Source organism: Stegostoma tigrinum, chromosome 33, assembly GCF_030684315.1.
Source record: "Stegostoma tigrinum isolate sSteTig4 chromosome 33, sSteTig4.hap1, whole genome shotgun sequence".
Lineage (NCBI taxonomy): Eukaryota > Metazoa > Chordata > Chondrichthyes > Orectolobiformes > Stegostomatidae > Stegostoma > Stegostoma tigrinum.
In genome coordinates, this window is record NC_081386.1 from 14,196,945 (window position 1) to 14,262,324 (window position 65,380).

Consider the following 65,380-nt stretch of genomic DNA (forward strand, 5'->3'; position numbering starts at 1 on the left):
ACATTGTGGACAACATTGTGGCCTTCACAGCTTTACGGATCTGTACAGTTATTTGCTGGCACTCTTCAAGAATGTTATTTAACAACACAACAGATTTTGAATAGGTCCAAATACAAGGTTACGGCATTGGACACAGTGCCATAGAGACTAAGGAAGTATCAATAATGTGAGTGAGAGATGGCAGAAAGAAACACGAAACATAATAACGAGTGTAGTAGCATCTAAAATATTTTAAAGTAGTCTTGAATAGGAAATAATGTTGAATGATACAAAATTGAAGATCTACTTTTATAAACTAGTCTGAGTCTTACAGCACAAAAAGAGGTCCTTTGGGTCATCATGATGGTCTTAGATGGAAATCTTTATTTAAAGTCGAATTGTTGAAGGAATGTGGAAGTCTATTGACTACAAATTAGGTGCTATGTTTCGTGCATTACAGCAATGAGTATATTTGAAAAAAAGTTCTCATTCACTCAGTGGAGGTGGTTGGGCTAGCATTAATCATCTATCCCTAGTTCCTCGTGAAAGGTGGTGGTCAGATTTTTTGAACCATTGCAGTCCTTGTTCTATAGTTAGACCCCCAATGATGTGTGCCTGTGGAATTCTCTACTACAAAAAGCAAACTGAGGCCAAATTGTAGATTGTTTTTAAGATGGGAGTCAGTTACAGGTCTTGGAGATAAAGCGATCAAAGCATGTGGGGAAGAAGTTTGAACAGAAGAAGTGGAGCAGGAGACAATTCAGCCCCTTGAAGCTGCTCTGCCATTCAATATGGCCATAGATAATCTCATAGCAGCCTCCACCTCAATTTTGCCTCTGCTTAGTACCAACAGGGCACTGAATGGAATGCTCAGCCTGCAGGCTGAAAGGGTCAAATGCTCCTATTTGTTTATGTTACAAAACGGAGTTCCAGAATTTGGAATCGCAATGCATTTTATTCAAATAAAAAAGTTCCAGAGCACTGTGTCCACATCATTCATGAACATTTGCTGTAGTTGCAGCATTGCACAAGATGCAATGACAGAGCACCAGCACGTCCCCAACACCGTCCCCCGTACTCCACTAACACCGCACTGCGCATACTCCCCGGGAGCCGATGCTGATTGGTCCAGGTCAGCGCTGCGGCTACTGTCATTGGCGGGTCGCCGTCCTCGTGATGCGGCCGCCAGCCAATGGAGAGGCGCCACACTCCGGCGAAGGGGGCGGGGTTGTTTTCCGCCGGGGCTCCGGCTCCTTCAGTTTGTCCGTGTCTGCCGATCAGAGGCCGGAGAGGAGGCCGTCACTCACTCTCGTACACAGAGACTCTCACCTCCCATCCTCGCTCGCTATGATTCGCCTCCTGCTCCTCGCGTGCACTGTTGGCGCGGGCCTGGCCAGCGACGTCCTCGAGCTGACCGACGACGATTTCGAGGATCGGATCGGGGACCACGAGCTGATCCTGGTGGAGTTCTTCGCCCCCTGGTGAGGGTTCGGGTTGCTGCTGTCCTCGGGGAAACCGAGGTTCCGTCTGACTCCCATCCCCGCTCTTATTTTTATTCTGTTTTGTTCCGACGGCGCGGGTCGTGAATTGGTGGAACGAGAGAGTCCCGTCGTCGAAAGGTTCAGCCGTTGCGGACTTGTAGGCCTTACCCCTTCGCCCTGTTCACTTCAATCGCTCCACGGACTGCAGCGAGGGGTCGCGACCCGCCCTCTAGCGAGTTCGAGTGGGAAGTGGGGGGCTGGGATTCGCTTTGCCGGTGAATCCTGCTACATTTACGGGGGCGGGTAGAATTTCCCCACCCCCACTATTTTCGAAGGATAGTTCCGGCGCGTGCACGTCATCCTGGGATTTGTAGTTCCGCCGCGTCTGTGTCGGGCGGCTGGCGACGGTTCCCGGGACTACAATTCCCGTCGTGCCCCAGTGGCCACCCGCCGCAGCGGTTCAGACCGGAAACTATGGGCACGCGCCCCCGTGGCTCTAGCTGATTGGATCCCGGGGGCAGGGTGGGCATCGTTGATTGGTTGATTGTTGGCCTGCCCCCAACCTGGGTGGGTGGAGACTGAGCCCCTGACAACGGGCGAAGGGCCACCGGACATTGAACACCACCTAATATACAAGGTGCTGAATGACATGAAATCTTAGGTCCTCTTTCCTAGCCGTGTCACTGGGCGACTGCCTGTTGTGGTTATTGTGCTGTGGTAATTGGCAAGTGGTTAGCATAACTCTTGTTCCTAGCAATTAAATTTAGATTTTTTTCACTTGTCTCCTGAAGAGTTTTGACTCCAGTCCACTTGGTCCGCTATGTCTGGCTTGCATCCATTTGAATAATAGAAGTGTAGTCGTTGCTTGTCGCATAGCTAGCCAAGTGGATCTGTTGCAGAATTCCTTGTCCTGTGTTTTGTTAGCTATGTGTGAAGAAAATCTAAAGTTTTGACCCAGCAAAAATGATTGTTCCAAATGAATTGTGTGAACATGTTCTTGTGTTGCATATTCTTTTATTCATTGTAATAGGAAAAGTGTGAGCCCAACCCAAATCTAGTGATTTAAAAACCCAAAGAACTGCAGATGCTGTAAATCAGGAATAAAAACAGAACTTGATGGAAAAGCTCAGCAGGTCTGGTAGCACCTGTGAAGAAAAAAAATCACTTAACGTTTTGGTTCCAGACCTGAAATGTTAGCTGACCTTTTTTTGTTTAAAGGTGCTGCCAAACAGCTGAGCCAAATCAAGTGACTTTCTGACCAATCTCCAAACTCCATTTTAAGTGATCAAAGCTTGGTTATACAAAAATAACTTAGTTGTCCAGTTAATGGAAATGGATATTTTACAGAAATTGTGAAAACCTTACTATAACCCAGCTTGCTTGCTTTGTCATGTTGACCATCGTATAAATTAAAAAGCACCAAGATTGTGATTTAATATCTGGATTATAAACATGAAGTAGCAAAACTCAATGTAGGTAAACTTCAGAAACCTAAGTACAAAGTTACCTGGACTACCAAGTATGCAACAACAATAGTCATGGCTGTCATTTTTCAGACAATTTTTGAATATAGTATGAATGATTTATCTTTTTTCTTTTGAATTAATCAATACTCTGTTTTTGCACTTTCTCCCCCTCTCTGAGCAAGTTTTCAGATGTATTTTAATTTCCTTGACACACATCCTGCCCTAGTGCTGGTTGTGTCTTATCTACTCGAGTACTACAACTCTCATGGAATGTTCTGATCAGTGTTAAAACAGCAAGCACACCTCCTGCCAAACTCTTTTTTTGCAATCTGACAAGGATTTGAGCAGTTGTCCTTTACATATTGTAGGTTCTTATTCCTGTCTCATTTGTGAAATCATGCGAGGAAAAGAATATGACTATGCAGATTGACTAAAGGGTCAGCCTATTATGTGGGAGTTTTGGAGCACAGTTTAACAGAACCTTCTGCTTGGCCTAGTGATTGCTGATAGTATAACGTTAGATGACCAAAACATTTTATTTAAATTGTAGAATACTAACTTGAGACTGGAAGTTTCACTACCTTTCTTGCATATTCTGACTTTTGATTAAAGTTACTGCACACAACTCAAATTTTGTATTGAGTTGTCACTATTTGGTTATTTATTACGTGTACACCAGTCATTGATTTTAAAATCTTGTCATGATTTAAGTTATTCAACAAACTGTTCTCCTCCAGTAACATGGGATGTGAACCTTAATTGTGAAATGCTATTAATACTGATGCCAAAGGATGTCATTTTAGGGTATGGATGAATTCCTAAAATGGTTTCTTTCTGTCTTGCACTTTGTGTTAATACTGGATGCCAGAAGTGGGCACGTGTGAATACTGAACTTGTCAGTGGTTATTAACACATGTTTTAGAAGTCTGCCAGTGATGAGTTTCTTTTACAATACTCTTTCTGCTAATCCAAAGTATATTGGTGGATTTCTCACTGCATGTGATTTATGATTGAGCTTCTGTTACTCTGGCAGTGCAGTTTTGGAATAAATTGTGTTCCTAGTCATAACTTTAATTTACAAAAAACTGTGGCTGATTAGTAATATGAATTGAAAGATTGAAGATATCCTGGCACATCAGTGCCCTCACCCTTCCTTAGTCTCCTGTGTAATTCCAATGCATGACAGTTATGGATTCAGTGGACCATCTACATTTTGAACTGAATGTGAGCTGGTAAATTCCTATCTCATGCACTCAGAGTTGGGTGATTCACAGGATTTGTAGTAATCAGGGAGCTAGCTGCCTGTGATTAACACTGCCTCTGTGCAGGATGCTGGGTGCTTGAATTCAGCAAGACGTAGTAGAATATTGATAATTAGAAATCTCCTCTTCCTAATTTCCCCTAGTTGAGAGTTAATAGCAGAAATAAATGGTAGTACTTGAGGAAGGTAGACACCATCAAATCAGCTACTCCTGTAATCCAGTTCTCCATCCTTTAATGACTTCTGTGCCTGAGCCTTGAACTGAACACTTTTTTTCTAGTTTCTCTCCTCTGTTTATCTCCATGTGACCTAGCTTCTGATCCCTCGAACCTGTTCCAATTAATCTGTTGACCACCTAACTTTGCTTTCCCTGTTCCCACGTCGGCCGATGATGTTAACAGTTCGCTGTCTTTAGGTATCTGTCCTTCCTCTAATTCTGCTGTTAGTATCCACCTTGTCAAAAAAGTCCCCTGACCCAACTGTCCTTGCAAACTGTCATCCCATCTTCATGCTCCTTTCCCTTAAATTCCCGAGTGTGTTATTGGCTGTAGATACCTATCCATCTTTCCCAGAGCACCATGTTTGAAACAGTCTATGATCCATTTCCTTGAGCAGTGGAAAGCTCTTGGAGCGTCACTTGCAATTTTTATATGAAAAATGTACTTCCCTGGCTTTCCTGGACCTGTCTTGCAAATGATTGGCATGTTTGACCAGGCCATTGCCTGCCGGTGTTTCTGTACTTCTGTCATCCTGCTTGGAGTGGCTACACTCGCTTGGTTCTGTTTTCAGCTGTCTGTTTGTAGCTAGAGAATCATTCCCAGTGGCTGCCAGTACCATTTGCCTTTGGTATACCCCCAGGAATCTATCCATGACCTGATTTTTTTTAAAAAATAAACTTCTCAGAATGGATTGCTAAGTCTAAGATATTTGATTCTCAGTAATCATAGCATTGCCAGTGATTGAAAACAGTGGAGAGTTGTACAGAGTTACTTTCCTGCTAGGTATGAGTTCAGGTTTGTTACGTCATTGCCTGAGGTCAAGTTTGACTGCTTCCTAACAGGACAGTTTCTGGAAGCCAAAAGAAATAGAACAAATGTTGTAAAAGCTAAGGGCATTGAAGCAACTTTGTGTATCATTTTATTAATGGTGTTATGAGTATAGCTGAAAGACTAGTTCTCACTCCAGTTGGCATTAATTGTGAGCCACATTGAAATTTAATGTTGCAACTTTGGATGGGTTTGATTTCCTTGGGGGTTAATGTTATATTTGAAATGATTTGGCCATGATAGCATAACCTTGCAAGTAAGAAGAGCTAAATTTTCTTCTGGCCTACCTTTTAGAATATACATGTTTTTGTTAACCTATAGCAGTTATGAGAGACAGCTATATTAAACATTAACCTTATTTTTAAAAACTCATAAATGTGCAGCCATGGGATTCTATGCATCACTGAAATTGGTTGTGGCATGTCCTGTAACTAATTGAGCCAATGTGAGTAGGGGTGGGGAGTAGAGGAGGTAGAGGTAGAACTCCTATTTAAGTAATTTCAAGTCTAGTTGCTCATAATTTTTTTAACAGGCTGCAGGACAGACTGATTCGCAATTTGCTTAGAACACTAGAAACTAGAATCTGTAGTACAAGGCTCCCTGAAATGGGGATAGTGATTTCAGTTGGGGCCATGGGCGAACAATTTGGGATTGAAAGCTCTGAGGCAATAATGCCTGCCAAGGGACCTGTATGGTATAATAATTGTAACCATACTCCAACAGGAGTCCCGCTTTCCCAAACTCTCCTCTTCACTTGGATTGTGTCACTTTTCAAACCTTGAAATGGGGTCACTGGCTAGAAAAGACTTGGAGGACTGCTGGAGAATGGTGTAACGTGGACAGTAAGTCAGTCCATCAAGCCTGTGCTGATAAAGATCTGAAAAAAAAAACAGTAATATCAGACTTGAAATTCCAATGTTAGCCATCTTTCTGTCTCTACAGTTGCTGCCAGACCAGTTGTTTCACCAGCATATTTTGTTTTTATTTCAGTTGTCCCGCATCCACAATACTTTTACTATATAAGCCTGTGCTGATTCCTTACTGTCTGTACTGTCTCACTTTTAAGCAGTTGTTGAATTGCCAATTGTATTTAATATGAATTCTCTCAAGTGTGATATAAAATTTCCAATTCAGCCACTTCGTATAGTAAAGTTCCTTTTGTGAATTACCTTACTGATGCTTTATAAATTAATAAGCTACCAATTTATAGATCCTTGGAAACCATTTGTTGTTGTTTACCTTTTCAAAACCCTCAGTTGTGGAGCCTTCCATCAGGTTGCTGTTTGTAATAACAATCCAGCCTAAATGAGTGCAATATTTGTATGATCTGCTTATACATATCATGTTCTCTAATCACTGTTTACTATATGCAGGTGTGGCCACTGTAAACGGCTGGCCCCGGAATATGAAGCTGCTGCTACGCGGTTGAAAGGAAAAGTTCCTCTGGCGAAGGTAAATTACTGAGAGTATATCTGCATGGAATGTGTAATAGCAACTCAGTATATTTTAATGGTTGCCAACTTTAAATCAAAATGTAATAAACCAGAAGCCTCCTATATAGCTGCAAGCATTTTACCAAAGCTTATTTTCTTCACTGTTATACAACTTTGTATTGGTAATCAGTAGTAATTACACATGCATTTCCTTCAGGTTCTAATTTTGTTTGCTTGTGTAACCAGAGCGATGTATGCTAACTTATCTAAAGTTTATTGAATGCTATAACAGTGAATGAAATTGAAATTTAGCTATGCAATGCTGTAAAATGCTGAGATAACAAGGGCTGCATTCACCTAGTGTTGGTATATGACTGAAATCAAACACAATTGGAAATGAAAGTTGAATACTTTTGGCGTACCCAGCAGAGAATTAATTTCAAACCACAGTGTCAACTTGACTCACTCAATCTTTTTCAATCTTTAGCAAACGTAGACCACATTTTGGCAGGAGGATAGGGAAACGTAAGGCCACTTAAAGTCAGGAAGAGATTGTAACTGCACTGAAACAGGATCACTTCAGTGACTGAGTAGTGATTTTGACCTTGGAAGCTTGAATGATGAGCATTCAAGAAGGCAGCTCTATTTACCACCTTCTCAAGGACACTTAGGAAGACACAGTTAGCTAGCAATGCTCATGTCCTGTGAATGAATCAAATCAAAATACTACAGAACTTTGCTTGCAAGTTGGGTTCACTTTGAATACCAGACTCTTAATTTGTTCCCGAATTGTGCGTGTTCTGAGAAGTCTCATCTGTAGCCAGTCTTGCAATGGCTTCAGAGAGAATGGGAACTGTAGATGCTGGAGAATCCAAAATAACAAAAGTGTGGGGCTGGATGAGCACTGCAGGCCAAACAGCATCTTAGGAACACGAAAGCTGATGTTTTGGGCCTAGACCCTTCATCAGAAAAGGGGGATGGGGAAAGTATTCTGAAATAAATAGGGGGAGAAGGGGAAGTGGACTGAAGATGGATAGAGAAGTGGAGAAGAGTGTATGGGTGTTGGGGGGGGGGGGGGGGGTGCGAGATAGGTCAAGGGGGAAGGATGAGGTTGGTAGGTAGGAAATGGAGGTGTGGCTTGAGGTGGGAGGAGGGGATAGGTGAGAGGAAGAACAAGTTAGGCAGGTGGGGATGAGCTGGGCTGGTTTTGGGATGCAGTGGGAGGGGGGGGGGGGGGGGGATATTTTGAAGCTTGTGAAATCCACATTGATACCATTGGGCTGCAGGGTTCCCAAGCAGACTGAGTTGAGTTGCTGTTCCTGCAATCTATGGGTGGCATCATTATGGCACTTCAACCCCCTGCCCCCCCCCCCCCCCAAAAAAAAAGAGACGGACACACAGACACACGTCAAGGAACGCCGTCAGCGTGTCTCCTGCATTTCCGGCACCTCACCCCACCCCCACAGTAACCACCAAAAGAGCTTCTCCCTCGTCCTCACGTTACACCACCACACGCACACGCACACACACAAAAGCTCTGGATACGACGCATCATCCTCTGACACTTCCGCCATCTACAATCTGACCCCCACCACTAAAGACATATATTTCCAACCCCACCCTCCTCTGCCTTCCAGAGAGACGACTCTCTTGTCCGTTCCACACTCCCCTCCAACCCCGCCACACCCTGCACTTCCCCTGCAACTGCAGGAAGTGCTACACTTGCCCCCACACCACCACCTTCGCCCCCATCCCAGGCCCCAAGATGACTTTCCACATCAAGCAGATGTTCACCTGCACATCTGCCAATGTAGTATACTGCATCCGCTGTATCTGGTGTGACTTCCTCTACATTGGGGAAACCAAGCGGAGGCCTTGGGGACTGCTTTGCAGAACACCTCTGCTCGGTTCGCAGTAAACGGCTGCACCTCCCAGTCGCAAACCATGTCAACTCACCCTCCCATTCCTTAGATGACATGTCCATCCTGGGCCTCCTGCAGTGCCATAATGCTTCCACCCGTACGTTGCAGGAACAGCAACTCATATTCCGCTTGGGAACCCTGCAGCCCAATGGTCTCAAGTGGATTTCACCAGCTTCAAATTCTCCCCCTCCCCTTTCCCCCTGACACTGCATCCCAAAACCAACCCAGCTCATCCTCGCATGCCTAACCTGTTCTTTCTCTCACCTATCCTCTCCTCCCACTTCAAGCCACACCTCCATTCTCTAACTACCAACCTCATCCTGCCCCCTTGACCTGTCCATCCTCCCCGGACTGACCTATCCCCTCCCTACCTCCCCATTCATACTCTCCTCTCCACCTAGCTTCTCCTCTATCCATCTTCGGTCTGCCTCCCCTCTCTCCCTATCTATTTGAGAATCCACTCCCCATTGCCCTCTTCTGATGAAGGATCTAGGCCCGAAACGTCAGCTTTCGTGTTCCCTAGATGCTGCTTGGTCTGCTGTGTTCATCCAGGCCCACACTTTATCTTACAACGGCTTGCATAGTTAGGTTGAGGTTTGTAGGATATGGTTGGGTTGGAGTTTAGTTGTATGCTCAAACAATTTTTACTCTTTGATTAATCCTGGAGTATTAGAACAGTGGAAATACAATATATGCAAGCTTAGATTAGTTCAATTTGATAAATGGTGAAAAAAGACAGATACAGTCATCTGATTAAGCAAATATCTAAGTTACAAGGTTGAATTATTTCTGTATGTTAATATCTATAAAGTTAGAAATAGCATAAACCTAGTGTTAAATCTGTTCAAAATTATACAGACAAAAATGAAAAATTGTAAATACCCTATTGAAAATCATTGAAATTTTGCTTTCTTGCTTTTTGTTTTTGCCATTTCATTGTAACAACTGAGAAAAAGTGAGCTCTATGTAGCTTGTATTTTCTAAGTTGACTTCAGCTGCAGTACCGGTCTGATATTGTATTAACGTGTCAATCAGGTTGACTGCACTGCAAATACAAATACGTGCACCAAGTATGGAGTCAGTGGTTATCCAACTTTGAAGATATTCCGTGATGGTGAAGAGTCTGGCTCTTACGATGGTCCTAGAACAGCAGGTAAGAGTTAGCATGATTATTTTTCATTTGCAGCAATAATTTTACTGAGCAACTAATTGCACCACTCAGGTGGTTCAGATCACCATCTAAAATCTTACTGATTTCCCTTATTGATGAGTTCCTAATGCAATTCAGATTTGCCCATCAGGTGGCTCCTTAAGTTTGAGTTAGTTTTTGTACATAGCATCAAAGGTGACATGTAAACTTTGTATATTCACCTCGCTGTTTAATGTCGTGTCCACAGAATAATTTTCTAGTTTTGGTAACCTTTTAATGCAGCTCTGTCCTCAGCCTCTCTCATTTGTGTTCAAAGCAGCCTGACCATATCCGACCCACCCTAAAATTGTTACATGTGGTGTCTGCCAAAAATCTAGCTATGCATGACTCCATCCTTTTGTCATCCTGTGCCTTGCCATATAGTTATACAGCATGGAAACAGACCCTTCTCTCTCTCCTGTTCATGCCAAGCGTAATCCCAAACTAAAACTAGTCCCGCCTGCCTGCTCCTGACCCATATCCCTCCAAACTTTTCCCTATTCATGTACCTATCCAAGAGCCTTTTAAACATTGTAATTGTACCCACATCCACCACTACGTTCTAAAACCATAGGAGCAACTTTCATTCCTTTGACAGTGTATGGCTCGTCTACCATCTTTTCATATTTGCCACTGCTTTGTCACAAACCTCATTCAAAATTGGAAGCCAGATAAGTAGCTGTAAGCATTTTGGATGACTGAAATCACCGCTTTGGCCCTACCACAAACTCTGCTTTCGTACCTGTGTCCAATCTCCTGTCTCAGTCACAATATCAAGTCAAAATATTGAAAACATTTGGTCTCACATTTGACCCCAAGCTGAACTTTCATCAACATATTTCAATGGAACGAAATTTAAAGGGTGTTGTAGTGAAGTGGTAGTAACCCTGTGCTTGGGTCACACGCTGTATCAAGTTCCACAACCCCTGAAGATGGACTCTCTTTGATTTAAAAAGAAGAAAATTGAAGCATTCTAGGTTAAAGTGATAATGTCCTCTTTGAGCCAGAGAACCTGGTTTACAGACTCACCTATCATGGCATCATACCATAACACATTCATCCTGGTAATGTTGCCTGTAAAGTTGTTTAAAATTTTAAAGTTGTATTTCATCTCTGTACTAGCCCCGTTCCAGCCCTGCAATACCCACCATTATCCCTGCAATTCTGCATGCCTGACTTTAGCTTCTGAACACCCTTTGAAAATATCTTGCCTGTTAATTGAATAATAGATAGTGTAGGGATAGTGTACCAGACTCTGGTTATGTAGATTTTACTTGTCATCAGTCAGGGCTAAAGATAATTTGATTATAAGGGTGTCTTTAGCTCAATAGTTGCTAATCTATTTGCTGTTTCTGTGCAGATGGGATTGTCAGCCAATTGAAGAAACAGGCAGGACCAAGCTCTGTAGAAATTAAAACTGCTGAAGATTTGGAGAGCTTCATTAATGATGCTGATGCTTCTGTTGTTGGTGAGTAGCTATCAGTAAAACCTGAGTGGGACATGTTTGTTTTTAGGTGAGCGTGACCAAGTTACTCGTGAAATATAAATCTGTTGCTACAACAATCTTTCAGAATAGGATTTAAGGGATTGCATTGTTACATTAAACTTTAAATAATTTATTTACTACTGTCTGAGCAAACTGGGCATGTCTGCTTGATGTTTGTACAAGTTTATATATGAAAGAGGTAAACAATGAGAATTAGGAATTCTTCACCTTGTCGTGCATCTGACATTGGGAAGGAGAGCAATTCAAGTGTACCACGTCAATTTTGCAATACCTTCCAGGAAGGTGAAAGGTAGAACTGGAAGAGCTTGACGATCCAGTACTGATATTGAGCCAATTCAGTAAATCTTTAGGTTTGTGCTTGTCCTCATTGTCGCAGCTAACATGGAAACTTCCTTAGGACTCCAATTTGTGCCAAATTATGCATTAATTCCAGAAGTGACCTGCTTAACACTTGCTTGTGCTAGCCATGTGATTTGTTCATTATTATTTAATTAATCATTCTGGGTTTGGCTAATTCCTTGATTCTTCTACAAAGGAACTGAACTTCTTTCCAAACTTGCTACTTAATAATAAAAGCCTTCTTTAACTTTACTTTAAGTTGCTATGCCATCGTTGTATTCCTTTTTTTGCATTGTTCTAAAGTAAAGGGATAGAATCAGATTTTTTTTAGTTTACTTCTGCTTGCTGAGCATGCATCTTTTAAAAAGTATTTCTGACCTTTAACTCCTTGCTTTTCATGTGCACTTTTACTGAAAATTTCAGTAACAACTATAAATCTGTTTGCCAAAATTCTTCATGTTCAAATCAATGTGTGTGCCTGTTGTACAGGTTTCTTTGAAGACTCTGCTAGCTCAGGCCAGGCTGACTTTGTCAAGGCAGCAAGTGCAATGAGGGAGAACTACCGTTTTGCGCACACTAATACAGAGGAATTACTGGAGAAATATGACATCAAGGGCAAGTAAGTACTTCATTGTAATGGGAGCTATCCAGAGTTAACCAAATGACTACTGCTTTGTAGTCAATAGATAAATGCTTTAATATTGTGCAACTGTTTTTAAAAAAAATCCACTTTTTAAAATTTTATACTGTCAGTCTTTTGCTCTAAAACCTTTTCAGTTGTAATCTTCTGTTGATTTTTCAAGGCCACTTCCAGAAGTGTCCCCTTTTTTCTTTGAAAATCTGTTTTTGATTTTAAATTTCAATTCTGTTGTTTGTGAAAAGCCTGCAGTTCAACGTAATCACTATATCTAGACTGATGAATTAAGTAATAAGTAATTCTTTATCTGCAACTACAAACCAATTGAATACTTGGGGCCATGCTAAAATGTGCACTGATGTTGTTGACTTGCTTGCTGAGCTGGCTTGTTCTTGTTCAGATATTTTGTCACTCGTTAGTGACATCACTGGTATACTGTGCAGTGACTGCCACAAACATTACATTGGACAGACAGGAAGGTAACTAGCCGTCAGAATACAGTGTAACAAACTCTCGTTAATAATGGTACTCTCAGACAACCGAGACCATGCTAACTGGGACAAGGTAACCATAGTAGCCCAAGCCAAACATATACGCACGGGAATTCCTCAAGGCATGCTTCTGCGCCTGGTAATACAGTCAACAAACATGTAGAATTGGATACCATATAAATCCATACAGATTGAAAACAGAAATGACACTATTCACCATAACAGGCCAAACAACATAAACTCCAAGCTAAGTAGGATGATGTCACTTTGTCGGATGCTCTACTGATGATGTCGCCAACAGCCTCACCCATAACCTGAACTACAGATCTTTGCCAAAATTTCACTGAACTGGCAAACCACCACCTGTTCATGTAGGTATGTTAATCAATGGGTATCTCTCTTCTTTTTTTTTTCCCCGAAGAGCACGCAAGAGAATTTCATAACCTGCATTAAAGTACTGAAATGTGCTGCTTAATTTCAAAGCTATGTCTTCGGGAGGAACTTTTTAAAGTCCTAGGGGTGTATATGAACTACGCCCAGGACGTACACTTTATGAAATGAAGTCAGTCATCGTTAATTCAGTTTTCAGGGAAATGTGACATCAGTTTTCGAGGAAAGGTTTGAAGAACTGCCAGAATTTGGCCAGTGTTCGTGATGTAACTTAAATCCAAGTTCAATAAAAACTGCAAAGCTTGTTGCTGGTCCTCTTAGCTGTGTAGGCCGAGAACTAATTTCCCAAATATTTCACTATAGCTTTGTGTGCAGCATTAGTGAGAGAGGCAGTATAGTTAATGGCAGCATTGTTTTGGAAAGCAAAGTTGATGTACTTGGAAGTTCCTAACAGGTGAATTTGACCTTGGAAGCATTTGAGTCTAAGTGAATGCCATTACTGTATTGAGGTTTTCTACACTTAACTGATTTTTCCCCAGTCTTGTCCTACATCATTTTAATAATTCTCTTTCAAGTATTGCCCTAATCCCACTTGTGCTGTGACTGGTTTGGTTTCACTAGCTAAGTAATTTAAAATGCTGCACAATAAATTGTCTTGTGTTGGGGCTGGATCCTAAACTGCAGTTTCAGGCACTGATGCATATAATTCCATTTCATCTAGGGATGAATGTTTAAACACTCTGATCTGACCTTTCTCTTCATTCTACAGAATCTTCAATACTAATAAATCAGTTGTAGCCCATGTAATCACTTTCCAGTATAAAAATTCACTTGCTTGGTGCATGCTACTTGAAATTGGATAAGAACAATTGCTTCTTCCCAGGATGGCATTGTAAATACTCTAGTGCCCGAAGTACGTCCATTCTAACGAAGAGTGCTGGTTCCTATTTCTTCAAATTTTTGTGGTTGACAGCTTAAGACCTATTGGTTAGTTGCTGACCCTGTTAATAGTTCTACAATAATAAATATGTTCAGAGTTCTTCTGGCACTTGGTGAGCAATGTCAAGTGATGCATTGGCATATTCTAGCCAGTGAACAGCAAGCAAAATCCATGATCAATACAGATTCTAGCATTGATGCAGTAAATGTTGATTCAGGAACATTTCAAAATGGATTTTGATAAATTTCTGCTGTGGAGTAGTTCAGTTTGGGAGTAGGTAGTGGGAGCTGCCCCTCTTTTTAGAAGGAGGAATACATAGATAAATTTCCATGTACGTCAGGTACAATATTGACCCTCTTGCTTTATCACTACGGCAATAATTATATCTGCTTTACTTATTCACAGGGGAGTTATTCTGTTCAGACCTCCACGGCTGGCAAACAAGTTTGAAAGTAGCAGTGTGCAGTACACAGAAGACAAGTTCACAAATGCAAAAATCAAAAAATTTGTCTTGGACAACATGTAAGTCCAGGTTCTTTGACAAGTTTTGTAACTAGTGAGTTTTCATTGCAAAGCAGCACTCCATATTCAAACTGAAACAATGTCTTTTGAAGTTCCTTCCAGAGGACGGAAGGGAGAAAGTATTTAAATTTATTTTGCATGAAGCAACTAGTGAAAAACACACCTTATAATCTTGCCAGGCGGCTGCATTATTAATGTCTTGTAGAGGTTTTTGGTTTGTGGGATATGGGCATCACTAACAATACAGGTATTTGACTGTACACTGAGCTCATTGGTGGTCTGAGTGGCATATGTGCTCACATGGTGCAATCTGGGAGGGTGTTCCAGGATTTTTGACCCAGTGACACTGAAGAGCAGTGACTTAATTTGAAGTCAGAATGGTTTGCTGAAGGGCAGCTTGCATGTGTTTGTTTCCACATCCACACACTCTTTAGATGGTAGTGGTTTGAAGGTACTGTGGATGGTGTAAATGTTTTGTATTGAAGTTTGGTGTCAATCAAATGAACTTCTTTCTCCTGGATGCTGTTGACCTTCAAGTGTTACTGGAAGTGCACTACAGGCTTTGGAGAGCATTCTGTTTCATCCACGAATTCTAGATAGCAGACAGAGTTTGTAGAAGTGGAGGTGAGTTACTTGATCCAGAATTCATGTTGTCACAGCATTTTGTGTGGCTGGCCCAGTCAATAGTAGCTCCTGCATCCATTGGGGGGTGGTGGTGGTGCTGCTTATCAGATGTTATGCAATCGAATGTCAAATCAGCCTGTTCAGGATGTTATACACCTCTGGGGCAGGTGGGACTTGAACCAATGTCTCCTGTGTCAGAGCCAAGAGCACTGCCACAAGAGGTTTAAAATTTTCTTCGTGCTTTCCTGCACAACTGAATAGATTTTTCTACCACCAAATTACCCATGTGACTCTTCACCCTTTGACCAATGGCACCAAATCACCTTAGTCCAATTAATTACCAGATTACACAGCTCATAAAGGGCAGTGCAGTAACACCAAAGGGTAGGGAGAGAGTGTGAGGGGATTAAATCCAAATGGAGTGGTGAGAAATGAGGTACTCCACACCCTACATTGCACGAGGTCTGTATGTCTCTGTCTCAGCATTCAGAGCAAAAGAGGAGAAGAAAGACCTTTGTGGAACCAAGAGGAAAGGAACAACAGGATCAATTCATTATGTATTTCATAAACCATCTGGTAAGAGATGGTATTACACACACCCCTGGAGTAGGTGGGATTTGAACTCTGGACCCTTGACTCAAAAACAGGCACATGACCACTGCACCACAAAAACATTAGAGTTGATTATAATATATTTTCTAATCAGCCTGTTCAGAGATGTCAGTTTTTGTCATGATGTTTCTGTTTCAATGCAGCTTTGGCATCTGTCCCCATATGACTGAAGATAATAAAGACCAATTAAAAGGGAAGGATCAGTTGGTGGCTTACTATGATGTGGATTATGAAAAAAACCCAAAGGGTTCTAACTATTGGAGAAATAGGTACTGGCCACACAGTGGAACTATTCAAATGCTTTTAAACAGTGTTCATACTTCTGTGATGTGCTTGATGGGTGGACTGTTACATTTGATTACATTTGACTATAATTGTATCACTTCACCCAATCTCAAGCTTTACCAGCATTAAACTGTCACCTTCATGACAGTAAGAAAACTTAATATTTTCCTTTCTTAGCTGGAAGCACTACTGAATAAATGTAAAAGACATTCTTGAAGTACTGAATGGCAGAGTGTGTGTCAAAATGTAACAAATACAGTGTAGAAGTACTGCACAAAATGTTAGTACCTGCTAAACTTTTTCTTAACTACATTGAGTTTGGGAGGGAGCCAGTCCAGTCTTTTTTTAAACGACTATGGAATCTGTCTTACACTTAAACATTTTTTCTTTGAAAACAGTACCACAATTATAATTATTTAATATTTGGTTCTGTCTGCTCTAATTGTACAGAGTGATGAAAGTTGCACAAAAATTTCTAGATGATGGTAAGAAGCTGCATTTTGCTGTGGCCAACTATAAAACCTTCAGCCATGAGCTCTCGGAATTTGGCTTGGACACTGCCACTGGTGATATTCCTGTGGTTGCTATCAAAACAGCTAAGGATGAAAAATATGTGATGCAAGAAGAATTCTCGTAAGTATTTTGAGTTGGTGGAAGGTGGAGGCTATCAGTCACCTGCTCTAGTGACCTTGTCACTGGGATTAATGTGATCAGAAATGGCTGCACTTGTAGCAAGTTGGTTGTTACATTATCCTGATGGATTCATAAGCTGGAATGCTATTAGATGAGTATTCAGTTTGTTTGAAAGTGTACTTTGAGAATGGTTAGGTGATGCTAACGTGGGCTATATTTGGTTCTGCACTTGAAAGTATAGAGAACAGGCACAAAACAGCGTTTAAAACTAATGTTTTTGTAATGGATTGCTGCAGGGACAATTTTAAATTTTTTTTTAATCTGTATACTTCTACAAATATATTTTTAAGTTTGCTCTCCTGACCAGATACTTGCAAAGCTGCGCAAATGCAAGCCAAACTCTCTTGTCAGAAATCTGGTGCCTTAATATGTTGGTGCATCATCTATTCTGTCCTAAATTATTTTGAACCGAGCAATGAAACACTTAGTTTTATAACAGATACTTTCAACGTTTTTGTTTTTGAGAACTTGACTTTTTTTTCTTGCCAGGCGTGATGGTAAAGCACTGGAGCGTTTTCTAGAGGACTACTTTGCTGGTAAACTGAAACGTTATCTTAAATCTGAGCCAATTCCAGAGAGCAATGATGGTCCTGTGAAGGTCAGTCTCTTGGGTATTGATCTTTGTCATCAAGTTCTTTCCATGAGCCTCCAGCATGCAGTGACTTGTTACTGTGTCTAACTGGAGAATAATCACAATCTGCTGCATTGAACTACCTGTACAGTCTGCCCTTTATTCACTAAGGCTGCTTGATGGATTGGTAAATAATGTTGGGTTCTAAATATTTGTAAATTTGGTCAGTAGTAGTGATTTTGTCTAACATTATGGGATAATGCACACTTATATTAATGGATATTTTTGTTCAGATGTGTTGATTCTTGAACTTAATTGCCAGAAACATTTATTTTAGGCATAATTTTGCATATTTTTAGAGTAAATGTAAAAATTAATCATTGTTAAAAAGCTATGTGTCTTCCATAAACCAGGTGGTCAATAGAACGATGGTAGAGTTGCTGACTGATTATGGCAATCGATCTCTGATCTGCAGTAGACCCAAATATAAGGCAGGGAACCTCGGTCCAAAATGACCAGTTCCTTTTTAGAGTGCATAATAAGTGGAAGCCACTTAGCATGTTATGGTGGAGAAACTAGTAGATTCTGCTAATCTTTTAGTGTTCAGCACTAGATGTTTGAATTGCATTATTTGAAAATGGCCAAAGCTTCAATCTGGGAAAACCATTCATTTGTACATGCAAGGGGAGAAAAATAAGTTGCAGAACTGAAATGGAGCAATCTTTCTCATGTTTTGCAATGGCTGACAGTTGTGCTCAGCATTTTTATTTTGCCTTGTCAATTTGCTCTTCCAATGTCAGTTAGGTAGAATTTCTTGTTCTTGCCTGAAATAATTCATCTGTTAATACAAACTACTTTATTTTTACAGGTTGTGGTTGCTGAGAACTTTGATGACATTGTAAATGATGAAACAAAGGATGTCTTGATTGAATTTTATGCTCCGTGGTGTGGTCACTGCAAGAGTCTGGAGCCAAAGTATAAGGAACTTGGAGAAAAGGTTAGACTATATTCTGATTGTGTAAATAGAAATTGATTGTAAAAATAGTTTTTTTTAAAATAAATTGTTGTCTTACGCTCTCTCTTTAACGCTAGTTGAGTGGTGATTCTAACATTGTCATTGCCAAGATGGATGCTACAGCAAATGATGTGCCTTCACCTTATGAAGTTCAAGGGTAAGAGGGGAAATATCGGACATTTTATTGGTTCAAATTAAATACCTGGCTTGGAATTCTGAGTTCTTCTGTTGTTGTTTAGGTTCCCCACACTTTACTTTGCCCCAATGGGTAAGAAGCATAGCCCGAAGAGATATGAGGTATGTTCATTTTGTTTCTGTTTTAAACAACTGCCACTTTGTATCTTTTTGTAACAATATGGTGACTGAGCTTCAGTTTCTATAGAAAATATTGTAAAGATGATTAAATGAGAGTTTAACTTTGTTATTGATAAATGAATTGTCATTGATTACCATCCATTGATTGAATGGTGTCCCTATCTTCCAAGTAACTTATTTGGTCCTTCCAGATAACTGTTAAGGAAAAGCTGGCTTTAGTAAATAAGTGTTACTCAAAAATAGTGATTCAGCAGCCAATGTGCCTTAGTATTGCTCAGCAGTAAAAGCTGCCTCAACTTCAGGAATCAATTTCTTCAAAATCAGTCTTGGATGTTTGTCTCTTATTTTGGTGCTGAAATCTGTAAGAGACTGAGGCAAGTGCTGAGGTTCAAACTCGCATGCAATCGAAGATCACTTATTTCAAAGAATAAAAAAGTATGCCCCATCACTTGAGTCATTTTATTTCCATGAATAAGCCTTGTCTGCCTGGTGCTGAAACCAAGGACTGTATTTTTTCTAATGAACATCAGGTCCACAAAATTAGGCATAATGCAACTTAAATTGTATAGTAACAGGGTTTATCTGCTCTCACTTTGTGTTTGAAATGTTGAAGGCTTAGAACAAATTGTACTTGATATCTGGCTATTTCCTTTGGAAGGAGCTGTAAATCAAACCATGTCAATGCCTCTTTTTAAGATTGTTTCATTATGTAACTCTATGTAACATGTGCCGGTAATTACAAGTAATGTTGCAAAATCAGTTAGCAACTGTTATAGTTAGCCGGAACAGCCAAAACCAAAAGCTGCAGATAGATGCTCCCGAAATGACACTAAATCTAAAATATTAGTGTTCAGACTGTTTGTTAAATTGATTTTGTTGAAACTCTTCATCTTGCACTCATTTGCAAGAATACTAATGTAATGGGAGTACTGTTCTTGTACTGTATGTGAACTAATTGATAGACATTGCCGTGTAGAATGCACCTGTTAGATGATTGACAAACATAATGGAGAGTTGCTTGAACCCCAAGCTTTGAACTTCTAATGCTGTAATGAGCAAAACTTTTATTTTTATCTCCTAGTTTATGTAAATTGACTTAATGCGTGGTATTATGTTTATCGTTGTTCTTAATTCAGGGAGGTCGTGAAGTTAGTGACTTCATGAATTACTTGAAGAAAGAATCTACACATCCTCTGGCTGTAGCAGTGGAAGAAAAGAAATCAAAGAAGAAGAAGAGGGACAAGGAAGACCTGTAAATTACCAGAAACACCTTGAATGCTAACATCTTGATATGCAAGGATTAATTGGAGCCAGGGTTGGGTTAGAGATTTGGTGGTGGTAATAGTCACTTTCTAAGATGGTTCACAGTCTGCCATACCGGTCCCATTTCTGTATCAATTTTAAGATGCACTATCAAAGTTACTGAATCAAAAGGGGCAGAAATTCAGGTTTTGTTTTGGTCTTATTTTGTACTGGTGAATGTTTTTGTACATTTTGGAACAATAAACCCCTTTAAACCAAACTGAATGCACCGCAATGTTTGCACACTAAATTTAAAACACTCAACAGGTATTTTCAATTGCTTTCATTACTGGGGTTGTTTTTCATTGTTTCATACAGACTAGTTGCTCATTCTAATCATCAAGTTAAACTGTAATTTGTAAACATAATCATAATAACAAAATTGAACCTATCTTGAGCTGGTAGGTATTTGAGTGAAATGTTCTCTTGTGAGGAATGAAAAAGACATCCTGCTTTCTAACAGTTTCTTCTGCTTAAACAGTCTGAAGGATGAATGCTTGCACATGCTGACAATCCCAGGAAAGTAAATATATATGTAATCCCACATTGTTTAAATGCTTCTCTGCAATCTGGGAATGATCCAGTAGAATGAAGGTGTCCTGGAGCAGGACGCTGTCACTTTGGCTTTCCTTTGGCTATCCACCAAAAGCCAATTTGAGCAAGTGCTTTGAAATTAGCTTGGATGTCACATTTCCCTGATGCCCTGTTTTTTTTGCTTTTTAAAATCCTTCAAATGGTGTTTATTGCTCATGCTTTTGTTCACCTTCTGAATTGGAGTGGCCTGTCTTGCCTTCAATGAAGTTGACTAGATTGTCAGTCCACTGAGTTATTACTGCTGAGAGTATTTGGCATTACCTTAAATGTCTTCTACAGAAAAGTAACACTCAAACTCGAACATCATTCAGAAACCCTGAGAATTAATGTTTGTGAACTCATGATTTTTTTCTTCCAAGATCCTTAAAAATCATGTGGTGACATTGTCCTTGGCTTTTTGTTTGCAAATGTTGCATTGACTACACTCATTCATTGGCTTTTACTTGGCTCCACTTCATTGTTTGATAGCAGAAATACTCTAGTGTGACTTGTCTTTGACTGTTCCAGAATCTGTAAAGACATGTTAGACTTGGCCCAAAGAACTGGTTTACTGCCATCAAATGGCAGTAGTAAAGCAGGTAGGGTGTCAGAATGATTAAATTGTGAAGACAAGTTGTTAACAAGGAAGTTGCAGCAAGTTATTTTTCATTGTATGGCTGAGGAAGCAGTTGTACTTATTGCCCAGGTTAAGCCATTGAAAGGCTTACATTGACACAATGTAGATGGCTTTAATGCTGCCAGGAATTCAGTTCTTGGGCAGATTTATGGCAAGGACCAGGCTCAGATGGTCATTGTTGCAATTTGAGTTGTTCCAAGTGTTCATGTCAAGAGGCCGTAATACGTATCTGCAAGTGCTTACAGGTTATTTAAATTGTCTGTGGTGGGTTGAAACCTGAGACTTCACTTGGTCAGTCATTGTTTGATTAGACCTCAAAATACTGTGTCTACTCTGGGTACCTCCCCCAGAAAGTGTTGTGATGTCAATCTCTCAAATTGAGGAGTTGGGTGTTTTTTGTTTTTTTTTAAAAAATGAACATTGTTCTCACCTGAAAGCAGGAGGTTATGGGGAGATTTAAGAGGCGTTCAGTATTACATCCAGGTTAAATTTCTAGTCAGGGTTGGTAATTTGGATACAGTTTTAAGACACTTGGCACAAGTAATAGGAGGTAGATGAACTGTTTCTGATTCATTCAGAATGCATTGCATGAAAAGTTTGTTGCTTGCAGTTTTGATTGTTAAGGAAATGAAGATGGTCCAGTAAGTGGGACCAATTGGTGCAAGTGGACCAAATGACCTCATTGGTGCTATAAAAACAGATGATCGAGGGGAAAATCAGATTGGGATGTTTGAAATTGAAACTTGCAAACATCTTTCCTTTTTCTGAAGAGCTAGGGCTTTTGAGGGCCAAAATTAGTACAAAAGATAGTAAAAGCCTGGACCTGTCTTTGTCCCTGACCCCATCCTCTCATTCCCTTAGTTTCTGAAATAAAAGGTCTGAGTGCTAGATTAATTGAAATGTTCATGATTCTCATTAATGAATGTTTTGAATGGAGAAATGTAGTTCAGCCTTGTTTATCAGTGGCAAAACCAGTTTGATGGGCTGAACAGATTCAATAATGCCCATGTGTAACACTCCTTGAATAGTTGATTCTTTTGCCAACCTCTGTTTTTGCAGTTTTGGGCTTGAGTGGATGAGCTTTTATTCCAACTAGGCAATCACTGAAGACTGAATTGGATACTTGCCATCAGTTCTGTCTAGCCATTTTGCTGTGACCTGATTGTTCAGTGTTGGCTTCCTTTATAAAAAAAAACAATGAAAAATCTAGTAAGAAACAAAGAACAACTAATTTTAATTTTAGTTTAATTTAATTCCACTTGATTCTTTAAGCAGACCAACATTCTAATTTTATGTAATGTTACTTAAAATATTCACTTCAAGTGTTGGCTTTGTGTATGAATTATATATGTGACCTATCCTGGAAATTACAGATGACATGAGACAATTTGTAATAAACACTTCCTAAAATCCTAGGACATGCAGCCAAATTACAAACCTGGAAAATTGACAGCAAGAACAGTTTGCAGCAATTAAGGTCCAAAGAGTTGTTTTGGATTTATTTTAAATCTAATGAGAGATGTATACATATAGGAATGTCTTTTAAAATGAGACTTGCTGCGAATGTCATGTAAAAATTGAAGCTAATCTCTACTGGGCTGCACCCTGATGGCATTTGACTGTCATTTTTGTTGTGAATGTGTATAAGTAATAATGGACCCCAGTTGGAATGATGTGTGAAACACTTAAAATGTTTCCAAAGTATTAAAAACATTAGAAAATGCTCAATAGAGTGGTTCTAGAAGTTTGTAGGATTTGGAAATTGTAATGGGGGGAAAAAAAACAGTGAAATGAACTTGGCTCCATTTCTCTTAAGACATTAGAAATGTCAATTTTCTTGTTGGGTGGAATTGATAACTGTCGCAAACTAGATGTTTGCAGAATTCAAAATTCTGATTGCTAAATGAGTGTACTTTAAGTGTAAAGGAATCTTACCCAAGCACTGATATGGAATTGTTCTCCAAGAAACTGTTTTGAAGGAACAAACTAATGAATATCTGCATCTGGGTTTAAATGTTTTCATTATTATAAAGCCTTGCCAAAGAACATGGCTTGCTCAAGATTTATAAAACTTTGGATTTTTTTTGTTTGCATCAGTAAGCCTTGTACAAAAGAATATCATTCTTCTGCCTTAAACACCATGTTTAATATCACCTTGTAAAATTTACATCACCCTGTCCAGTATTCTTAGACCATTTGCTGTGTCTGCACCTTTCATACAGTTTAAAGGTACTGGAGTGTATGTTTATAATACCTTTTGCCTGAAGGTTGAGTAAATATCACGATTATCTAAGGCTATTTTTAAGCTGACAGCATATTGCTCGTTCAAAACCAAGAGTTTTTAGTTCCCAATTTTTTTTTTGCTTACATGTACTGCCATAATGGAATGCTAACATTTTTTTTATGATTTGATTACATTACCTACAGTGTGAAAACAGGCCCTTTGGCCCAACAAGTCCACACTGCCCCTTGAAGCATCCCACCCAGACCCATCCCCCTATAACCCACACACCCCAACACTATGGGCAATTTAGCATAGCCAGTCCACCTAGCCTGCACATCTTTAGACTGTGGGAGGAAACCCATCCATTTTAAGAGGTTTCTATGTGATCTGGACTGACAATATTTAAAGCCTTTAGTCTCAATTTCTTGATCTGTAGGACTTATAACAAAGACACTAAGATCAACTTTCTCAATTTCCTGATGCTGCTAAATTTGACCCATCTTACTGGAAGTGTTTGAAAAGAAACTGGAAAATATACCCTTGTGTTATTGAACTTATAAATAATTTTAGACTGTTGTCCTAACTGTTCTATCATGATCTGTAAGTGGCTTTACAAAGGTAACACTGTAACTTAGTCAACATAAATGACCCAGTAACCTGGAATTTGAAGATCTGTCATGATGTAAAATTGCAAGTGTCTTTAATATTGCATGGAACTGACAGCAAATGCTAACATCTGACACTTGCTGTAAGGCATGGGAAATTTGGAAGCTGCTGACAGCAATACCCTGCTGTTCTAACGGGGTGCATAGGGTGGGGATGAATTGTAGGAGCATTCCAGGATATAAATCAGTAAACATAAAAGGTTACTTGACATGAGCTTCCAATTTTTTAATCAATTATTTTCAATTTAACATTAAAGATGTTAAACTACTTTGAATAAGATGTGAGTGCTCTTTCTGTTCAATATCTGAGAAGCTAACACATTGCCTCAATAATATTTATAAATCCATAATTCTTCATTGTTTTTATGTTTTAAGGCTTGCCTATGATGTTGCGCAACCTATCATAGTCCCATGTGCATGTACCAAATTTTTGCTTCTGGTAAAATGATTAAAAAATCAATTACAATCTTTGCTACTTTGCTACTGTGTGTTAGCATTCTTCAAGCAGATTTGCTAGCCAGCCTATTCTGATTTCACTGAGATAGTAGGAACTTCTTTTAAAGTTAACAGTAAGCCTTTTGCCACTAAATGCATAAAATTCCCTTTCTAAAATCTGATTCCTCGTAATGAACCTAATTCTTGATCATGCATGGCGCTAGCTCTAATACTGCACTCTTTGGTGTCCATGGTCGTCTTCAGAGTTCAACCAGATCATTTTTGTCTGTTATATTGAACTGTTATCATTGCATCTGGAATGGATGAGTTCTAATGATTCAGCAATTAGTTAGTTACAGATGTAACAGGATGTTCAATATATGTTGCCTATGCTGGCTGACCAGAAGAGAGCGCCCTCACACCACATTCAAATAACATGCTCGCAGTTTGCAATATGCCAGTAGTTAATGGTTTCATTGCTGGTTTAAGTGAATGCAAAGTTTTCCCATAATTATAGCCATCTTCCTTGCTGTCATTTTAATTTGAATTTTAAATGTTCCTGGACTGGTATTGATCATTGATAAGAAACATACCCTTCACTACTTCACTACTGTCATTCAGTTTTTGCGTCCATAAATGGTGCTTATATAGTAATGACTGATGATAAAAATGTTTGGGCTTCACCTTGGCCTTTTCAGGTATTTCAATGTTTCCTCAAATGTTTTAATATTAATTATTCACAAACAACCCAGATATAATTGCAATGTTTTATTGTATTTTGACATTTGCCGAGATTTATCATTTTTATTCAGTGTATAAGAAAAGGATATGAATGCTACCAAAAAGGACAATTGAGAGTTTAAATTTATTAGCCTCTCCTCAGTGCCAAGGAAAAGCTGTTTTGTGTTTTCATAAATGTGTTGTCTCTTTTAGAATTTAAATGAAATTTCTCCTGTAAATGTTTGTAAATAACTTAGAGTCAGAGTCATAGAACTGTACAGCCTGGGGTAAAGACCCTGTCTAGTCACTCCCTCCATGATGTTATAAACTAAATAAAGTCAACCCTTAGCCTGAAATGCGACATGAAAATAGCCTCTCCCTATAGCTCCAACCCTTCAACCCTGGTACCATCCTTGTTTATCTTTTGTGAGCTCTTTTCAGGTTTCAAAGCATTTTTCCTAAAGCAAGGAGAACAGAATTGAATGCAGTATTCCAAAAGTGGCCTGATCAACGTCCTGCACAGCTGCAATGTGACTTCCCAAATCCTCTACTCAATGCACTGTCCAATAAAGGCGAGCATACCAAATGCTGCCTTCACTAGTCTGTTTACCTGGGACTCCACTTCAAGGAGCTATGAATCTGCATTCCAAGTCTTTGTTCAGATCATACCCCAGGATCTGAAGTGTCTAAGTCCTGCTTGATCTGTGTTTCCTAAATGCAATACCTCACGTTCATTTGAATTAAACTCCATCTGCCACTACTCATCTCATTGGCCCATCTGATCAAGATCCTGTCCACTGCACCTTCAATTTTAGTGTAATCTGCAAACTTACTAAAAGACCTCCTATGCTTAAATGCAAATCACTTATATAAGTGATGAAAAGCGGTGGCCTGAGCACCAATCTTTGTGGTACACCACTAGTCACAAGCTTCCAGTCCGAAAAGCAACCCTCCACAACCATCCTCTGTCATCTACCTTCATGCTAGCTCTATCCAAATTGTTAGTTCTCCCTATATTCCAAGTGACCCAACCTTACAACCAGCCTAACATGAGCAACCTTGACAAATGCCTTACTGAAGTCCATATAGATCACATGAATGTTTGAAAGTACAAAATTAAATGGACCAGGAGTGAGCAGGTAGAACTAATTTAGTTTGAGATTATGCCCTGTAAAAACTGGTTGGATTAAAGGGTCTGTTTCTAGGCTGTATGACTCTGTTGTCAGAACCACAGTGAAATGCTGGCAAAAATGGTAAATGAATGATCAAATACTAGACCAGTTTTGATGGTAAGATGATAGGGACTGCTGGTGCTGGAGAACCTGAGATAAGGTATAGAGCTGGATGAACACAGTAGGCCAAGCAGCATCAGAGGAGCACGAAGGCTGATTTTTCTGGCCTAGATCCTTCAGAAATGGGGGAGGGGAAGGGGATTCTGAAAAAGAGAAGGGGAGGTGGATACAAAATGGATAAAGGAGAAGATGGGAGAGGAGACAGGTCAAAGAGGTGGGGATGGAGCCAGTAAAGGTGAGTGTGGGTGGGAGTTGGTCAGGCCAGTCGGAAAGGTCAAGGAGGCAGGGATGAGGCTGGTAGGTAGGAGGTAGCGGTGGGAGGAGTGGATAGGTGGGAGAAACAGCAGGTTAGGGAGGTGGGGACAAGCTGGGCTGGTTGGGTGTTTGGGGTTGGAAGAGGCCACTCTTCGAAGATACACTGGCCCTATCCCACAACTCTTCCTCCATTACCTTGATGACAGTATCAGCACTGCCTTGTGCTCCCATGTGGAGCTCGAACAGTTTCTCCACTTCACTAATACCCTCCACCCCAACCTGAAGTTCACCTGGACCATCTCCGATACCTCTCTCTTCCCTTCCTGGACTTCTCTGTTTCCATCTCTGGCAACAACCTGGAAACCGATTATCCATTTCAAGTCTACGGTCTCCCACAGCTACCTAGAATACACCTCTCGCCCACCTTCTTGCAAATCTGCCATCCCCTATTTCTAATTCCTTTGCCTCTGTTCCCAAGATGAGGCATTCCATTCCCGTTCATCCCAGATGTCCTTGTTTTTCAAGGACTGCAACTTACCCTCCACAATGGTTGACAATGCCCTCAACTGTGTCTCTTGTGTTTCCCGCAACTCATCCCTCACACCCTATCCCTGCAATAACAACTAAAACAGAATCCCCCTCATCCTCACGTACCACCCTACCAATGTCCGGATCCAATGAGTCACCCTCTGACACTTCTGCTGTTTGCAATCTGACCCCACTTCCAAAGACATTTTCCCCTCCCCATCCTTATCTGCCTTCTGGCGGGACCAGTCTCTCCGTGACTCTCTTGTCCACTCCACACTTCCCTCCAGCGCCATCACGCCCAGCACTTTTCCCTGCAACTGCAGGAAGTGCTACACCTGCTCCTCTACCTCACCCCCATCCCATGTCCCAAGAAAACCTTCCACATCAAGTAGATGTTCACCTGCGCATCTAATGTGGTATACTGTATCCATTGTTCCTGATGTGGCCTCCTCTACATCAGGGAAACCAAGTGGAGGCTTGGAGACCGCTTTGTGGAACACCTACACTCGGTTCACAAGGACGACTACACCTCCCAATGGAAAACCACTTCAACTCCCCCTCCCATTCCTTGAATGGCATGTCCATCCTGGGGGCTCCTCCTGTGCCACAACAATGCCACCCAAAGGTTGCAGGGACAGCAAGTCATATTCTGCTTGGGAACCCTGCAGCCTAATGTTATCAATGTGGACTTCAAGCTTCAAAATCTCCCCTCTCCCAACCGCATCCCAAAACCAGCCCAGCATGTCACCACCTCCGTAACCTGTCCTTCCTCCCGCCTATCCCCATCCTCCGACCTCAAGCCCCACCCCCATCTCCTACCTACCAGCCTCATCCTGCCTTCTTGACCTCTCCATCTTCCCTTGACTGACCTACCCTCACCCTAACTCCCCACCTACACTCACCTTTACTGGCTCCATCTCTGCTTCCTTTCCCTGTCCATATCCTCTCTACCTATCTGCTCCTTTATCCATCTTCTGTCCACATCCCCCTCTCTCCCTATTTATTTCAGAATCCCCTTCCACTCCCCCATTTCTGAAGAAAGGTTTAGGCCCGAAACGTCAGCTTTCCTGCTCCTCTGATGCTTCTTGACCTGCTGTCTTCATCCAGCTCTACACCTTGTTATCTCAATTTTGACTGTGTTGCTTGAGTGACAGTGTTCATCAACATGGCAGGTCCTTTGGATACAGTGCTCTGGAATAGTTGATGTCAATCTAAACTATTGGCAAAGGTATAGAGGTTTTGGTTCAACAACTGGAGGCCAGCACCTTTGACAATGCAACACTCCCTCAGCACTGTACTGGGCTGTCATTCTAGAATATTGAAACAAACATTTGGCTCAATAGTCCATGTAATTGTTTGCTTCCAAAGTGAGCAAATAGTAGACTTTTTTAGAAAATATACTCATGGGATGAGGGTGCCACCTGCTAGGCTAGTATTTGGTTGCCCACCTCTAATTTCCCAAAGGGCTATTAAGGGTCTACGACTTCGCTGCGGGTCTGGAGTTACATGTAGAAGAGACCAGGTAAACATGACAGTTTCCTTCTCTAATGGACATGTATGAATCAGGTGGGGTTTTCCCTTGACATTTTAAAATGGATTTGTGTTCATCATTAGGCTCTTAATTCTAGATTTTTATTGAATTCAAATTCCAACATCTGTGATGGGATTTGAACCCAGGTCTCTGCAACATTACTTGGGTCTCTGGATTATCAGCCTCATGATAATACCATTAGGCTGTGACCTCTGTCTTTTTCTAAATTTACTTGTCCAGTTTCCATACGCCTGTAACCCTAATTGTTCATGAACATGTGCAATCTAGCACTTAACATTGACATTGCTTCAGGCAGAATCAGTCCCACGGTTCTTTGGAAATATTTTTCTTGCCCTCAGTTTGTAAAACGTGTTCTCGGGCCATCAACTACAGGATGCAACCTGCCACTACCCACCAAACCTTATCACATTGTGTCTACAGTTTCTTAATCTGTGTTATTAGAACAAGAGAAAGACCAGTCATTCAGACTTCCTTTGAGTTCTAGGGTGGATCTGAACCAATGACCTTTTGTACTCAAACAATGTTGTTAGCGACTAACCTAGGGCTGCGTAAACTTTGTACTTTTGTCTTTTGAGACTTGTACAGCACGCATTGCATTTAAGGTAGCCTCTTGCACAACTGGAGAGAGAAACAAGAATGAGGAAGCAGTTTTTAAATTAAAAAACGGCTATTTATAAAAACAAAATCAATGGGTTGGAACAACCTATGATGTTAGAAGCTTACAAGCACAAATACTGGAAGATTCTGAACTATGCAAATGGCTGCAGAAAATTCCATTGTATTTGGCATAAATTCATCTGAAAAGTAAAGTGTTTCAGGAAACAAGATTAATGTAGCATGTCTTAAATAAACAATTCTTCTTAACTCTCTTTAAAATCATAAAAAATAAAACTGTAATTGCTACCTAAATTTGCACTCTTCCAGAATTCTGCTGCCTAAATGATAAATTGCACCAAAGGGATCGGATTTTTGCTACTGAAATAGATAGCTCGAGTCGAAGATCTAGACAGCATCCAAGTTTTGCCTAAGAATTGGCAAGCCTTAATTGTGATGCATGGATGGCAAACAATAACTATCTCATAAAGAGGAGCTGAAAATTCCTACTTGACATTTAATGGTATTGCCTTTGCTAAATTTCCGTATTGACAACACCCTGGGATTCACCATTGACCAGAAGCTGAACAGATTACAGTGGCTAAAAAAGCAGGCCACAGGTGGGGATTCTGAATACTGCTCCCTTGTCTGGATGGGTAGAGTTACAACAGCACTCAAGAAGCTCAATACCAGGTTAAAACAGGGCAGGACTTATATACTTCATTGTAAGATCTTGTGGAGTGTTGCTGGGCGAAGAGACCTTAGGGTGCAGATTCATAGTTCTTTAAAAGTGGCTGACAGGTAGATAGGATAGTGAAGGCGGCTTGTGGTATGCTTGCCTTTGTTGGTCAGTGCATTGAGTATAAGAGTTGGGAGGTCATGTCATTTTTGGAATATTGCATTCAATTTGGTCTCCTTGCTTTAGAAAAGATATTGTGAAACTTGAAAGGGTTCAGATAAGAATTATAAGGATGTTGCCAGGGTTGGAAGGTTTGAGCTTTGGGAGAGGCTGAGTAGCTGGAGCTATTTTCCCTGGAGCATCAGAGGCTGAGAGGTGATCTTATAGAAGTTTATAAAACCAAGAGGGGCATGGGTAGGGAGAATAGCCAAGGGGTTTCCCCCAGAGTAGGGGAACCAAAACTAGAGGGCATAGGTTTAAAGTGAGCGTGGAAAAATTTTAAAAGGCACCTGTTTAAACGACACCTAACTTTGTACACAGTGGGTGGTACATGTGTGGAACTGAGGTGGTGGAGGTGGGTACAATTACACGATTTATAAGACAGCTGGATGGGGACACGAATAAGAAGTGCTTAGAGAGATATGGACCAAATGCTGGAAAATGGAACAAGATTAATTTTGGAGATCTGGTCAGCACGGACACGTTGGACCAAAGGATCTATTTCCTTGCTGTATGACTTTATGACCATCCAAGGCAAAACAGCCTGCTTGTTTGACACCCTATCCCTTCAATTTCTATCTTAGTGTTGACATCCTTGGTCACTTTCAAACATACCTGCTCATTTTGAAGTTGATTTCATTCTCCAATCTAGTGTGGGAACAGAAATGCTTTGTGGACCCTCATTACATCCAGAGATGCTTTACAACAGAAAAAGAATCGATATCTCAAAATGTCCTACGTTCCTTTGCAACAAAAACAGAACTGGAATTCTGAGGAAGGGTCACCATGAGATGTTATTGGGATAACATTCCATTGATTTCTATAAATTAATGTGCTTTATCTGCTTACATGTAGGTATGCAGACACTGCCTTACGCTTCCTGACTGAATAGAATTAGCTAAACTGAGCAAATCATTATCTTCCTGCACGGTGCGTAAGTGGAAACTGTCTCAAATAAGGGTAAGTGTGGAGCATTTGTAAAGGCATGAGACTTCTGAAGTATGTAACTTCTGTTTCTGACAAGGGGGCCAGGGCACTGACTTTTGTTCAAGCCAGACACTTCGGCAGCTTGATATTACATTCTGTCACTTTGACAACTCGAAATCGCCTCCTGTCATTAGCAGTCACATCGAGAACGATCGATACTATATCCTGCTCTCTTTATGTTTTCGATGTAGTAATTGTTTTGTATCATGTCATTGTCTGTTGTAGTGATTGTGTCATGTTTCGTGCCATTGTGAGATGTAAAATTGCTTTGTGTATTATGCACTTGGTAAAGTATAAAAAGCAGGTACTGTCCGCTGCTCGGGGAGGATTGCTTACGAGACTCTACACTCTGTCGGTTCGAGTACAGTGATTCTCCACAGCTTGTATTTGCTTTGTAATAAACGATTTGTGTTTTTCTAAACAGGTCAGTGTCTTGTTATTGCAGCAAGTCTGTGAGGGCCTCCGAAAGTGAACCTAACAACCAGACCCGAATTGTTAACTCTGATCTCTCTTCGCAGATGCTGCCAGACCTGCTAAGCTTTTCCAGCAACTTCTGTTTCATTCATACTTTGCTGAAAGTTGTGTCTTTAAGTGATTACATACATCTGTACCTACTGGCTTCATGACTGCATATCTGCACTTCTCAAATTCTAGCCTTTGAAGGGTCCCTTTAAGGACAGGATCTAAAATGATATGATGCAAGTTTTCACCATGTTGTCTGTTCTAGTTGCTTAGGAAATCCAAAAGTAACTGCACTGACTCGGCTAAAATGTCACCAACAAACACTGCTACTGAAACTTTTGAGTTTAGAATTAGAGTTAGAATTAGTTTAGTTGTCATGTGTACTCAAATACAGAAGTACAGGAATACAGTTAAAATTCTACAATGTCACCCATCATGGTGCAATTTTAGGTCTAAAGAAAGGTATAAATCTTCAATATAAAATAGTGAAATAAAACAAAATATGTTATTTTACACTGATTCTGAGTAGAAGTTGGAAATTATGAATAAAATGATAAACATTACAGGCAGATAAACAGATTACAGAGTTCCTAATGTATTGACCACATCCCCCATGGCAAGTGGATCTGAACATTAGAATTCATCCTGAGGAAACAATGCAAACCTTAAATAAACACTCGTTAGATACCAGTTGGAGTATTGTGACTAATTTTGAGCATCTTTAGGAATAATATTAAGGCTTTGGAGGGAGCAGAGTGGTTATTGAATAAAATGGTAGCAGGAATTCTGTACTTCTGTTCAACAGAAAAACTAGAGAAGCTAGGATTGGCAGAGGAAAGGTGAATGAGAAATTTGATAGAAATGTTCAAAATTATGAAGGGCTTTGACAATAAATAAAGAGAAATTCTTAGTATCCAGAAGAAACAGAATAAAGTTAGTTTCTAAAGGGTGTAGGGATGAAATGATTTGTGGATCGGGAACACGATTTGGAAGGTTGTCAGGAGTGGAATCCGTATTAAATTTTCAATAGTAATTGGATCAATTCTTAAACCACAAGTTTTGTAGCACTTTAGGGAGAAGACAAGCAACTGGGGCAACAGGGAGAGATGGTGGCGTAATGGTATTATTGCTGGGCTGTTCGGCAGAGAGCCAGATAATGTCCTGGGGACCTGAGTTTGAATCCTGCCATGGCAGATGGTTGAATTTGAATTCAATAAATAAGTCTGGAATTAAGAGTCTAATGATGATCATGAATTCATTGTCAATTGTCAGGAAAAACCCATCTGATTCACTAATATTCTTTAGGGAAGGAAACATGTGATTACAGTGGGCATTTGGTTGACTCTGAACTGCTCTCTGGGTAATTAGGGATTGGCAATAAAGGCTGGCAGAACCAGTAGTACCCTCAACCCATAAATTGCTTTAACCTCCTTCTGTGCTGTCTATGCATTGATTTCCACTTCAGCCTTAGAATGTCTGAAGTGACAAACTCTGAACACTTTAAATTTTATGGAGATAGAGTATGAATTCAGCACATCAATCGTTCTGCAGCATTTACCTGCAAGGGCTGAGGAAATTATAACTAGATGATTGCTACTTCAGGCACCCTCTTGAGCCTTGTGAAATATTATAATAATAGTTACACGATAAATGGTTCCAAAAAGATGGATGTACACATTGAAATCTTCCAAGATTTCATTATGTTTTTGTTCCATTATTTTCCTCTTGTAGTCTAATTTATTTATTGTACACTGTGTGCAAATCTGAGTTCTTATAATTCCGTTGGTCAGATTGAAGATGCCCTGCTATATTTTTCTCTTTCTGTGTTTGGCTTACTTGTGTGAAAAGTCACTTTAAAAATATAAGCATCTGAGCAATTTCTGCATGCACTAACATGTATCTAAATTAAAACAATCTTGTACCAATATGACAGTATGTGAACTACCCCTGAAACAGCTGCCGAGATTAGCCATTGTCATTAAGGGCTGCTGAGATTTGCCTGGAGAGAAAAATTATGAAGGGTCTAGGCCCGAAACGTCAGCTTTCGTGCTCCTGAGATGCTGCTTGGCCTGCTGTGTTCATCCAGCTTCACACTTTATTTTCTTTAATTCTCTGGGGATATGGGTTCAAATCACACAATAGTGAAATTTGAATTACAAAAACTCTGGGATTAAAAGGCTGGTCTGATTCTGGCCATTGTCATAGTTTTTTTAAAAAAAAAACTATGACAATCTAGTTCACTGATGTCCTTTCAGGAAGAAAATGTAGCACGTTCACAAGCAGAAAGAACTGCGGATGCAGTAAATCAGAAACAGAAATTGCTGGACAAGCTCAGCAGATCTGGCAGCATCTTTGGAGAGAAATCAAAATTAATGTTTTAGGTCAAGTGACCCTTCCTCAGAACTAGGAATGTACCATCCTCACCCAGTCTGGCCTACATTGATTCCAGGCCCACAGCAATGTGGTTGATTCTTAACTGCCCTCTGGGCAATTAGGAATGGGCAATTGAATGTCAGAGACAGTAACGAAACCCATGACCCTAAACGTATTAAAAAATTATTATTTCACACCATTTTCTGTCTCAGTCTGCCCACTTTACAGCCAATGCTATTGTTGGTTTAAAGTTTTGCCTATGTACAACTGAAGATGGACAAACTAGCATAAAATGCAATGAATTTTAACAGGTGCATCAAGTGTACATCCATTCTCTATTATCTCAATTGATGGCTAACAAGTAATCATGATTGTAAAGACCAGGTGAGATAGAGTAATTAGGCTCTACTTTTACCACACACCCCAAATCCTACTGCCCCCACCCGCCATCTCCGCTGAATCCTCACTCTTGGCCAATCATAACTGATATTCAATTCTTTTTAGCTCATGGGTTATTGTCAATTAAACTGTAAAAATATCAAAAGAAAGAAAGAACTTTTATAACTTGCTAATCACAAGCAAAGCAGTAAAAATCCACGTGAAATACATGTACAGGTTTTAAAAAAGGGAGAGTATGTGGTGCATTCAGGAAGAATAAAGTCTCCACAGTTTATGTCCATAGAATCTTAAAGGTTTTAGATTTTAACTCGAGAGCACAGTTGGTTAATGGATTTGTATCCTTAAAAATTCTCTGTGAATGTGTATTTCTCCAATTTGCTTTTATACCAGATGCTGTTCTCAAGATGATGATGAGGATATATAGAGGTTAGATTTTCAGCCCTTGCTGTTGTCAATCCATATTTTTTTTTCCTCTTTTCTGCTGCTCAACAGCAGCTGCTGAAACAGTGTTCCTTTATACATTCCTTCATGTGGCTTCTTGGTCTCCCCAAGGTGGATAGTTTGGGGACAACATTAATCAGGTGAGTGCTGAATGAAACAGAAATTGCCTGTTCTTGATGCCTGATTCAGTTAACTGGTTTCAATACCTTCAGATAAAGCGTTAATTTCAGTTCAGATGGTTTAATCTATTTCATGTTGGTTTCCCTAAACTTGTCTCGGTTTGTGGTCAGGTATTTGCGACAGCCATATTATAGTTTGACGTTTCTATTTTTAAAACCATTTTAGTCCATGAATGGTCTGATGTACTAAATTTAGATGATGGAAGTGAAGATTGAGAATCCATACCTTACTACTACTGCTGTGATATATTGTCAGTTAAGTTAATCCATAAAGTGGCCAAGTGCATGATCAAAATAATGAGCATGACCAATTTCTGACAATTATCATCCTTTGAATTTAAGTTGTTCTGGCTTAGCTGCTAAATCATCAATGGATATCACATTAAAATTTTGAAGTATTGAAAAATGTTTAATTTGCTAAGAAACTGACCTTTTATTGTCATTTTCAGTGACTTAAAACCAAGCAGTGATCTAAGACCCTCTGAATAAAAATGCTTGTTTTTTTGCAATAAATCCATTTTTTAGCTGTAAAAGTTAAAGTGTACCAAAGTTACCACTTCTAAATACATCAAGGAATATTTCTGAATGCTAGGAAGCCAAATTATTGGTCCCTATACAATTATTCTGTTTGAATATGGGAAAAATACTGTGGATGTTGGAAATCTGAAGCAAACACAGATTGCTGGAGAAACTCTAAAAGTCTGGCATTATCTGTGATGTTGTTGATGGCACCTCAAACATTATACTTCAGTGTCAGTCTCAATTATATACTAGAGTCTGAAAAATTAGAATCGTCATTAACATGTGGCAGAATTGGTGAAATTAAAATGGTTTAACATTTATGGCATATCTTGGCTTCCATACTTTATCTTTATTCATTCACAGGAATGAGGGCATCGCTGGCCAGGCAGCATTTATTACCCAGAGGGCAGTTAAGAGTCAAACACATTGCTGTGGGTCTGGAGTCACAGGTAGGCCAGACCAGGTAAGGATGGCAGCTTCCTTCCTTCAAAGAACATTAGTGAACCAGATGGGTTTTTCCAAAAATCAACAATGGATTCACGGTCATCATTAGCCCCCTAACTCCAGTATTTATTGAATTTAAATTCCACCATCTACCGTGGCGGGATTCAAACCCAAGTACACAGAACATTAGATAACAAAGTGTGAAGCTGGATGAACACAGCAGGCCAAGCAGCATCTCAGGAGCACAAAAGCTGACGTTTCAGGTCTATGAAGGATCTAGGCCCTAAACGTCAGCTTTTGTGCTCCTGAGATGCTGCTTGGCCTGCTGTGTTCATCCAGCTTCACACTTTGTTATCTTGGATTCTCCAGCATCTGCCGTTCCCATTATCTCCTACACAGAACATTATCTGGGTCGTTGGATTAACTGTCCAGCAATAATACCGCTAGGCCATTACCTCCCCACATACAAATATACTTTGAAGTTGCTACAAAATATTATTTTCTCGGTAATGTGGTGTTACCTTCCGAGATACAAATAAATGTTTTGATAGGTTAAACTTTGTTTTCAGTGAAGGAATATAAACACAAAGTATTTTTCTGCTCTCCCCAGCTGGAATTGTGTATTGTCATTTTTCCAAATGATATCTTGTCACCCTTAATGGTTCTGTCATTCAATTTCATTCCATTGTACCCACTGTGATGCCAATATGTGGTTCATTAGCCTCCTTAAAACCTCAGTGTGATATTTTAATGGTTAATTATACCACCTCTTTGTTACTTCCAAAGAAACAGTTTGTTAACTGCCTTAATAGTTCAGTGCCTCCAACATATTGTATGAGATTTCATGATCGGGCTTGGTCCCCATTATTAGAGACCAAGTTTCGGTTCTTAAGTTCTGAAAGGCATCAGCAATTGGAAGTTGTGGGGTCCCCACCTGAACTATTTGCATCATCTATTCAGCATCTCAAGCCTACTCCTCCATTCAGTTCAAGCCAAGCTCATTAAGTGAACTTCTTTACCTTCCCGATATCCCACAGTCTTGTGACCTATCAAAAATCCAATGATCTCAGCAGGTTCGGTCAACAATTATATAACAGATAAGAAAGTGTGGAGCTGGATGAACACAGAAGGCCAAGCAGCATCTTAGGAGCACAAAAGCTGATGTTTCGGGCCTAGACCCTTCATCAGAAAAGGGTGATGCGGAGACAGTTCTGAAATAACTAGGGAGAGTGGGGGAGGCAGATTGCAGGTAGATCGAGGAGAAGATAGGTGGAGAGGAGACAGACAAGTTAAAGGGGCGGGGATGGAGCCTGTAGAGATGAGTATAGGTAGGGAGGGGATAGGTCAGTCCAGGGAGGACAGACAGGTCAAGGGGGTGGGATGAGGTTAGGAAGTAGGGGTTGGAGGTGCGGCTTGAGGTGGGAGGAGGTGATAGGTGACAGGAAGAACAGGTTAGGGAGGCAGGGATGAACTGGGCTGGTTTTGGGATGCAGGGCAGGGAGGGGAGATTTTGAAGCTTGTGAAATCCACATTGATACCATTGGGCTGCAGGGTTCCCAAGAGGAATATGAGTTGCTGTTCCTGCAACCTTCGTGTGGCATCATTATGGCACTGCAGGAGGCCCAGGATGGACATGTCATCTAAGGAATGGGAGGGGGAGTTAAAATGGTTCGCGACTGGGAGGTGCAGTTGTTTATTGCAAACCGAGCGGAGGTGTTCTGCGAAGCGGTCCCCAAGCCTCCGCTTGGTTTCCCCAGTGTAGAGGAAGCCACACCGGGTACAGTGGATGCAGTATACCACATTGGCAGATGTGCAGGTGAACATCTGCTTAATGTGGAAAGTCATCTTGGGGCCTGGGATGGGGGTGAGGGAGGAGGTGTGGGGGCAAGTGTAGCATTTCCTGCGGTTGCAGGGGAAGGTGTCGGGTGTGGTGGGGTTGAAGGGGAGTGTGGAGCTGACAAGAGAGTCCCGGAGAGAGAGGTCTCTCCGGAAGGCAGACAAGGGCGGGGATGGAAAAATATCTTTGGTGGTGGGGTCAGATTGTAGATGGCGGAAGTGTCGGAGGATGATGCGTTGTATCCGGAGGTTGGTGGGGTGGTATGTGAGGACGAGGGGGATCCTGGTTCTGGCATGTTGCAGTGAGTTATGGCCCGTTTGAACAGTGTCCTAACAGCTTTTTTTGTGAAAGTTGAGGTGATTGCTGTGGAAATTGAGGATTTGGTCAGTATGGGTTACCTTCCTGTATATTATGGTTTGTAACTCCCTGTTGGTCATTCATTCTACCTTGATGAGTTGATATGTCTCTAACTTGGTGCATTTAATGATAACGAATGTACTATCCACGTATTGGATCCACAGTTTTGGCTGTGTGAGAGGGAGGGTACTAGGGATAATTCCCCCACTCTGATGAACACTGAAAGAGTTAGACTTGGAAAGCTTGTGCTTTCAAATAAACCTGTTGGACTATAACCTGGTGTCGTGTGATTTCTGACCTTGTCCACCCCAGTCCAACACTGGTACCTCTACAATACGACAATAGGCATTGGTTACATGGTTGGCATTAGACCAGTTTGTTAGCTTGCTGGTAGGCTAGAATTCTCCTCCTTTACTACTGTTATTGACTGTTGTTGGTAAAAGAAAACATGCAGTGATTCACATCACCTTCTGAGTGCTTTGCTTGAAAAGTGGTACTTGGCTTGTTTCCCTTTGACGTTTCATCCTGAGTCATTTTACTTGGCAGTGGGGATTTGGCTTTGTCATCTGCTTTTGAGTGAGGGCAAGGAGGTAGGTTTGAACTTTACCTCAGCCAGAACTGGAACGGAGCCCATGATATAGGCATTATTCTGAACAACAAGCTAACCATATAGATACCTGAGCTAAATGATAGCCCCACCTCCAGACTCTTATGGACGAATAACAAGGGCATCCTTATTGATCTCACTTCATCCTGGGAACAAACATACCTTAGAAAAAAAATACAAAAACCTACTTTTTGATCTCTGATGGCATATAAACTACAGGAGAGAGGTAATCAACAAACCAGAATTGGACAATAATCGCTCAGATATTAAATCTTCAGCAACATTACGGATTTTAAATAATGCCAGGAAAAATGTTCAGTTTTTTGTTTACACGAGCTTGTGGCACCATTTCTAAATGTGATACATTCCTGCATGTTTCAGACCTATTTCATAAGTGAAAATACCATGGATGCTGGAAGTCTGAAATCAAACAGACGCTGTTGCTTGTGGTCAACAGGTCAGGTACCTGTCGGTGATGGATGGTAAATTGACATGTTTCCCAGGCAGGCCAGACCGTCCATGGCTATGGGATTATTGCAAATTTACAGATTTTAGGCCCTTTCTGCTTCATTGGATGACCTCAATACGTAACGAAGGATTGAGTGCGGATAATGGACAGTCTTCATTATAGGTACTTAATTCTTCCCATCTTAAATTTCTCCCTGTGATGTCTCCATCACCTAAAAAGAAAATCTCTACTTTATTTCCAGAGTGAGAGTCCAGGAATAGAAATCTTCATTAAAAATATTGGTAGGTTCAAACAATATTATGAACTGAAGTTCAATGATGTCCTTTTTTATTTCTTATTTCCTTATTTACTCACCAAACACTGATGCACTTAAACAAGCCCCAACTGTTTGAATTAGTAACATTCTGGATGAATGTAGCGCAGGATTTGAAGGAAGCTTGGTGTTTTGTTTTTAAATTCGCTCATGGAAAGTAGTTCATTTGGAAAATCCAGCATTTACTGTCAATCTGTAACTGGCCTTGAGAAGTTCACGTTGGGCTGCTTTCTGGAGCTCTTACAGCCTGTGTGGTTAATGTACACAAATTAGGTAGGACGTCCAGTAATTGTGAAGTGACAGTGACTCAATTCAGGTCGGATGTGGGTTGGAAGGACAATTTGTGGATGGAGATACATTCACTTGCCTGCTCCCATTGTATTTCAATAGAGTTTGCATGTTTGAAAAGAAACCTTGAGGGATTGTTGCAGTGCATCACTTTATAGTGCGCAGTTGAGATAACTGCACACAAGAGGCTGGTGTCCCATTACCAAGTGCCCCTTTATTTACTTGTGCACAGTACACTAGCTGTGTCTAGCCAACTCGAAGTCTGTCGCCTGAATAGAGGAGATTCTAAATCTCCCGGTTATATTGGTCAGCCAGGGCTTTCCTGGTTGGTGTTGTTAACCTGGGCCAATCAAGAACCTTGTCATCAGTAGACCCCCCTGGTTCCAGTCACTACATCCCCCCCAAATCCAGCCCTCCTCCAGCCTGGGGCTATAGGGCTGGTCTGTGGCTTGTTGCTTTTCCTGTGATGTTTTCAGCCCAAGTCTGGTCCCTCTGATTCAGACCGTGAAGCAGGCGGTGTGTACCAGATTGTAGCCTGCCTCTTGCATCCTAAGCATCTCAGGAGAGTTTCCCCCTCTTCTTCCGGCAGTAACGGTAACCAGGCTGCATCCATGTCTGACACGAGACGGAGGGAGAGTGCCTATGGTTTCTGACAGGCTTTGCTCCTGCCCGGCTTGCAAGGTAACAGCTTTCAGGTGATCCATATGTTTGCTCAGGACTGCATCAGCTTCCCGAACTTTGGAAGTGACAGGACCTGACCTCACACTCAGTTCGTCTCGTACACATATGGAGTCATTTCCATGGTTCCTGCCTTCTGCTCTCCACTCCCACTTTACATTCTCCTTACCCCACAACCTCCTCTGTTCCGTCTGCTCTTTTCAAACAGTCCCGGAGCAGCGCTGGGGGGGGAACGGGGGAGCGAGTCCCGGAGCAGCGCTGGGGGGGGGGGAACGGGGGAGCGAGTCCCGGAGCAGCGCTGGGGGGGGGGGGGGGAACGGGGGAGCGAGTCCCGGAGCAGCAGCAAAATTTACCTTGGTGCAGCTGAGAATCGGTACACAGGGGACTGGAGGCTCAGAGTGGAACGTGACAGTTGCTGGGCTGGGCCTGGCACGAATGATTGGGCTATGTGCTGAGCTGCTTTTAAATTCTTTACTGGACTGTAATGTCAATTCTTTATCTATCTTTTAACTATCTTGCTTCGATCTTATTTTTAGACACTAAGTAATGTTAATACGTTTTCCTTTAATTCCTCTTTCGTATCCACGTTTCATACCTGGGCACTTGTACCTAAGTGGCCCCATTCGAGGCAACCATTGTAAAACATTTTATTGCACTCCTTTACTTCTGCACTGGAGTACACGTGACACTAAAGGATACTTTATATTATATTCATACTTCCTCCCTCCATGAATTAAATTGTCTCTTTCACTTGGGGGAGACACCTGGCCAGCATTTGCATTCCTGCTGCCGTTTCACCCTCCCATCCCGGGTCTGGAAATATCATTTTTATCCTGATGTGGAGTCTTTTCCCCATCAGTAACTCAGCTAGAGCTATCCGTGTTGTTGCTGGTGGGGTGGTCCTATAATTGAACAGGAACCAGAACAGTTTGGTATTAATTGATACCATAGGCTGTTTCTTCAAACCTATCTTCAATGTTTGGACCACTCTTTCTGCTTGTCCATTGAATGATGGATAGTGCAGAGCTGGACATGTGCTAAATGCCATTTGACTGGTAAATAACATTCCATTATCTGTGACCAATACCTCCAGGAGTTTGTGTATTGCAAGCAATGCTCAATCATTGTCCCTGAGTTTGTGGAATGAACTTTCTGCATGTCTACCATGTTGAATGGACATCCACAATGACCAGAAACATTAATCTCATGAAAGAACCGACACATTCGACATGCAACCGAGTCCAGGGTTTTTCTGACCATTCCCATGAATGTGGGAGTGCAACTGGTGGCAATTTTTGTCCTTGGTGGCAGTCTGGGCACTGCCCCACCAATTATGTTGGCATCCAACACCAGCCACCAGAAATAGCTTCTTGTTAACATCTTCATCTTGGAAAGCCCTGAATGACATGGGTGGAGTTCAGCCAGCATCTGGCAGTGACCTCTACTCAGGACAATAACCTGTTCTCCTCTCTGTAATAATGTCCTGTCCTCTACAGTGATCTTGTCTCTGTCTGGGTCCAGAAAGGTTTCAATCCGGGTTGCGATGGCCATTCTGTTTCCCCCATTACCACAAGCTGTTTCAGTTTCCCTAGCACAGGATCTTTGTGATCACCGTCGGATATTGTCAACGGTGACCAGAAGGCACTTCAAGAAGTTCAAAACCAGAACAGACTCTTCCAGGGGACACACCACCAGCGGAGTATCTGTCAGTGGGAGGTAGCTCAAGGCATCTGCATTAGCCACATGGCTTCTTGGACTGCATTCTAACTTGTGCTTGTATGTGCTGAGAATAATGGCCCAAAGCTGAATTCTTCCAGAAGCTATAGGCAGCACTGCCTTGTCTTCTTTCAGTAGCCTAGCAGGGATTTGTGATCTGTTTCTATGACAAATTGTGTTTGTAAAAGTTCTGGCGGAACATCCTCATGCCAAATATGACCGCCAAACCTTCCTCCTCTATCTGGGAAAGTCTGCGTTCGGAATTAGACAAAGTCCAGGAAGCATACACTGTTGGGCGTTCCTCTCCAGTGGACCACCACTAACCCTGATGCCATATGGGGAGGCATCACATATCAGCATCTCCTCTCATTTCAGATCGTAGTGGGCCAATACCTTGGATGACTGTAGCTGTTTTTTCCCTTCCCTAAAGGCAACTTCTTAGCTAGTGATAATTTCCACGGCTGATCCTTTTTCAACAGCAGGTGTAAGGTTGCCCAGATGGTGGCCAAGTTACAGATGAATTTTTCAGTAATAATTCAATAACCCAAGGAAAGGCCTAAGCTATGGTACAGACAAGTGAGCTGGGGCTACTTTGATCGCCCTCACTTTCTCTCCCAACAGATGTAACCTGGTTTTGTTGACTCTTAACCGAGCTAAGTCAGTTGGGGCACCTGGAACACACAGTTTTTCCTTTCTAAGGCATACACCCACTGGGACAAATGCTTAAGCACGAAATCCAGGATGTCCAAGTGCTCTTTATTGCTCATCCCTTTTATTAGTGTCATCCAGATAAATGGCAACCCTGTAAAACATTTTTACGGTCCAATGGAAAAGGGCACATGCTGATGATACCCCAATTGACAGCCTTGGTTAGGGAGTTCTTCCTCTCACCTATCCCCTCCACCCACATCAGGCCGCACCTCCATTTCCCACCTACTAACCTCATCCCACCTCCTTGACATGTCCGTCCTCCCCAGACTGACCTATCCCCTCCCTACCTCCCCACCTATACTCTCCTCTCCACCTATCTTCCTCTCTATCCATCTTTGGCCCACCTTTCTCCCTATTTATTTCAGAACCCTCTCCCCATCCCCCTCTCTGATGAAGGGTCTAGGCCCGAAACGTCAGCTTTTGTGCTCCTGAGATGCTGCTTGGCCTGCTGTGTTCATCCAGCTTCACACTTTGTTATCTTGGATTCTCCAGCATCTGCAGTTCCCATTATCTCTGTTTTTCATAGGAGACTGGAACTAAGTTGTACGCTTAATCTGCAATGGTTCCCCAGTGTATGTTCTCGAGCTGCCTGAGGTTCTGTGCAAACTTACGGTCAGAGTCTAGAGTGAATCTTGTTAAAGACAAATTCTGTAACTACAGATGCTATGCCGTTATCAACCTCCATAGAATCTGGGTGATCATTTAACCAAACATTAATTTTAATTAGTTCCAATTTGGATGTCACTAAGCAATTTAATTGTTTGAACCGACATATAGGGCAACTTTCCAGGGTGTGCACTCTCCTGTGTACCGGCCTACGAGTTTTCAGGCCTTGTAGGATTCCTTTGCGGTCTCAAGTCCACATAATTCAAGGGCTCACCAGCCCAGATCCTGAAGATCTTTTTAGCCACTTGGCAGAGGCTCGCCTTTGTTGTGAGGTTCTGTTGCCGGCTGGCCTAGGGGTCCCCTGCTCAGGATTTGTCCTGTGTGAGGCTATGCAATTTCCTACACTCAGGTGGTATTCCCCAAGCTCAGTCGGACTGGTAACCGAGTCCAGTCCCATTGTGATCCCCTATAGCTGACATGCTCCACTTCCACATTTTCTAATGACAAAGCCAGTTGTAGTCTGCATTTTGAAGGCCAGTTGGGCTTCAGCTAGCAGGCACTTCTGCATGGTTACATCATTAATCCCACATACCAAATGGTCTCTCAGCATCTCATTCAGGGTTAACCCAAAATCACATGCCGCCGCCAGTCCTCTGAATTTTGTCAAAAATCCCAGTATAGATTCCCCTGGTTCTCTAACAGCCAAATAAAACCAACAGTGTCTCAGAATTAGAGGAGGTTTTGGGTCGTAATATTTTTTAACCAACTCCATCAACTCATGGAAAGTTTTAACGTCTGGTGCCTCTGGGAAAGTTAACCCTCTTATAACTGAAAATTCTGCAGATTGACAAGCAGTCAGAAAGATTACTCCATAAGACCAGAAGACATAGGAGTGGAAGTAAGGCCATTCTGCCCATTGAGACCACTCCACCATTTAATCATGGCTGATGGGCATTTCAACTACACTTCCTTGCAGTCTCCCCGTAGCCCTTAATTCTTTGAGAGATCAAGAATTTATCAATCTCTGCCTTGAAGACATTTAAGATGATATTTAGTTGTTGCTTTTCATCTGCCCTAATGTCATTTGCCTGGAAAAAAAAATCACATTCTTTCCACATACTGGGTCCAATCTTCAACAGCAAGATCAAATGAATCAAGCTTCCCAAGTAATGGCACGATGCCAGAACTGCTTACCTCAACTCCAAGATGACTGTTGCAAGTGAACATTCTTCACGTCATGTTTTCGCTCATTGCCACTGAAATAACTGCACAGAGGCTGGTATCCCATCACCAAGTCCCTCTTTATTTACTGGTGGGCAGTACATTAGTTGTGACCAGCCAACTCAGAGTCAGTCGCCTGAACCAAGGAGACTATAATTTCCCAGTTATATTGGTCAGCCAGGGCTTTCCTGATTGGCCCAGGTTAACAACCACAATTAACAACCTCATAATCAATAAGGTCAACTTGGTTCCAATCGCAGCAATAATGCTACAGCCATGAACTATTCCTGGAGGGAGCCCATGTTTAAGATAATAGATGGGTTGAGAATCAACTAGTTTCATTGTCTTGGATGTTGTCAAGCGTCTTGAATGTTACAAAGTCACGCTCATCCAGAAAAACAGGTTGGAGCTTGAGGCAAAGATGGTGATACTCCATCATACTCTTTACGTGTACCTTGTAGATAATGGATATGCTTAGGCCAAGCTGGAGTTGAGGGTTCTCCCAATCAGAACCCCAAAATACTGATGGACAGATTGAACCATGTGGTTGACTTTTAACTGCCCTCTGGGCAATTGGGGATTGGCAATAAATGCTGCCTGGCCAGCAATGCCCTCATCCCATGAATGAATAAACAAAAGTAAACCCATAAACTATTTACAAAGGCTAAAACACATGTCTTTCATTTTGTACCCACAGACTAAAATATAACCCCAGGAAATATTTTTTGCTGAGAAGTGGTAATTTGATTTCCTTGCACCTCTGTCTTTTGAAGTATATCTCTTGTTGAAGTTTCAAACAAGGTACAACATTCTCAGGGTTTACACAGGGAGGCTTATGGCAGTCAATGATTTCCATCTTTTACAGTTACACTAGCATTTAAAAAGGATTAAAGTTTTTGTTTAAAAATAAGGAAAGTCTTGTCCCAAAGTTCAATTAGTCTGTAATTCAGAGTTCTGATCATGAGAAACCTCAAATCCAATTTATAATTTCATTTGGCCTGCAGAAAAATATCCCCAAAGCAGGGTTTCTTTCTTAATTAACTTTATTGTGACTATCTGAGGGACTGATCAATAAAGATGTGGATGATATTTGATGTGCTCTTACTGCTGAAATGAAATATGTATATATCAATTGCTATTTCTTGTGTTAACCTGGATAAAGAGCTCCCATTTTAATCTCTGCTGGATTTTGCAATATTCATTAGCATACATGTAATGCAATACACCACTAGCCTCAGGCAGTAAAATTGTAATTGAACAGTTTATAATGGTTCAAAACTCACAGTTATGTTCTGCACTACAATCATATTGTGAGTATAAGTTCTACACAATGAAACATTTCTGTAATGCATTATTTTCTGAACAAAAATCTGGATTCATTTATAAAGAACAACGTGGGTACATATAGTAAGCATTCTCCTACACTTGTCATAAATCAGAATCCCTGCAGTGTGGCCCCACACCAACCCTTGGAGCATCCCACCCAGACCTATCCCCTTATAACACACCAAAGCTACACACCCTTGAACGCTATGCTCAATTTAGCATGGCCAATCTTCCTATCTTTGGATTGTGGGAGGAAACCAGAGCACCTAGAGGAAACCCACACAGAGAATGCGCAAACTCCACACAGACAGTCACCCATGGGTGGTATTGAACCTGGGTCCGTGGTGCTGTGAGGAAGCAGTGCTAACCACTGAGCCACTGCACCAAACAAATTTCTTTATATCTCCCAATGGTTTCATATCATGGACACTTGCCATTATGCAAAAAACACATTGATAGTCCTTGATATTTTTAAATCAGTTTGTTCAGAGATGTGCTTACACACCTCTGGAATAGGTAGGAGTTCAACCCAGATCACGCTGGGTCAGAGCTCGGAACACTAAGGAGATAGAAAAATGGAATCTGGCCACAATCAGATCAATTATGATCTTATTTAATGGTGGAACAAGATTGTTTTATGATCTTATGAAGCTGTACAGAATTACAGTATGTGATAACTGTAGATCATTAAATTTCAGATTTCAATACACAAGACATTGTATCGGAAGTCCCCAGGTTAAGGATGGGTTCCGTGCTTGAGTACATTCATAAGTCAAAGTGCTTGCAAGTCAGAATACAAAATACAACACGACACAATATAAAATAGCAGTTTTTAAGCATGTTAAAACATTTGCACATTAGATCTTTAAAATTAATGTTAATATAGGATTTCATTCCTAAGTATGAGGACGTAAGTTAGACATTGATAAAGTGGGGACTACCTGTATCTCAGATTGAAATCACAACATGTCCATTACTATTAAATTAACAGCCTCGGGCTTAGTGTTGACCAGAAACCGAACTCGACAAGCCATATAAATATTGTGGCTTGCTGAGCAAGTCAGAGGCAAGGAATGATGCAAAAACTGACTCAGCTCTTGTCTTGACAGTGCCTATCTACCGCCTGCAAGGTACATGTCAAGGGTGTAATGGAAAACTCTCCATTTTTCTCACTGCATGCAGCAACACTTAGGAAGCTTGACACCATCCAGGACAATGCATCCTTCTGGATTAGTATCCCATCCATCACTTTCAACATTCACTCCCTTTGCCAATAGTACACAATCATCGTACACCGTACCACTGTGTACCCAGTGTGTACCAGTGTGCCTCAAGGACTACTGGCCGATGCCTCTGACCTTCATAATTATGAAGTGCTTTGAGAGGTTACTCAAGGCTAACATCAACACCCACCCACCAGATTGCCTTGATTCCTTGCAATTCATCTGCTGGCAGCAGGTCCACAACAGATGCAATCTGCCTGGCCTTACACTCATTCTGACACATCTGGATAACAAACATACCTACATCAGGCACTTACTTGTTGAATACAGCTCCACTTTCAATACCATAATTCCAAACAAGCTCATCTTCAACCCCGCACAGCCCGTTTCTATCTCATTCCCAAAATCCACAAACGTGCCTGCCCTGGTTGACCCATCGTCTCAGCCTGCTCCTGCCCCACCGAACTCATCTCCACCTATCTGGACTCCATATTCTCCCCTTTGGTCCAGGCACTCCCTACCTATGTCCGTGACACCACCCACACCCTCCACCTCCTCCAGGACTTCCAATTCCCTGGCCCCCAACACCTCATTTTCACCATGGACGTCCAGTCCCTATACACCTGTATTCCGCATGCAGATGGCCTCAAGGCCCTCCGCTTCTTCCTGTCCCGCAGGCCCGACCAGTCCCCCCCCACCCGACACCCTCATCCACCTAGCCGAACTCGTCCTCACCCTCAACAACTTCTCTTTCGATTCCTCCCACTTCCTACAGACAAAGGGGGTGGCCATGGGTACCCGCATGGGCCCCAGCTATGCCTGCCTCTTTGTAGGTTATGTGGTACAGTCCCTCTTCCGCACCTACACAGGCCCCAAACCCCACCTCTTCCTCCGTTACATTGATAACTGTATCGGCACCGCCTCTTGCTCCCCAGAGGAGCTCGAACAGTTCATCCACTTCACCAACACCTTCCACCCCATCCTTCAGTTCACCTGAGCCATCTCCAGCACATCCCTCACCTTCCTGGACCTCTCAGTCTCCATCTCAGGCAGCCAGCTTGTAACTGATGTCCATTTCAAGCCCACCGACTCCCACAGCTACCTAGAATACACCTCCTCCCACCCACCCTCCTGCAAAAATTCCATCCCCTATTCCCAATTCCTCCGCCTCCGCCGCATCTGCTCCCAGGATGAGGCATTCCACTCCCGCACATCCCAGATGTCCAATTTCTTCAAGGACCGCAACTTTCCCCCCACAGGGGTCGAGAACGCCCTTGACCACGTCTCCCGCATTTCCCGCAACACATCCCTCACACCCCACCCCCACCACAACCGCCCCAAGAGGATCCCCCTCGTTCTCACACACCACCCCACCAACCTCCGGATACAGCGCATCATCCTCCGACACTTCCGCCATCTACAATCCGACCCCACCACCCAAGACATTTTTCCATCCCCACCCCTGTCTGCTTTCCGGAGAGACCACTCTCTCCGTGACTCCCTTGTTTGCTCCACACTGCCCTCCAACCCCACCACACCCGGCACCTTCCCCTGCAACCGCAGGAAATGCTACACTTGCCCCCACACCTCCTCCGTAACCCCTATCCCAGGCCCCAAGATGACTTTCCACATTAAGCAGAGGTTCACCTGCACATCTGCCAATGTGGTATACTGCATCCACTGTACCCCGTGTGGCTTCCTCTACACGGGGGAAACCAAGCGGAGGCTTGGGGACCGCTTTGCAGAACACTTTCGCTCGGTTCGCAATAAACAACTGCACCTCCCAGTCGCAAACCATTTCCACTCCCCCTTCCATTCTTTAGATGACATGTCTATCACGGGCCTCCTGCAGTGCCACAATGATGCCACCCGAAGGTTGCAGGAACAGCAACTCATATTCCGCTTGGGAACCCTGCAGCCCAGTGGTACCAATGTGGACTTCACCAGCTTCAAAATCTCCCCTTCCCCCACCACATCCCAAAACCAGTCCAGTTCGTCCCCTCCCCCCACTGCACCACATAACCAGCCCAGCTCTTCCCCTCCACCCACTGCATTCCATAACCAGTCCAACCTGTCTCTGCCTCCCTAACCGGTTCTTCCTCTCACCCATCCCTTCCTCCCACCCCAAGCCGCACCTCCATCTCCTACCTACCAACCTCATCCCACCTCCTTGACCTGTCCGTCTTCCCTGGACTGACCTATCCCCTCCCTACCTCCCCACCTATACTCTCCTCTCCACCTATCTTCTTTTCTCTCCATCTTCGGTCCCCCTCCCCCTCTCTCCCTATTTATTCCAGAACCCTCTCCCCATCCCCCTCTCTGATGAAGGGTCTAGGCCCGAAACGTCAGCTTTTGTGCTCCTGAGATGCTGCTTGGCCTGCTGTGTTCATCCAGCCTCACATTTTATTATCTTGGAATTCTCCAACATCTGCAGTTCCCATTATCACTCACACTACTGTCGTAGGTTGGATTTCAAACAATGATGAGACAAAGTACAGGAAAGAGATCAATGTCAGCAAAACAAAGGAGCTGGTCAGTGACTTCAGACGCAGAGAGTACATTTGGTACATTCTCATCCATGCTGACCAGATGCCCTGTGTAAATCTATTCCCATTTACCAGCACTTGGCCCATATCCCTCTAAACCCTTTCTATTCATGTACCCATCCAGATGACTTTTAAATGTTGTATTTGTACCAGCATCCACCACTTCCTCTGGCAGCTCATTCCATACATGTACCATCCTCTGCATGAAAATGTTGCTGCTTAGGTCCCTTTACCCCTCTCAGCTTAAACCTAAGCTCAATCCTGAGGGATTCACCCTATACATACCCCTAATCATTTTATGAACCTCTATAAGGTCATCCCTCAGCCTCCTATGCTCCAGGAAAAGTAGCGTCAGTTTAATCAGCCCTATAGCTCAACCTGGCAACATCCTTGTAAATCTTTTCTGAACCCTTTCAAGTTTCACAACAACCTTCCTGTAGCATCAACACCAGGAAAACCTTTAATAAATCCAACATAACAAGGCGTAGAGCTGGATGAACACAGCAGACCAAGCAGCATTAGAAGAGCAGGAAAGCTGACGTTTCGGGCCTAGACCCTCTGAAGAAGGGTCTAGGCCTAAAACGTAAGCCTTCCTGCTCCTCTGATGCTACTTGGCCTGCTGTGTTCATCCAGCTCCACACCTTGTTATCTCAGATTCTCCAGCATCTGCAGTTCCTATCATCTGTTTAATAAATCCATCTAGGTTTTCCTTAATATGACAAAATGACTGGTTATTTTAGCTCAGATTATTTTCTTCTAAATGTTTTTCCACCCACAAGTTTAAACTGGTTGGTTCGCTGAGTTTGTGCTTATGTCCATTTTGGAAAAAGAGTGTAACATTTGCAGTAGTCTTGCCTTCGGTCACCATCCCAGTATCTAAGTCCTGTGCCTCATTTCCAATCATGTTTTGCTTGCCATTTCCAGATGCACCCCATGTTATCCATGCAACTTATCCATGTCATGCGCACACTGTGTTTTAAATTTTCACTCCTGGAATATTCCATCAGTTGCCTCTGTCCATGTTTCACTGCAAAATAAAACACAACAATTAAGTTTTCTAACTCCCTTGGGGTATGGTGTAAGCTGGAGCAGTCCAAACATCTAACCCTTTATTTGAACACCCCAAACGTCTGCTTTAAAATGCTCCTGCCTCCCTCATGTGTCTCATTATACATGGATTCCTCTAGGGCACAAGGCTTGCAAAGTGGTGTCAACAACTTGAGTTACAGCAGGTAGAACAGCCCTGCGAATAAACAATAGTCTCTTACAGTAACATGTTCTAGCCAGAAGGAGAAGTTGACGAAGGAATCAAATTTATGAAAAATAAAGAAATTATGAACATTTAATGGATATTGTTGACTTACAGCCAGGATTGATTGTTTGAGCAGCATTAGTTTATTGTTTCTTGCTACTTATAAACACAGCATTCTGTTTTAGTGTAATAAAATGGCACGTGCAGACGGGTTTGCTCTGAGCTCTGGAGATGCCATTGTTGTTAAAAGGTTTTCTAATAAATAAACGTAGATGATGGCTTTAGCAGCAGATGAGATGAGGCGGGGCAGAATCGGACAATATTAAAGAGCTGTAGATAGTTTTTGGCAGTGTTTGAAATGCCTGTTCACTTCCACCTAGGAGTATGAGATAGCAGATACATGGAAACACCATCACCTGCAAGTTCCTCTCCACGCCAGTCACTGTCCCATCTTGGAAATATATTACAAGTCCTTCACCGTTGCAGGGTCAAAGCTCAGGAACTCCCTCCTCGAGGGTCTTCTGGGGCCACTGAGGCCAAATGAACTGTAGTGCTTTAAGAAAGCAGCTCACTGCCACCTTCTCAAGAGCAACTAGGGACAGGCTAATCCCTTGGATCAATTTTTCAAAATGGAGACAGTATCATAGAATCCGTAAAGTGTGGAAGAGCATCCCACCCAGACTCGTCACCCCCTACCCTATCCCTGTAACCCTGCATTTCCCATGGCTAACCCACCTGGCGTGCACAGCCCTGAACACTACGGGTAATTTAGCACAGCCAATTCACCTAACCTGCACATCTTTGGACTGTGGGAGGAAACTGGAGCACCCAGAGAAAATTCACTCAGACACAGGGAGAATGTGCAAACTCTACACAGTCAGTCACCTGATAGTGGAATCGAACCTGAGGCAGCCTTTCAAACCACTGAGCCACCACGCTGCCCACCAACACAGCGTCAGAAATTCAGTTCCTGAAAAAGAGGATGCTAAGGTTGCAATCTTCTGCTTCAATCTGAGCTAGCTGCCAGAGAAGGGATGAGGAAAGTTGAACAGAATTTATTGCAGGAACTGGATCAATGGCTTTGACCTTCCTAATGTTGCATTGGAGTGAATTGCCGTACTTCTGAAGCTGGATTGCAGGTCAGCAGGCTTACAGCACAGGCAGGCAGTGCAAGCATTAACAGTGGTGATAGAGATGCAGGGCTGGATGTCATCAACCTGACATTACGTGAAGATTTATTCTCAATTCCACCTTATTTCATTTCATTCCATGTGCTGCCTTTTAGTGGCAATAACAGATGAGGTTATTCTGCTCAAAGGCAGGATGCAAATCAGTTAAGAGAGGAACAAGGATACATTCTTGTAGTGCGCTGGAAGGAATGGCACAGAGGCAGGAACAGAAGGCATTGCAGATGATTCTTTGACCATGCCTAGGGCCTGTTGTGCTATAATGTTCTATGTTCTATACCCAACTAGACAACAGAGGATTGGTGTTGGTGGAGGATGGTTCTGAAAACTGTGCAAAAGGCTGCAGAGAAGTTTAAAAAGAATGGCTGTGGGAACGCATCATGGTCACAGTCACAGCAGATGTAATTTGTGACTTTGATGAAGACCATTTCAATTTTGAAGGAAGTTGATTGGAGAGGTTCCACAAAGGAGATGTAGGAGACAGGTACAGATTTGGGAGGCGGCTCGGTTTAAAAATGACGGGTTGCCCTTTTAAGGAGAAATTTGTTTCTCTCAGATTCATGTGACTTTAGAATTTTGCCTCAGAAGGCGATAGAGATGGAACCATTGAATATTTTCAGGGTGGGTTAGGAAGATTTTTCTTAGGCAAGAAGATCAAAGGTCATTAGAGTAGATGGGAATGTGAAACACAAACAGATCAGTCATGATCTTATTACATCGTGGAGTAGGCTAGAGGCAACTGAATGGCCTATTTGTGTTCCTATTGTTTTGGTTGATGCCTGGCAGTGTGTACAAGATAGGCATGCCAATATCATTCCCTTACTCCTCATTGTCAGACGTGAGCTGCCTTTTGGCATCTGGAAGTCAGAGACTTGTGATAAATTCCTGAGTCACAATTTTCTGTTAGAATTGAGAAAGAGTATTTGTTTGGTTAGGATACCATCGTAACTAAAAGATGTATTGTAGCAACCCATAAACCTCCTTCAACAGCACACTCCAAACCTGTGACATCTACAACCTGGGAGGTCAAAGCTGTAGGAGAATAGGAGTACTAGCACCTGTGAGTTTCCCTCCAAACCACACAATATCTTGTTTGGGAACTACATCACTGTTTCTTCACTGCCATTGGGTCAAAAACTGGAACTTCTTTCCTAACATCACAATGGGAATGCCTATACCACATGGACTGGTATTAAGAAGGCAGTTCATAACTACATTCACAAGGGCAATTATGGAGTGAATGTTTAAGCTGATTGGTGGGATGCTAAGTCTCGGCTGCTTTGTCTTGGATGGGGTCAGATTTGTCGAATAATGTTGCTGAATGCATCCAAGTAAATGAAGAGTATTCCATCACACTCCTGAGACCTTAAAGATGGTGGGCAGACTTAGTAGAGTTGAGTTATTTACTTCAGAATTATCATTCTTTAACTTGTTTTTGTAGACATTTAATTACACAGCTGGCCCAGTTCAATTTCTAGTCAATGATAACCCCCCCCAGAATGTAGAGTGTGGGTGATATTGTGATGGTAATGTTGTCGAGCATCAAACAGAGATTGGAGAAGTTTCTCTTGTTGGTGACAATTATTGCCTGCAATTTGTGTGACATGAGTGCTATTTGCTACTTATTAATGGAAGTCTGAAAAAAATTATCCAAGACTTGCTTCAGAACTTGAGGAGTTGTGAATGGTGCTAAATATTGTGCCATCGTCAGCAAACTTCCCCGTCTCTAATCTGATATCATATGATAGGTCATTGACAAAGCAGCTGAAGATGGTTGGGCTGATACCATGCTGAGGAACTCCTTCAGAGATGTCCTGGAGCTGAGAAAACTGATATCCAACAACTATTTTCCTTCCTGTCAGATATGTTCCCAACCAACTGCACTATTTCACATTGCTTCCCATTGATTCAGTTTTGCTAAGGCTCCTTGATGTCTTACTCAGTCAAAATCTGCCTTGATGCCAAGGGCAGTGCCTCACATCTTATAACTGGAACTCAGGTCTTTTGCCACATTTGCACAGAGATTGTAATGTGGTCTGGAGCTGAGTGTCCAGTATGGAACCCAAACTGAGCATCCGTGAGTAGGTCATAGATAGTGGGAACTGCAGATGCTGGAGAATCCAAGATAACAAAGTGTGAAGCTGGATGAACACAGCAGGCCAAGCAGCATTTCAGGAGCACAAAAGCTGATGTTTCGAGCTAGACCCTTCATCAGAGAGGGGGATGGGGAGAGGGTTCTGGAATAAATAGGGAGAGAGGGGGAGGTGGACCGAAGATGGAGAGAAAAGAAGATAGGTGGGGAGGAGAGTATAGGTGGGGAGGTAGGGAGGGGACAGGTCAGTCCAGGGAGGGCGGACAGGTCAAGGAGGCGGGATGAGGTTAGGAGGTAGGAAATGGAGGTGAGGCTTCAGGTGCGAGGAAGGGATAGGTGAGAGGAAGGACAGGCTGGAAGGCGGGGACAAGCTGGGCTGGTTTTGGGATGCAGTGGGGGGAGGGGACGAGCTGGGCTGGTTTTGGGATGCAGTGGGGGAAGGGGAGATTTTGAAGGTTGTGAAGTCCACATTGATACCATTGGGCTGCAGGGTTCCCAGGCGGAATATGAGTTGCTGTTCCTGCAACCTTCGGGTGGCATCATTGTGGCACTGCAGGAGGCCCATGATGGACATGTCATCTGAGGAATGGGAGGGGGAGTTAAACTTGTTCGCGACTGGGAGGTGCAGTTGTTTATTGCGAACCGAGCGGAGGTGTTCCACAAAGCAGTCCCAAAGCGTCCGCTTGGTTTCCCCAATGTAGAGGAAGCCACACCGGGTAGAGTGGGTACAGTATAACACATTAGCAGATGTGCAGGTGAACAGCTGCTTGATATGGAAAGTCATCTTGGGGCCTGGGATAGGGGTGAGGGAGGAGGTGTGGGGGCAAGTGTAGCACTTCCTGCGGTTGCAGGGGAAGGTGCCGGGTGTGGTGGGGTTGGAGGGGAGTGTGGAGCCGACAAGGGAGTCACCGAGAGTGTGGTCTCTCCGGAAGGCAGACAAGGGTGAGGATGGAAAAATGTGGTGGGGTCGGATTGTAGATGGCGGAAGTGTCAGAGGATAATGCGTTGTATCCGGAGGTTGGTGGTGTGGTAAGTGAGAACGAGGGTGATCCTCTGGGGGCTGTTGGGGCGGGGGCGGGGTGTGAGGGATGTGTTGCGGGAAATGCGGGAGACGCGGTCAAGGGTGTTCTCGACCACTGCGGGGGGAAAGTTGCAGTCCTTGAAGAACGTGGACATCTGGGATGTGCGGGAGTGGAATGCCTCATCCTGGGAGCAGATGCAGCGGAGGCAGAGGAATTGGGAAGAGGGGATGGAATTTTTGCAGGAGGGTGGGTGGGAGGAGGTGTATTCTAGGTAGCTGTGTGAGTCGGTGGGCTTGAAATGGACATCAGTTTCTATCTGGTTACCTGAGATGGAGGCTGAGAGGTCCAAGAAGGTGAGGGATGTGTTGGAGATGGCCCAGGTGAACTTGAGGTTGGGGTGGAAGGTATTGGTGAAGTGGATGAACAGGCATAGCTTGGGCCCATGCGGGTACCCATGGCCACCCCCTTAGTCTGTAGGAAGTGGGAGGAATCGAAAGAGAAGTTGTTGAGGGTGAGGACGAGTTCGGCTAGATGGATGAGGGTGTCGGTGGAGGTGGACTGGTCGGGCCTGCGGGACAGGAAGAAGCGGAGGACCTTGAAGCCATCTGCTTGAGAAATACAGGCCTATAGGGACTGGATGTCCATGGTGGAAATGAGGTGTTGGGGGCCAGGGAATTGGAAGTTCTGGAGGAGGTGGAGGGCGTGGGTCGTGTCACGGCCGTAGGTAGGGATTTCCTGGACCAAAGGGGAGAATATGGATTCCAGATAGGTGGAGATGAGTTCGGTGGGGCAGGAGCAGGCTGAGACGATGGGTCGACCTGGGCAGGCAGATTAGTGGATTTTGGGAAGGAGATAGAAACGGGCCATGTAGGTTGGGGAACAATAAGGTTGGAGGCTGTGGGTGGGAGGTCCCCTGAGGTGATGAGGTCATGGATGGTATTGGAGATGATGGTTTGGTGCTCGGGTGTGGGGTCATGATCGAGGGGGCGGTAGGAGGAGGTGTCGGAGAGTTGGCGTTTGGCCTCGGCGATGTAGAGGTCAGTATGCCATACTACCACTGCGCTACCCTTGTCTGCAGGTTTGATGGTGAGTTTTGGGTTGGAGCGGAGGGCTGCCCTTTCTGCGGGGGAGAGGTAAGACTGGGTGAGAGTGGGTGGCGAGGTTGAGGCAGTTAATGTCTCGACGGCAGTTGGAGATGAAGGGGTCGAGGGAGGGTAGGAGGCCTGGGGGTGGTGTCCAGGAGGAGGATTTGTGTTGGAGGTGGGTGAAGGGGCCAGTGGAGGAAGGGTTAGGCTCCCCGGTTAGAGAAGTAAGCGTGGAGGCGAAGGCGGTGGAAAAACTTTTCGATGTCTAAACGTGACTGGTATTCGTTGATGTGTGGGTGGAGGGGGACAAAGGTGAGCCCCTTGCTAAGGACTGACCGTTTGTCCTCAGTCAGTGGGAGGTCTGGGAGGATGGTGAAGATGCGGCAGTGCTCATTATGGCTGTCTTCTCCGGGGTTGCTGGCTGTGGAGGTTGTGGGCGAAGTGATGATGTCGTCGGCTGTGGGCAGGGTTCCGTCGGCTGAGGACGGAGTGCCGCTGTCTTCAGCAGTGGGCGGTACAGCAACTCATATTCCACTTGGGAACCCTACAGCCCAATGGTATCAATGTGGACTTCACCAGCTTCAAAATCTCCCCTTCCCCCACTGCATCCCAAAACCAGCCCAGCTCGTCCCCACCCCCACCGCATCCCAAAAGCAGCCCAGCTTGTCCCCACCTCCCTAACCTGTTCTTCCTCTCACCTATTCCTTCCTCCCACCCCAAGCCACACCTCCATCTCCTACCTACTAACCTCATCCCACCTCCTTGACCTGTCCGTCTTCCCTGGACTGACCTATCCCCTCCCTACCTCCCCACCTATACTCTCCTCTCCACCTATCTTCTTTTCTCTCCATCTTCAGTCCGCCTCCCCCTCTCTCCCTATTTATTCCAGTTCCCTCTCCCCATCCCCCTCTCTGATGAAGGGTCTAGGCCCGAAACGTCAGCTTTTGTGCTCCTGAGATGCTGCTTGGCCTGCTGTGTTCATCCAGCTCCACACTTTGTTATCTCAGTGAGTAGGTTGTTATTGTGTAAGTGATGCTTGATAGCACTGTCAGTGACATCTTCCATCACTTTGCCGATGATTGAGAGTTAAAAAAAGGGCCTATAATTTGCTGGATTGGATTTGTCCCCTGCTTTTTGTGGACAATACTTGTGTGATTTTTGCACATTGCTGGCTAAACGCTAATGTTGGGCTTGTACCGGAACAGTTTGGCTGGGGGTGTGGCTACTTCTGCAACATGTCATGCTGCCTTTCTACATATTGGAGGATGGAATCTGACGACAAACATTTTGCTAGTGAGAGTTTGGAGACATCTAAATCAACCAAACAGAGCCTGCTGTTTTATTTTCAAAGCACACATACTCAAGTTTCATCACGTGGGTGGTGTCCATAATGGTCAGTGAGAGTTTTGTTTTCTTGAACTGAATAACTATGAATTTCTGCATACATGGGTCTGGGGAATCCAACTGAATAACTTTCTGTTAGTTTAATATCAGTGAGATGCAAAGTGTTCCGCATTATTCCATTTTAATTTACATCAAGCGCTAACATGCTCCACAAGACTTAAATTAACCTTTTGGAAAGATTTAATTTAGTATTAATTTCAATCTAGAGTTTTAACAATCAGAATGCCATTTTATTTTCGGCAATTACTACTTAATTGATGTAACAGGTAAACACTACCACACTGTCTGCTGTTCTTTACAGATACTGAGAAATTCAGTCACTCCTTACACAATTATTTACAAAGAGCTTTCCCATGCCAACAGCAATGCAAAGATTATGTTGAGTCATCTGTCATCATTGGAGCATTCAAACTCCAATTCCGGATTAACTGGAATTGATGGTGTTGCAGGGATACCTAAGATATGAAAATCCCTGTACACCTGTATTCCTCATGCAGATGGCCTCAAGGCCTCTTCCGCCCGACAGTCCCCCTCCACCGACACCCTCATCCACCTAGCCGAACTCGTCCTCACCCTCAACAACTTCCCTTTCGATTCCTCCCACTTCCTACAGACAAAGGGGGTGGCATGGGTACCCGCATGGGCCCAAGGTATACCTGCCTCTTTGTCGGTTACTTGGAACAGTCCCTCTTCCGCACCTACACAGGCCCCAAACCCAACCTCTTCCTCCGTTACATTGATGACTGTATCGGCACCGCCTCTTGCTCCCCAGAGGAGCTCGAACGGTTCATCCACTTTTCCAACACCTTCCACCCCAACCTCAAGTTCACCTGGGCCATCTCCAGCACATCCCTCACCTTCATGGACCTCTCAGTCTCCATCTCAGGTAACCAGCTAGAAACTGATGTCCATTTCAAGCCCACTGATTCACACAGCTACGTAGAATACACCTCCTCCCACCCACCCTCCTGCAAAAATTCCATCCCCTCTTCCCAATTCCTCCGCCTCTGCCGCATCTGCTCCCAGGATGAGGCATTCCACTCCCGCACATCCCAGATATCCACGTTCTTCGAGGACTGCATCTTTCCCCCTGCAGTGGTCGAGAACGCCCTTGACCGCGTCTCCCGCATTTCCCGCAACACATCCCTAACACCCCGCCCTCGCCACAACCACCCCCAGAGGATCCCCCTTGTCCTCACATACCACCCCACCAACCTCCGGATACAACATATCATCGTCCGACACTTCCACCATCTATAATCCGACCCCACCGCCCAAGCAATTTTTCCACCCCCACCCTTGTCTGCCTTCCAGAGAGACCACTCTCTCGGTGACTCCCTTGTCGGCTCCACACTCCCCTCCAACCCCACCACACCCCGCACCTTCTCCTGCAACCGCAGGAAGTGCCACACTTGCCCCCACACCTCCTCCCTCACCCCCATCCCAGGCCCCAGGATGACCTTCCATATCAAACAGATGTTCACCTGCACATCTGCCAATGTGGTATATTGTGTCCATTGCACCCGGTGTGGCTGCCTCTACATTGGGGAAACCAAGCGGAGGCTTGGGGACCGCTTTGTAGAACACCTCCGCTCGGTTCGCAATAAACAACTGCACCTCCCAGTCGCGAACCATTTTAACTACCCCTCCCATTCCTCAGACGACGTGTCCATCATGGGCCTCCTGCAGTGCCACAATGATGCCACCTGAAGGTTGCAGGAACAGCAACTCATATTCCGCTTGGGAACCCTGCAGCCCAATGGAATCAATGTGGACTTCACAACCTTCAAAATCTCCCCTCCCCCACTGCATCCCAAAACCAGCCCAGTTCTTCCCCTTCCCCTACTGCATCACAAAAACAGCCCAGTTCATCCCCTCCCCCCACTGCATCCCAAAACCATCCCAGCCTGCCTCTGCCTCCCTAACCTGTTCTTCCTCTCACCCATCCCTTCCTCCCACCTCAAGCCGCACCTCCATTTCCTACCTACTAACCTCATCCCGCCTCCTTGACCTGTCCATCTTCCCTGGACTGACCTATCCCCTCCCTACCTCCCCACCTATACTCTCCTCTACACCTATCTTGTTTTCTCTCCATCTTCGGTCCACCTCCCCCTCTCTCCCTATTTATTCCAGTTCTCTCTCCCCATCCCCCCCTCTGATGAAGGGTCTAGGCCCGAAACTTCAGCTTTTGTGCTCCTAAGATGCTGCTGGGCCTGCTGTGTTCATCCAGCTTCACACTTTGTTAACTTGGATTCTCCAGCATCTGCAGTTCCCATTATCATTTGAAAATCCTCCCCTTCTTAAAGTAGAAATGTGGCTTATCATTCCATTAACTGTTTCTTTTAGATATATGTACCTATTACTATTTTAAAATCAGCCTTTCTGGTAAGGGAAATAGAACCTTCCCATTCAGTCTATCCAATTATGATGTTGTTAAACTTGAAAGGGTTCAGAAAAGATTTACATGGATATTGCTGCGCTTGGAGGGTTTGCCCGACGCGCAGAGGCTGAATAGACTGGGGCTTTTATCCCGGCAAGGTCAGAGGCTGAGGAGTGACATTATTAGAAATTTATAAAATTGTGAGAGCATAGACAGAGTAAATGGTCAAGGTCTTTTTCCTAGGGTGGGGCGTCCACAACTAGATAGTGCAGGTTTAATGTGAGAGGAGAAAGATATAAAAGGGACCTGAGGAGGAACATTTTCACGCAGTGGTCAGTGTGTGAATTGAATGAGTTGCCGGTGGAGATGGGTACAATTACAACATTTAGAAGGCATCTGGATGGCTATATGAATAGCAAGGGTTTAGAGGGCCAAATGCTGGTAAGTTGGACTAGATCAGTTTAGAATATCTGTTGGCATGGACAAGTTGGACCGAAGAGTTTGTTTCTGTGCTGTACAACTCTATGACTCTATGATCTCAAACCTTTATGGATCTCAACTAAATTTCTCCTCAGCCTCATCTATTTCAAACAAGACAATACTATCCTCTCCAATTTTTCTGATGTTTTCTAGCTCTGACAACATCTTCAAAAGAAGTTGTGTGTCTCTCCTGTCTTGTAAAGAGATGATCAGAATGAAATGCCATCCTCCATCCATCTCAAACCTGTACAGTTCCCGCAATAGCCTCTTTACTCCTACATTATATGCTTTGGCTCAAGGTACAATATAAATATAAGTTGTTCTATTTATTGCCATTGTTGAATGATTTTGCTGATTTACATTTGCTTTGTAGATATCGTACTAATTTTCCTTCTTCTGCACATAAGTCCTTTGTGTTGATCAACTGTTGAATTTCAGCCGGAATGTTTCCCTACTTGATAAAGCAATGTGTTATGTGGAAAGTAATACTTTTGTCCTGAGTCTGCGCTATTTCCAAGAATCATGTGCTTTGCATACAGGAATTCAAATAGGATCTAAACCATCTCCTCTGAGCAGCAATGTTTGAAAAACAGGGTGAATCAAGGGGTCGCGGTGCTGCAGTGGTAATGTCACTGGATTAGTGATTCAGAATCTCAGGGCTAATGTTCTGGGAACATGAGTTTGAATAAATATCAATATCAAAAACAGTCGACATTACAGAAGAGGAGGTGCTGGAGATCTTTAAAAGCAGAAAGGTGAACAAATCTCCAGGACCTGATCAAGTGTATCCAGGAATGTTGTGGGAAACTGGGGAAGAAATTGCAGGGCACTTAGCTGAGACATTTTTATCACTGACATCCACGGGTGATGTGCTGGAAGGCTGGAGAGTGGCTAATGTTGTGCATTTATTTAAGTTAAGTTAAATTGATTGAGTTTTTTGAGGATATAACCCAGAAGACCGATGAAGGCAAAGCAGTATACATGGGCTTTCGCAAGGACTTTGACAAGATTCTGCATGGTAGACTGGTTAATAAAGTTAGTTCACATGGAATCTCGGGAGAGCTTGCCAATGGATATAAAATTGACTTGATGGTAGGAGACAGAGGATGGTGGTAGAGGGTTGTTTTTGAATTGGAGGCCTGTGGCTAGCAAGTTCCAAGGAATCGATGCTGTATCTACTGTTGTTTGTCATTTATATAAATGATTTGGATGAGAATATAGGAAGTATGTTTTTGGATAACGTGAAAATTGGTAGTATAGTGGATGGTGAAGAAGGTTATGTGAGAGTGTAATGGAACCTTGATGAACTGGGTCAATGGGCCAAGGAGTGGCAGATGAAGTTTAATTTAGACAAATGTGGGGTGTTGCATTTTGGTAAGATGGACAAAGGCAGGACTTACACAGTTACTAATAGAGCCCTGGGAAGTGTTGTCAAACAGACAGATCTAGGGATTGAGGTGCATAGTTCCTTGAAAGTGGCATCACAGGTTAACAGGGTGGTGAAGAAGGCATTTGGCATGCTTGCCTTCATTGCTCAGAGTATTGAGTATAGGTGTTTGGATGCCATGTTCTGGTGTGTAGGATGTTGCTGAGGCCACTTTTGGAGTACTGTGCACAGTTCTGGTCGCCCTGTTATGGAAAGGATATTTTTAAATTAGAAAGACTGCAGAAAAGAGTTCCAAGAATGCATCAGAGATAATGGGAACTGCAGATGCTGGAGAATCCAAGATAACAAAGTATGGAGCTGGATGATCACAGCAGACCAAGTAGCATCTTAGGAGCACAAAAGCTGATGTTTCAGGCCTAGATCCTTCATCAGAAAAGGGGGATGGGGAGAGGATTCTGAAATAAATAGGGAGGGGGGGAGGCGGATCAGAGATGGATGGAGGAGAAGATAGGTGGAGAGGAGACAGACAAGTTAAAGGGGTGGGGATGGAGCCTGTAGAGGTGAATGTAGGTGAGGAGGTAGGGAGGGAATAGGTCAGTCCGGGGAGGACGGACAGGTCAAGGGGGCAGGATGAGGTTGGAAGGTAGGAAATGGAGGTGCGGCTTAAAGTGAGAGGAGGGGATAGGTGAGAGGAAGAACAGGTTAGGGAGGCAGGGACGAGCTGGACTGGGATTGGATGGTTTGAGTTATAACTGAATTATAAGGAGAGGCTGTATGTCTGTGATTTATTTCCCTTATAGATGTTTATAAAATTATGATGGGCATAGATAAGATGAATAACAAGGGTGTTTTCCTGACAGTAGTGGAGTTTAAAACTAGAGGGCATAATTCAAAGGGGAGGCCAGAGAGGAGAAGGGCTTAAAAGGGACCTGAGGGAAGTGGTAGGTGCAGGCACTGTTACAACATGTAGACAACATTTGGACAAGTGCATGAATAGGAAAGGTTTAGAGGGGTATAGGCCAAAAGAATACAAATGGAGCTAATTTAGTTTGGCAATCCCAATCAGCACTGACAGGTTGGACCAATGGGTCTGTTTCTGTTCTATATGAAGCCATGACTCTATGAATTCCAACATGGCGGATGATGAAATTTGAATTCAATAAAAACTTGAATGAGAAAGTTTGTCTGGTGGTGTCATTTATTGTAAAACCCCATTTGTTAATAAATTGCCCTCAAGGCAATTATGGAAGGGTATTATATGGTGGCTTTGATTCTGATCTGATTTATTGTAGTCACATGTATCCAAGTGTAGAGAAAGGTTTTATTTTGTGAACAGTGCAGGTACATTGTAGTAAATGAAGACATACAGAACAGAGGCTACTTAGACAAAGTGAGGCATACAGGGTTACAACTTCACAGGAGGTGTGCAAAGCTAGGCCAATATTCTTAAGATCAACATTATTTGAAGTTAGAGAGGCTCATTCGGCAGGTGAATAACGGCAGGGAAGGAGCTGTTTTTGAACATGTTGGTGCGTGTGTTCAAGCTTCTGTATCTTCTGCCCAATGGAAGAGATTGGAAAAGAGCATGACTGGGATGGGAGGGGTCTTTGATGACGTCGGCAGCCTTTCCCCGGCAATGAGAAGTGTAGATGGAGTCCGTGGATGGAAGGTTGGCTTCCGTGATGGTCTGGCCTGTGCACACAACCTTCTGGAACTTCTTACAATCCTGGGCAGAGAGGTTGCCATACCAAGATGTGACACACCCAGATAGAATGCTTTCTATGGTGCATCAGTAAAACTTGGTGAAGGGTCTTTATGGATATGCCAAATTTCCTAAGCCTCCTGGGAAAGAAAAAGCATTGTTGTGCCTTCTTTACTGTCACATCAATGTGGGAAGTCTAGGACAGATTGTTGGTTATTATTAATCATAGGAACTTGACTCTACTGATCCTCTCTACCTCATTAGATAGGGGCATATCCTCCTCCTTTCTTCTTGATTGATGGCCTAGCCAGCAATGCTTGTATTCCATGACTGAGCATTTAAAAGTTGACTGATACAGCAGGCTGAGGGGCCAAATGGCCTACTTCTGCTCCTATGCCTTCTGTCCTTATCCTATTGTTGCTGTATTCTTCTTACACAACCAGGCCCTTACTAAAATTATCTGTCAGCTGGGCAGTAGCATTAATGAAAGCAATGTTTCTTGATGTGGGAATGAAACCAACTTTGGAAACAGCATATCATCATTGAGTGAACTTGCCAAAAAATGCAATTATTCTGTTTCAACAGGCTCTACCTGAAAATAGGCAAAGAACTGCAAGCAATAAATGCTCAAGTTACAGGCGGTATTAATTTACTAGCGAGCAGCCTGGCTTGTTACCAACGGACATCGTTGCGCACAGTAACAGATCACACACGCAATCATAATTTCTCAATACTTGCAAGCAAAAAACATCAATTCAAGCCTACCGTCAGAAGGAAGGAGGAAATGTTTCAGCTCAGAGTTCATTTCTTCACCTCAAAACAATTCTTCCAAATTGGTTGCCTCTAATTCCCTAGTTCCAGACTGCACCATGTTAGGGAGAGCAGGAAGAGCCACTTTTACAGCTGTCCTCATAAACTATGTGGTGAGCATCAGTGCATTGCATTTTCAGTTTGGACTGTATCAAAGTAGATGCAGATACAATCATTGAGATCATGTTAGGGTATACTGTTAGGACCTAACAAGGATGTGCTGACTATGAAGGGGGTGCAGCAGAGGTCTACCCTGGACTACAAGGGATAAATTATGAGAACAGATTCACAAACTGGGCATTTATTTCTTAGAATTTAGATAGTTAAGAGGTGATTGGATGGAAGATTTCAAGACATTAAGGGAAATGAACAGACTGGATAGATGAAAACTATTTCCACTGGCTGAGGAACCTACGTATTAAAAACAGAGTACTATCTTTGAGGAATGAAATTAGGAAATAATTCTATACACAAGGGTGGA

At 42.9% G+C, this 65,380-nt stretch overlaps 1 protein-coding gene across 1 annotated transcript; it reads left to right on the forward strand.

Annotated features, from left to right (window-relative positions):
* The first annotated feature begins 1,150 nt into the window (after positions 1 to 1,150).
* pdia3 (protein disulfide isomerase family A, member 3) lies at positions 1,151 to 20,240 on the forward strand. The gene is made up of 13 exons (XM_048562645.1): positions 1,151 to 1,460; positions 6,607 to 6,685; positions 9,624 to 9,741; positions 11,138 to 11,245; positions 12,113 to 12,242; positions 14,487 to 14,603; positions 15,983 to 16,108; positions 16,575 to 16,757; positions 17,307 to 17,415; positions 18,257 to 18,385; positions 18,481 to 18,560; positions 18,643 to 18,700; positions 19,855 to 20,240. The coding sequence occupies exons 1-13, from the start codon at positions 1,156 to 1,158 to the stop codon at positions 19,972 to 19,974; spliced, it is 1,662 nt and encodes a 553-aa protein (XP_048418602.1). The 5' UTR covers positions 1,151 to 1,155; the 3' UTR covers positions 19,975 to 20,240.
* The last annotated feature ends 45,140 nt before the right edge of the window (positions 20,241 to 65,380 follow it).

Coding starts and splice junctions, on each gene's coding strand:
- pdia3 (XM_048562645.1), top strand. CDS start 1,156: ATGCGGCCGCCAGCCAATGGAGAGGCGCCACACTCCGGCGAAGGGGGC. Junction 1,461..6,606: donor GTGGAGTTCTTCGCCCCCTG/GTGAGGGTTCGG, acceptor TACTATATGCAG/GTGTGGCCACTGTAAACGGC. Junction 6,686..9,623: donor GAAAAGTTCCTCTGGCGAAG/GTAAATTACTGA, acceptor CGTGTCAATCAG/GTTGACTGCACTGCAAATAC.